General features: G+C 29.9%; 6 protein-coding genes and 1 non-coding gene across 8 annotated transcripts in view; 2 read left to right on the top strand and 5 right to left on the bottom strand.

Annotated features, from left to right (window-relative positions):
• Window positions 1-2,812: 2,812 nt before the first annotated feature.
• LOC113858932 lies at window positions 2,813-6,322 on the bottom strand. Its single transcript, XM_027491733.1, has 5 exons — window positions 5,900-6,322; window positions 5,738-5,819; window positions 4,538-5,365; window positions 3,629-3,886; window positions 2,813-3,186 (listed from the first exon to the last, which is right to left on the bottom strand). The coding sequence occupies exons 1-5, from the start codon at window positions 6,318-6,320 to the stop codon at window positions 3,027-3,029; spliced, it is 1,749 nt and encodes a 582-aa protein (XP_027347534.1). The 5' UTR covers window positions 6,321-6,322; the 3' UTR covers window positions 2,813-3,026.
• A 66-nt stretch (window positions 6,323-6,388) lies between these two features.
• On the bottom strand, window positions 6,389-6,460 carry TRNAH-GUG. Its single transcript has one exon. It is a non-coding gene; the product is annotated as a tRNA-His (tRNA).
• A 13,614-nt stretch (window positions 6,461-20,074) lies between these two features.
• LOC113859360 lies at window positions 20,075-23,605 on the top strand. The gene is made up of 7 exons (XM_027492158.1): window positions 20,075-20,208; window positions 20,702-21,305; window positions 21,996-22,109; window positions 22,204-22,269; window positions 22,458-22,523; window positions 22,883-23,059; window positions 23,501-23,605. The coding sequence occupies exons 1-7, from the start codon at window positions 20,075-20,077 to the stop codon at window positions 23,603-23,605; spliced, it is 1,266 nt and encodes a 421-aa protein (XP_027347959.1).
• Window positions 23,606-25,528: 1,923 nt separating this feature from the next.
• On the bottom strand, window positions 25,529-30,350 carry LOC113859359 (phosphatidylinositol/phosphatidylcholine transfer protein SFH12). Its single transcript, XM_027492157.1, has 13 exons — window positions 30,323-30,350; window positions 29,798-30,011; window positions 29,132-29,231; window positions 28,733-28,999; window positions 28,486-28,563; window positions 28,275-28,376; window positions 28,134-28,183; window positions 27,874-27,973; window positions 27,542-27,619; window positions 27,295-27,348; window positions 26,869-26,971; window positions 25,787-26,172; window positions 25,529-25,642 (listed from the first exon to the last, which is right to left on the bottom strand). Exons 1-13 carry the CDS (start codon window positions 30,348-30,350, stop codon window positions 25,529-25,531), a joined length of 1,674 nt encoding a protein of 557 aa, XP_027347958.1.
• Window positions 30,351-32,716: 2,366 nt separating this feature from the next.
• LOC113858881 (thioredoxin domain-containing protein PLP3B) lies at window positions 32,717-35,444 on the bottom strand. 2 transcript variants are annotated; one of them, XM_027491672.1, is made up of 9 exons: window positions 35,327-35,444; window positions 35,155-35,247; window positions 34,378-34,452; window positions 34,238-34,285; window positions 33,994-34,136; window positions 33,814-33,886; window positions 33,602-33,663; window positions 33,246-33,343; window positions 32,717-33,179 (listed from the first exon to the last, which is right to left on the bottom strand). In XM_027491672.1, exons 2-9 carry the CDS (start codon window positions 35,236-35,238, stop codon window positions 33,073-33,075), a joined length of 690 nt encoding a protein of 229 aa, XP_027347473.1. In that variant the 5' UTR covers window positions 35,239-35,247; window positions 35,327-35,444; the 3' UTR covers window positions 32,717-33,072. The 2 variants fall into 2 exon arrangements, with proteins under 2 accessions (XP_027347473.1, XP_027347472.1); XM_027491671.1 differs by having other exon boundaries at window positions 32,742-33,179; window positions 35,155-35,238; window positions 35,327-35,425.
• Window positions 35,445-39,364: 3,920 nt separating this feature from the next.
• LOC113859175 (AAA-ATPase At3g50940-like) lies at window positions 39,365-41,789 on the bottom strand. Its single transcript, XM_027491991.1, has 2 exons — window positions 40,761-41,789; window positions 39,365-39,911 (listed from the first exon to the last, which is right to left on the bottom strand). Exons 1-2 carry the CDS (start codon window positions 41,787-41,789, stop codon window positions 39,420-39,422), a joined length of 1,521 nt encoding a protein of 506 aa, XP_027347792.1. The 3' UTR covers window positions 39,365-39,419.
• A 29,281-nt stretch (window positions 41,790-71,070) lies between these two features.
• Window positions 71,071-72,089, top strand: part of LOC113858331 (abscisic acid 8'-hydroxylase 1-like) — a 3,351-nt gene continuing 2,332 nt past the window's right edge. Inside the window, exon 1 of the mRNA XM_027490925.1 lies at window positions 71,071-71,318. Within this exon, the coding sequence (XP_027346726.1) occupies window positions 71,071-71,318 (248 nt within the window). The remainder of the gene's footprint in view (window positions 71,319-72,089) is intronic.

The following is a 72,089-nucleotide window of genomic DNA, read 5'->3' as shown; positions in this document are numbered from 1 at the left end:
GTATCAGTATTAGTCAAACCTCAAGTCCATATGTTAACAAAGAATTAAGGTGACATTTAAACTTCAAATAACTTGAATAGTGAATAAAGTCTAAAGTCTAAAAATTAATTCATAATTAGTTAAAATCATAAAAACTTGTACTTGCGCTCTAGGGAAAAGGCGTGTTTTTCTATGATCTCGTCATCAAAAAATAAAAATACGTTAGAGTAAGTTGTAAAATGTAATATCATGCCCATAATTGAAATAATAATAAACAATCATATATTTCTATTTGAGATGAATCTGTAACAATGTCTAAAGAACGATGTAGCATTGCTAAGATACCAAACCCCAACTATAGGATCTAACATTATTCAAGTCATGCAATAACTGAATACATCACATGTGTATAAGCACCTAATGTATCTAGCATAAGAAAACCTATCATCCTTAAGATGTGAGCTTTTACATGTTGCGTGTGAATTTCATTTGTTGGCTTTGGGGGATACAGTTGGAAATTATTTTTTGTAATAAAAAAATATTAATTGATTGTCCCTTTATAAATTCATGAAGTCAAACAATTGCTAAAAATTCTTAGCAAATGTGTTTCCATTGAAATTAAATCACATTAGTGACAACTTTTTTGTCAATAGGCAAGACCAAGGTGTAAGACAACATCTTTTAACGTGATTGTTGCTTTGCCTCGTGAAAAATGAAAAGTACGTGTCTTTGATCTGCAACGTTGAACCTAAGCGTTAATTAGATGATGACATATTGGAAAGTCACAAATCAACAATGCAAGACAAAACTATACTAGATTGATTAATCTTTGAACACCATCTTCTAAATAACAACATGCAGACCCATGTCCCTCAGTTAGATTTGTTGCTCAATCATGTTCCATATCTTTTTCGAAATGATGACATATTAGAAAGTCACAAATCAACAATGCAAGACCAAAGTATGCTAGATTGATTAATCTTTGAACACCATCTTCTAAATAACAATATGCACACACGTCCCTTGGTTAGATTTGTTACTTAATCATGTTCCATATCTTGATCTTGTTCAAGATATGATTATGCTATATACATAAAAAGCTTCTATCGACGACCAAGTTATATATGCTTCATTTTTTTAATATGATCGAATACTAAGTGAAGAACTAACAATAATAGAATTATTATATGAAGTATTCATTTGTGAGACTTGAAATTTATAACCTTTGATTCATTCAAATTCATATCTATGAAAAGTAGAAAGATATAATTAGGATGTGAAGGATTAACACGTCTTAAGAAGGAATCAAGTCAAATATTATTACTATGTAAGGAATCAAGTATGTAACATTACGTACAATTCATGTGAATTACTTGACTAAAAACTTTAAAAAGATTTGAACGAAATGAGTTAGGAATTCACTCCTAAAGAATATTAGGAGAGGCTTGACAAATTACTTACATGTTAAATAAGGTATTATTACCGTGAGAATTTTGCTTTTAAGGTGTTCAAGATATAATCACCCAACACAACTTTTGTTTATTTGAAAATTTTACAGGTACTAATCACAAAGTACAATTCTTTTTTAATTTTTTGAAAATTTTAGAAATCGTAAACAAAAGTACCACTTCTAATTTTTTATTGAATAAAAATTATAGCGACTTCTTAAGAAGTCGCAATTGGCAACTTTCCTTTTTTATTTTTTCTATTCTTTTGTTATTTTAACTAAATGATCTTAATAAATTTATTTTCAAGATTTATCAATAGACAAAATAGTAATTGAAAAAGAAAAATTATAAGGTTGGTATATAGGAAGTACAACTTTAAGTTCTATATATTTCCCTCACTTATCAGTTTGCATTCCACAACATCTCTCACAATCTACAGGGTGTTATTCTTAAGTTTGTTCAATGACTCTATTCACAGGTAAAACATTCATTGTAGGTTTCTAATTTGTAATTTAAATCACAATTAAGTACATAAGTTTTTTTTTTTTATCACATGAATCTTCGTGTTAATCCAAATATTAGAGACATGTAAGGGAATTTAGAGAAGAATATCTCCCTAGAAGTGATTATGTTGAAACAAGGTTAGGTTCATCTTCATTTTACACTAACATGCTTTACAGGAGACAAAATTCTGAATTTCCTAATATTTTTTGGAGCGAATTAAAAGTGTTGAAAATATTTCTGATGATCTTTCAGTTGGTATGGAATTTGACTCTAAGGTTACGCTACCATTAGCTTTAATAAACAATTTCACATCCGACATTCCCTGGACTTCGTTGTTGAAAGAGTCTAGGCGTCTGATGCATAGGTCTGGTGTTATTTCAAAGGTACCCGTCAACCAAATAGACTTTAAAAAACATTAACACTTATTTAACAAATAAACCAAACATGACCTAAAGTTTGACAACAACCTACTATATTTCAATCCATACTTGTTAGTAGCCTGTGAACCCTTAGCAACCTGAACAATTGATATGATCAGAATTTGAGAGAGCACAACCATACATTGAATAGTGAGTAATAAACTAATACCAACATTACTATTCTAAGTTAAATTTGTTTTTCTAAGAAAACAGTTTTGCTACGAGTTAATTTAATACCAGTAGTTTTCGGCAAACGTAACTTCATGATATGCCCGACATGGCCACAGTATAGAAAACTCGGACATTATGCATTCCTTAGGCTCATAATATTTTAATACAAATTTTGAAGTCTGAACAAAAGTCTCAGGTTTCTTTTGAGTCAATTTTTGAACAGCTCCGATGTTGTCTTAAATTGGTTTGGCCACATTAATATTCGTGAAATCCACAGCCCAAACAATTTTAACAGAATTTAACCACCAGCATTCACGTGGTTGGTTAAGATAAATTGATACCATTTATCTATTACAAAAAAAGTCAATCTGGCTCCTACTCTGTCAAGTAAATTCTAGCTATAATCTAACATTTTCCTTCATACAATATACAAGTTTAACCAATCACTCAACCTTTGCTTGGCGCTATTTAACTTTGATGGCCAAATAAGTAGATGCGTAGATTACTACCGCAGCACAGAGGACAAAAACAAACCTTGAAGGGAAGCACATGAAGGTGGATATGAGTCTTTTGCTGACATCAACGACCCCACCAATTCTTGTAATTGATGAGTCAACATAAAAATGTTTTCAGCCGAATTCTTTGTTGCCCATTCTTCTATCATCCTGCACAAATTATTCAACTTCGTAGGAGGCAGATTATACAATAGATACACCATGCACGAACCCATTGATTATTACACCTTCCTAAGAAATATATATTTCTTAAAATTCATTTATTCTCAAGGTAGACAAATCATGCATGCACCCGTTGATTATTCAGAGTTAATGGGTAAACAAAAAAGGATTCCTACCCCTATCTAATTATGGGATTTTAAAAAAAAATTATTTATTCTCAAGGTAGCAGAGAAATAGCAGGCAAGTTTCAAGACGAAAATGAAGGAAAAGGAGTCAGAATCTAGTAAATCAAACATGGAAAACAACATCAAGAGAGACAAAAGCAAAGAGTATAGATGCTCCTAATTCTAAACCTCAAACCAAAAGGAAAAGGAATGAAATTTTTAATATATTATATCAAATTAATATATGAGATAGTTTAATAACTGACCTTAATTGAGATTCTGTTGCAGCATTACATTCAGAAAAAAGCACTTTGATGGTGGGGCGTAACAGCAATTTAGGAACTGGCTCTTTGTCCTCTGTACTAGAACAATTACCAGAACAAGACCATATATCTGGATTTAAAAGAATAATTTGCAGGACAAGCGATTGGGTTGTCAGATCTCTAATAACAAACCGAAATGATGATTCATCATTTGCACACTCCATCAACCGATTTGCGAACATTTTGTCCATTGTATATTTGCTGGTGACAAACATAAAGCATTAAAATTTGTTATATTCATATTTTGTTAGTCAAGCTTCAAAGTGATAGCCTGGAATACATAAGGAAAATACAGTCACGCTCATTTACAGGATCAAGAAGAAACAGCATGCCAGACAGAGACTTCTCTTTTTCTCACCTTTGTCCCATAAGTGCATGATATTGGTTGGTAACCTTTGTACACACAGTTATGAAAGACCCAAAAGTGTTGCTAGGAATACAGATAAAACTGGCTCATACTTAATAAGCCACACCTAATTTTACTTCCCTAAAAAATATTTTTAGCGGACACACATAGAAGACCTCAAGAGACAGTTTACACTCATTGCTACTTCTTTCTCACCCATTTTGTACAAAAGAAAGAATAAATACCTTTCTCCCAATATTACATTTCTACTACCCAATTTACATCAATTTCACTTATTATTTCCAAATTTATATGGCTAGCTGAAATTATATGCTAAGACATTAATTTCTCTTAATAAATCCTAGAAGCACATATGTTTTACTGTATCTATTACCCCATAGTTAGCTGCAATTTAGTTATAATGGCACAAAACTGAGTCCCTTTTTTACTTTCTGATAAAGAAGAATTATTAAGAAACAGAGTGAATTTAGTAATTCTTTACTAACCTGATCATGTTGCCTGATCCTCCAACTGGCACACAGGTTGAAATATAACATTTAAATAATCGTACTCCTCCATCTACAGGTGCATGGTCCTCACAACAAGGGTAGGCTCCAAGAAGAGACAAGCATTGAGGGCACATAAATTCATGCCAATCAATATCCTTTGAAAGATTTGATGATCTAGCCATGAAAACATCTTCAAGAAAACCATTGAGGAAAGATTGTTGATTGCCCAGAATTTCCATGGTCTCTGTAGGCATCTGTCCCTTTCTAGCAGTTCCAGATAAATGACATTCACTGTCTTCATCCACAACTACGTTCGTCATATGAGCACAACAACTAGTAGTTTGGGTCACGTCTTCAGCATCATTTGAATCTGGATGTGAATGAAAGAAGTCACCATGATCAGGTTTATTCTCAGCCACTTCACATCTAAAATTCACGGAAAGCTTTTCATTCTCACGATTTGCAAACCTTGAGTTCTCATCATGAGCATGGGTCACTCCATACGCATCACCGCAAGTTGAAGTTTTTTCTTCATTTAATTCAGATTTTCTTGTGCCTTTGCTAACACCATCATCTCTGGGTTTTTCAGCCATAGAAGTACACTCTTGTTGTCCACACCCTTCAGGAAAATCACATTCCACAAGATCATCCTTGCAAAGAGTGATAGATGTGGAGCTTAATAAGCATAACCCTGGCGCACATGTATGAGAATTTACATACTTCATCACCAACTTCTCACTTATTCCTCCAAATGAACAACAACAAGCCCCAAACCAGTTGTCAGCTACCTCTCTCCAATTTGCCGATGGCATTTCAACAAAATTCCTAAACAAGGGACTCAAACAAAAAACACCAAAACGTTCAAAAATCACCTATTACTGCTAGTTTATTATTTTCTTCTTTTCCTTTTTAAAATTTCAACCTCATATACTAACCATGGCGTACTGTTACTCTTAGATAACTAGGTTTTTTGTTTTAATCAATTCTAGCATTTACAATAAAAATAAATAAATTAAGTTTCAATAAAATTGAGTGATTCAGATTAATTTATGCTCCTGCCACAATGACACATTCAACGGCTCAAAAACAAGTTCATCAAAATTCATTTTATTTAACTTCAAATCAAACGAGAACTAAGAAGTAAGAACTCTATGATACTCGAAATAGACGAAGAATATGCAAACACAAAGATCATACTTGAGAGGACTTTTGGTCAACTTGAAGGCGCAACTTCTGCAGTAAAAGTCAACTTCTCCTCCAGAAGACAATGTTTTCACATCTGCGCCAAACAAAGAAGTGAAAATAAACACAAATTTTCAAAAAAGTAAAAAACAATCAAAAGCGGCAAGTTGACATTACCAGATTCCATTTGGAGAGGTACGGAAGCGTGCGGCGGCGAAGTTTGCGATAGGTTGAGGGTGGAGAGGACAGGGTGGTCGACGGGGAGGAGGAGGACGAGCTTGACCTGAATGTGGTCGGAGAGTGGTCGGAATGTGATCGGAGAATCGGCGTCGACCAAAACGGAAGGGAGTGGAACCCTAAGGGAGAGGGAGGAGAAAGTGAGGATGAGAAAAGAGTGCGAGGAATGAAGGTGGACGTTGAGGTTGTGGCATTGGAGAGAAGGAATGAGGGTTTTGTTTTGGGGAAATAGCATTAAGCGAAGCGTTGGGATGTGGGACTGTGCTTCCCATGTGTAACGCCATCTCTCTTCACTTTCGCTGTCACTTCCCATTCTCATTCTATCACCACCCTTTGCTTCCGTTCTAATGGATTTGGCCATGGTTATGGCTTATGACTCCAAATATTCATCGTAAAAATAAATAATGTCGTTTGAGTAGGTTAAAAAACTGTGGCTGCTGGGATTCGAGCCCAGGTCTCCACGGCCACAACGTGGAATTCTTACCACTAAACTACAGCCACTGCTTATGACAAAGTTGCCTAGTATTTTATATAACTATTATCATCTGACAAAGTATGATTTTATAGTTCATAGATAATGGTCAATTCATGTTAAATGATCAAATCAAATTCGTTTTCCAGCTTTGTTAGAGACCGAACATCTTTATACAATGTAAGAGGGAATTTCCTTTTACAATTTCTTATACTTGTTTAAGCATAAGCATGATTATCGATCCACTTTATATTATAACTAAGAATTTACTATATGAAAGTTAATTATTAGTAGATTTTTTCTTTTTTAGAATTCGTAACGTATGTATTTTAAAATTAAAATTAGCTTGTACAAATTACACTATACAATTAAGAGATTCATTTCTCAAATTTATAATTATTAAAATATATTAATTATTGACATTTAATTAATTTTTTTTACACTATATGGTAAAATTATTATTTGAAAACTATTTAACTTTATTAAATCTTTATCATTTTAATACATACTATTTGTAGTTATAGATTTAAGTCAAAAATAATATTTTTAAAAAGTTGTTATTAAAATAATTTTATTATATATAATTATTTACAAAAATATAAAATTTTGTTGAGTAAATTCTTAAATTAGTTTCTCAAAATAATAGAAATTAAAATTTAAAATGACGTTAACAACTATGGAGGGTGAAGGATTTGCTTTCTCTCCTAGAGCAAATGATGTTTTCATGGAGGAACCACATGATGGGGGTGAAGGCCATTTCTTTCAGAGATAAGGTAATGCATGGAAAAACTTTTCATGCACACAAGGAGAAGGTGGATTTGTTGGGAAAAAATTTAACGAAGATGAAGCTTATGGAGGACAATAGGCTTCAACCAATGCTTGTGTTGTCAGAGCATGTGAGAGGCTTTGGTGGTGAAAATGCTAGTAAAAACTATTGGGTATGGTATTATAAAAGACAAGTTGAAGAAGATTTAGAAACTTACAACAAGATTTAAAATCATGGATGTTAATAATAGATTTTTCATGGTCAAATTTGATGTTGATGAGGATAGAAGAAAGGTTATAGAGGAAGGGATATGGATGATTTTTTATCATTATTTGGGGGTCACCAGAGTTTGCTTCACCTATAGCTAAGGTGGAGAAAACTTTGGTGGGGATACATTTTCTAGGATTGAATTTAATGTATTATTATGAGAGTATTCTCTATGCATTAGCATCGGCAATCGACACTCCGATTAGGATTGATATGAACATGTTAAATGTTAATCAGGATAGATTTGCAAAAGTGTGTGTTGAGGTTGATTTGATGCAGCCCGTTGGTGGAAAGGTGGGATTGAATGGCCATTAGTATCACGTGGCTTACGAAGGTTTACACATAATTTGTGCTAAGTGTGGCTATTATGGTCATGTCACTAGATCTTTTTCGTTAAATGCGGTTTCTCATGAAGAAGAATGTATGAACATGAGAGATGCTTAAAAATCTCAGCTGCATCATGCATCGAAGACAGCCATAGGGAAGCTAGGAAACCAACAAGTGGATAGTCCAAGTGAGAAGGAGGAGACGTCAGTTTCGGTCAATCACCATGCTATTAATGTTAATGATGATAGCCTTTGTGGTGAATGGATTAATGTCAAATATAAAAAAAAAAAGAGTAACGTTGTCAAGAACAAATCTCAAGCGCAGAATAAGGACAAAAAGGTGGCTACAGTTTCGAGAGTTTTTAACAATAATAAGATTGAATTATTGAGGAAGAAATATAGTTTCGATATTAAAGTACTGCCTAAGCTCTAAGAGAAAGTTGTGGGACTAGCGCCACAAAACACAAAGGCTGGGAATGATAAGCAAGCATTGAAAATTCAAACAATAGTAGCACACTCCTTTTTGCAAAAAAGTAAGGGGAAGAAAGTAATTGCAAGTAAGGCCAATGTTAACATGCATGTGGAAGGGGCTAGCAACAATCTAATTCAATTGATCAAAAAAAGAAGACAAGACTCGATACTCTAAAAAACACTACTCCTAAATTGCTTGACCAATACATTAGGAAAGCCTCGAGTAAGCTGCCTTTTTTACCCATTATAAGTGATGCTTCTAAACCTTTACTTTTGGAGGAAGGAAAGGATAATACAGAGGATGTCACTTAAACAGAGCCTATGCCAATGGATAGCTGTAGTAATATGGCCCATTAATGTCTCCACATCCTTATTTACTATTCTGAGTTTTTTCATGATGATGCATTTCTAGTATATGACTATCCTCTCTTAGAATATAAGAGGGGCAAAAAAATATTAGAGGAAGGCGTTATGTTGGGAAATTAGTGGGTAAACACAAACCAGTTTTTGTTATCATTATGGAGACTTATGTGCCTTTTCAATCTTCTAAAAATTCTAGTCTAGTCTTAGTTATAGCTCGATGGTCATTAAGGAAGCCCAAGGTTATTCTGGTGGTCTTTGGTGTTTAGGGGCTAAAAACGGCAACTGGACACCTTAAATTTTTTATATTTTCCATCAAATTGTTACTATTCAAGTAACAAATACTACTGGCCCTTGGATGTTGAGTGGGGTATATGCGAGTCTGATTCCAGCTATGAGGGATCTTCTTTCGGAGAGAAATCATAGTTTAAAAGGTGATATTGCTATTCCTTAGCTTTTAGTAGGTGACTTTAATGAAATTATGCTCTATCAAAAACAAAAATGAGGTAATTTCTTTACTACAAAGGTTGAGGTGTTTATTTCTGTTATGAATAATTGTAATCTTCTTGACATGCACATGGTGGGTGGCAAATTTACTTGGCATAGGACAACACAAAATGGTGGTTACATGGTCAAGAAACTAGATCACGGGCTTTGTGATACTAGTTGGAGAATGGAGTTTCCAGAGGCTTTTTCTGGAGAACCTGCCTAGACTGTCTTCTAATCACAATCCTATTCTAGTTAGGTTAGGTGGTAGAGATTATGGTCCTTTAATTCGTCCTTTTAGATTCCAAGCTGTTTGGCTTTCTTTTAATCATTTTGGGATTTGGTGATTAGTACTTGGCAAAGAAATGATAGTAAATTTTTGCAAGCTTTTGATGTTGTGAAAAAGGACTTTGAAAAATTTAATAGAGAAGTTTTTGGTAATATATTTCACAATAAAAGGATTCTGGAAGGGAGGCTCAAAGTGATTTAGAGATGTCTTGAGCAATGTTTCTATCATTCTCTCTGATCTTTGCAAGTCTAGCTCCAAGATGAATACGAGAGAATTCTCCATTAGGAAGAGATATTTTGGTTTCAGAAATCTAAAAAAAATTGGGTCAAGCAGAGTGATAAAAATACTGTATTTTTTCATGCTCAAACTATTATCAGGAGACGAAGAAATAAAATTACTGCTCTTCTACCTATTGGGTCATGGTATATGGAGAGTGAGGTCTTAAAAAATGAGACTAAAATTTTTCAAAGATTTATTTTGTGGTATGGAAGATATTACTGACAATTTGGGTGTGAAGGCTCTTCCTAAATTATTTGATGAGATTATTCAAAATCTTGTGAAACTAGTGACTAAAGAAGAAGTTTTTCAAGCGCTTGTTAGTATAAAGCCTTATAAAGCTTTGGATCCAAATGGTTTTTAGGTGATTTTCTACAAAATCCTTTGAGAAATAGTTGAGGATGATTTATGGCTTATGGTGAAAAATGCTTTTAATGAGGGCTTTTTTTTTTTTTTTTTTATCTTGGTTTAGTTGAGGCTTTGGTTGTTCTAGCTCCTAAAATCAGTTATCCTGGTATATTTAAAGACTTTGAAATGTGACTTTCAAGGTGATTACTAAAGTCTTAGTGAATAGACTTAGACCTTTTATCTCTGATATTATTTTCCCTTTCCAGAATAGCTTTATCTAGGGCAGAGGTACTTCAGATAATGCTATAATGTTACAGGAGATCGTTTATATTATGTCCAAGTCTAAGAAGAAGATTGATGACATTGGTTTTAAATTGGATCTTGAGAAGACTTATGACATAATTGATTAAAGATTTCTAAAATGTACTCTTAAATGTTTTGATTTTTCTCTTACTATTGTCAATTTAATTATGCATTATGTGTCTTCAGCTTCCCTTAGCTTGATTTAGAATGGTGAGAAATTATCTCCTTTTTTGCCTAAAAAAGGCTTGAGGCAAGGTGATCCTATATCTCCTTATTTGTTTTTGCTTTATATGGAGAGACTGATGTTTTCTATTAAAAAAGAGGTGGATGATGGTAAATGAATTCCTATTTTTATCTCTAAAAATGACCCACCAATTTCCCATCTGTTATTTGCTAATGACTTGCTTCTATTTGTCAAAGTTAAATCATCCCAGATTAGAATAATTAAAGCCTCTAGGTTGAAAATTAATTTGTAGAAATCTAGAGCGCTTTTGGTCCAAAAATGTTAGAGCTGCTAAAAGAGAAAAATTTATTAATATCTCTAGTATTCGCTTTACTAATAACATTGGTAAATACTTGGATTTTCCTATTATCAAAGGTAGAGCAAAATAAGAGAATTTTAATTATATCCTAGAAGGATGAAGTCTAGATTGGCTAGGTGAAAAATAAATTTATTAAATAAAACAGGCAAAATTACTTTAGCTAAGTCAGTTCTCTTTTCTATGCCTATTTATACTATGCATAATTTATGGTTGCCTTCTTCTATTTGTAATAAGATGGATACAATTGTGAGGATATTCATTTGGGAGAATAATACTAGGAGGAGAGTTCATTTAGTCAGCTGGCAAAAAAAATTTCATCATAAGTTGTAAGGTGGGCTTGGAATTAAAGAATCAAGGGTGATGAATGTAGCTATGATTGCTGAATTAGTGTGGCAAATGGTTCATAATAAAGAGAAGTTATAGGGTGAGAATTCTCATAGACAAATATCACTTTAAGGATGGTTTTTCTTTTAAGGAGTATAAGGGTGGATCTTTTGTGTGAAATTCCATTCAAAAAGCAACTGATTTTTTAAAAGAAGGATAAGTGTTCAGATTGGGAAATGGTGAAGCTTACTTTTGGTTCACTGACTAGTCTAGCCTTGATAACTTGTGTGATAAAGTAAATTTGGTCATCATACATGAGATTGACTTAACAGTAGTGGATGTGTGGAATGATAATAATTTGTGCTTCTATAGACTTTATACCCTGCTTCCTGATGAGGTGATGCGTGACTTAAGAAGACTTAATCTCAGTTTTCATGCTAAAAGTGTTGACATGATGATTTGGGCCAAGCCTTCAATGACATCTACATGGTTTAGGATGGTTATAATTGGTTGATAAGGGATATTAATGTCCTCACAGTTTAGAGCTAGAGTTAGGTGTGGAAACTTCAAGTGTCTGATAGAGTCAAATTTTTTGTTTGGCTCACCCTCCATGATGCTTTACTCACTAATAAAAACCGATTTAAGAGGTACATTGGCTCATTAAATATCTGCTCTAAATGTAACCAGCAAGCGGAAGACACTCTCCATTGTTTGAGAGATTGCCCTTGGGCCCTTCAAGCGGAAGACAAGATTTGGCCCATTAAAAGGTTGGAGTGAAACTTTATTCCAGTAAGTTCGTGGCTGCTTTATGGACATTGTCGAAGGATCGAAACTAACACTGTATTGAAGGTTGTCAACAAGATTTGTTTACTATTAAAGCTGAACTTCATAAGAATATGCAAGAAATGGCCACTACGCCATAAACAAGTTTTTAAAGCACTAATTTAGATAGCGGTTAGTATAAACAACTCTGTAACAATATATTTAGATAGTGGTTAGCGTTGAATCGTTCTCAAATCTATACTTTTAAGAGCGGTTCTCTATTAACTATTCTCTAAAGTTACTCTTGGAAAACGGTTAACAAAGAATTGCTCTATAAAGTTTCTAACTTTTATAAATAAAGTTCGCTCAACTTATGAATTTCTTTGCTTTTCATCTTACTAACAAAGTTAGTCTCTTTTATTTCTGTAAATTCTTTTTGTTTCTTTTACGTATGTAGGTTCTCTTTGTTTTTGATGCTCTCTTCATCTCCTGTGCTAATAAATTGTTATTTTTTCACATCTACAGGTACCTTTTTTACAATTCTCTCTATCCTTTCTTTCTTTCTTTTTCTCTTTATTAACGGTGAATCATCTTACTAATTTGTTCTCTTTTTTCTCTGCTTACTTATGTTTGGTTCATATAGGTGTGAACTGTTTGGTTATCACACTGTGTAAACTTAAAATTCAATTTTGGTTTGTTATAAAAATGAAGAATTTTTAAATGTCAAACCTATACATTAAAATTTAAACGTAATAATAAATTAATTTTAGTTTGCAACAGATCTAAAAAACTCACAAAGAGATAAATTTCAAATTTCAAATTTGCAATTTGCACTCATACTTTGAAAAATAATTCTGCGTTAAAACACTCTCTAATCTTAACATCCATACTTTGGAGAGTGGTTCCGCATGAAACCGTTCTCTAATATTAACACCTATACTTTGGAGATCAGTTTCACATAAAAATGCTTTCTAATCTTAACATTTGCAACACATTGGATAACGCAAGATTTTAAAGTAGTTCTAAACGCTTTCTAATTTAAAACAGAACTGCTCTCACAACTTCTGTTTGGCATAGTGGGCGTTGCTTCATGAGCCTCAGCAAGTGCAGGGGAGCTTTGGTCGTTTAGTTTCTTGGCTGCCCCAACCTCACAACTATATCATTATAAATGTGGATGGGAGTGTTGTTTGAAATCCAGGCCCAACTGGCTTTGGTGGAGTTATTAGAAATGGTGAGAGTGCTTGGTTACATAGCTTTTTCGGTAGCATAGGCTAGTCAAATAATATAGTGGCTAAATTATTTGCTCTCTTCCATAGGCTATCCATTGCTTGGTCCAAAGACTTCAGAAATATAATTTGCTATTCAAATTGCATAGAGGTAATCAAACTCGTTAATTCTATTGCTCAACCTTCTCATATTTATCATGCTTTAATGAGAAACATCCAAGATCTCATCTCTAAGAAGTAAACTGCGTCCTTGTGTTATACTTTTAGAAAATAGAATCATTGTGATGATATTCTTGCCAAAAAAGGTGTTCAACAAGCTTAGAAATTGGTTCTTTTAGAAGTGCTTCATGTGCATCTCTCTGTTATGCTTGCAGCAGATAGCTTTGGTGTTCTATTTATTCGTCCTTATCCTTTTCTTAATTTTCCTTGTAATTCAAAAAAATAATAGAAGTTGTGCAAATTAGTCTTTTACTTATTTAAATTGTTTGGTTAGTTTCTCACATATCAATTTATTATGCATTTAAGTCTTTGCAGTTAAACATTAACTATTGTCATTAAATAACATGTAGAAGCTAAGATGATGATGTATGACACAAGGTTAAAGACTAATCTTATTGTTTTTTTTTTATCATTGTCGTTACTCCTACCCCTTTCTTTCTCTCTCAAACACACACACATACATTATTGTTCTTCCTTCACGTATCACATTGTCACCTTCACCCCATATGTCCCGAGGAATAATGGACCTTCAACAACAACTAATAATGCCCTTAACACAAACACAAAACCTTCAAACTTCAACAATGGTGACAATGTTTATAAAGATTCAAAAAATGCAATTGTATTGGAGCAAGTTGTTGCGAGGAACTAGTTGTTGGGTTATAATGGTGTGGTTCTAAGGAGAGGGAAAAAGGGAAAGGGGAGAGGGTAAGAAGGAAGGCAGTAGAAGCTTTGGAGGTGCGAACCATCATGACCAATGTAGCTCTAAGGAGATGAAAAAAGAGAAAGAGGTGTTGAGGGCTTTGGGGGTCCAAATCATCAAGAACAATAAGATTATAAGGAGAGGGAAAGAGAGAGTGAGGTGATAGGAGCTTTAGAGACGTGAACCACCATGAATAGTGTGACCTCAGATAGGGAAAGAGAAAGGTGGTAGTGGACTACTATGAACACCAGGACTTGAGGAGGGGAAAGAGAGAGTGTGGACTAATGACATTGTTTTAGCTTCTAAGTGTCATTTAACTGTAAAAGAAAACATTTTATAGTATATATTAATGACAGGAACTTAAATGCATGACAAACTGATATATAAGGGGGCTAATAGGACAATTTAAATAAATAAAAGACTAAAATGTATAACTGCTCTTATATGATGGACTGATTTGAAAGTTTAGTCAATTTTGTTATTTAATTATTAAATTATATGTATGTGTGTGTATTCTAAAATAAAATATATATTGCATTGAACGGGCTACTAAACTTAATTTTATGAATTAGACTAAATTAGTATATTGATCCCTTGATCCTTTAACTTTTATTTTGTTATTTTGGTCCCTATATCATAAAAGTGTTTCAAATAAGTCACTTTTCATAAAAAAAATGTTAACTTCGTTAAAAACCATTATTCATCTTCTTCATTGTTGTGAACTCTAAACAAACCAAATCACAGTATATTTTAACAAAATTTTCTGGTTACCTCTTTTTTTTTTCTTTTCTTTTGTTCTCCTTTTCTTCTTTCTCTTACTCTCATTCATGCCTCTACAAACCATTCCCCCACCCCCTTCAAACTTCAAAAAAATTCTCTCTATAGGAGATGAAAAGTAAAGCAAGAACAATTACATTGAAACTGGTATAATGCCACTATCATTGTTTAGCTATCCATCTTCTTCTATGACCTCAATACCTAAAAATATACCAAAGAAATAAAAGAAAGTTTTTTAAGTTCAAAAGGAGGAAAGGGTATGGATGAGAGGTAAAAAGACAGAAAAAAGAGGGATGAAAAACAAGTTATGGATACATGGATGAGAAGTAATAGAATGATGAAAAGTAAGAAAAAAAAAAAAGAAAAACAAGGAGGCAACCGAAAATAAAAGCTTGTTTGATTTTTAATTTTTAAAAATCATATTTTAAAACATTTTTAAAAATCTATTTTTAAGAAGAAAATGAAACTAAAACTTGTTCGTTAGTTTAGTTTTCAAAATTGTTTTTAAGATGAGAAAATAAAAAAAACTTGGTTGATAAATTTATTTTTAAAAAGTTTTTAAATTAAATAAATATATAAATATATGTATTTATATTCGATATTTAATTTTAGTATTTTTATTTAATTAAATATATTTTTATATTTAAAATAAAATATTAAATTAAAAATATTAAAATATCAACATCTAATTAATATTGAATTAAAAATATCCTTATTTATGAAGTAATGCTTGCAATTTATACATATTTTAATAAATTATGAAAATTATAAAATATAAATTAATATTAAACTAAAAATAATGATTAATTTTTGCATCATAATTTTCTACTACCCTAATTGTTAGAGTTTTAAATGTTCCATCAATTTTTATAGGTTGAGTTACTAGTAGAGTAATAACATCCAGTGAAGTAATTTTAGTTAAACAAGAATGATAGTGGTGTTCATAAGAATCATATTTGGAATAAATAATTCACAGACCTTCATACTTCTCGTTGTACCAATGATTCTATAACTAAACTTTACTAACAAGGTAAGATTGAGATCAATTTTAACACAAATATGAACAAATTTTTCTATCCATGTTCATGATTTTAGCCATTTTCATATTGTCATTAGTAATATATGACAAATTTTAAGATAAAGTCAATTTTTACCTTCCAATTCAATTCAAACAAACCCATGATAATATTTTCTTGTGGACCTGAAAATAGTGGAGCCTTAGCACCTATGAACTTAGGAGTATAAGGAGGAGGAGTGAGAGGATTTATTTTTCCAAAGTCTAGTACCTCACAAGGTTTAACGGTGATTAAAGAATTTTTATTTTGTACCAAAGAAAACAAACTTCATAAAAAACTAATTACGTTTTGTGCGTGTATGAGCTTTTAAAAAATACAACATAAATATAGAATAAATACTTCGCAAATCTTATCCCATTGCTATATCTATGCCACTACTCTCTCTCGTTGAACAAATTGAATAAATGGGCTTAGTTTGGTTGAATAATGCTCGTTTCCTTTCAACACCTTCACGACCCTTTCCACGTCTTGTTAATATTTTCATCCCTTAGTTTGTCATAAACTATCCCTTTGAGCGATTATATAATTTTAACTCATGATATGACAAAATTTTATTTGTGGTACTTTGTTTTGTTATAATATTAATTAAGAGAGAAATTATAAAATATTAATTAAGTCACAAGAATTAATATATATTATAATAAGAAAAATACATTAGGCCGGCTAATGATTGGTTAATTTACAAATTTTTGTTGACTAGTATATAATTACAATTTTAATCATATCAATGTATTAAGCATCCCGCGTGGATTCCATTTGGTGCCGACAAAAAAAGTGGCATAGACTGAGATTAGGGTTCACCTAAAAGAATAGACAGAGATTAAGGACTCCTTAGAATTAAAATATATATTGTGACCGTACAGCATAGTAATGGCATCTTCAAATCCAGCCTTCAATATTCTCTGGAATCCATTTGCACCACAGAAAATGTTATTTTAAATCTACCACTTTAGTCCTTATATTTGAATATGTGGAGAGCCTATGACATATATATAAGCACCTTTTCTCCATACTGATGTGGTTATAAATAATGCCCCCATGATTATTTAAGTATCAGCACTACCATAAAATTATTATAATTTTGATCCAATCCATGATCACATTTTTATCTTATCCGACGACTTTATTCGAAACTTGGTACAAATACATAGAATGTGACTGCAAAAGATGAACAATATAACAGCCTTTTCAAAGCTAATTAATTCTGAACGACGAGAGCAACCATCATAATTCTTATAATATATAGGGAATTTTAACACGAGAAAAAAAATTGGAACATCACAAAAGCAAAAGAGAAACGACGAAGAATAAAAGAATTCCTATGCTTTTGATGAGCAGCCTTGGAGTAAATAGTAGCAATATGTAGCAACTAGCAAGTACAGTGAAGCTACTTGCTTACTTTTCATCAATTGGCCATTCATAAAGCGAAGTCAAAATACACGTGAGATACTAAAAGATAAAAGGGGTTTAAGACTCATCGTCTTTTTTAATTATTTAATTTGTTCTGACTTGGACTTAGTTATGTTAAATTTGAGTTCTATAAATTAAATTGGTGTGATTTTAGCTTAAGCTTGAAGTATATCAAATTTATATGCCAGATAACTCATTATAACTTATTTCTTTGAAGACTATTAATTATTTGTGAGACTCCTACACTTATGTATTAATACATTTTTAAATAACATGATAATATTTGTGTTTACATAATTTATTTTGAAATATTTTTGTAAAATATTCCTTAATTTTAATATTTATTTCTGAAATCCTAGTCATGATTTATTTATAATATCTAAGTTTATACATTATGTGCATGTTAGATCAACCAAATTATCAGTCGAGTCATTATTAAGTTAGGTCATTACAAGAAAAATAAATTAGTAGCTAATTCAGCAATCAATAAACATTGATATATATCAAATTAAAGTGTCCTTTTCTATCATATTTTAGCAACTATATACTAATAATCGAATTTACCTAATTATTCAGTCACCAAAGTCATTGCTAAGGCATATGAAATTAATTTTGTATGAATTATGAACATTGAAATGAAGTGTGTTCCCTGTTAACAATTAATGATATTGATGGATCAAGAAATGATTTAGGAACGCAATTTCCTAAATAAAGAGATGACTATCAACTAAAAATGAAAATGGGTACATCTAAATAAATGTATTATAAATTCTTTTATTATATATCATCTTGAAAACTTATTTGTACTCATACTTATATCTCTGCGAGTGATCATTTTGATTCTTTTATCTTTAAACTTAAATTCTCATGTTTGTTAACTGAAACATGATTCTTTTAACATTACTCTGTAAATTAATAACGTGTAAATATCTTGTCATTAATAAAGAAATTAAACAAGGTAAAAAGTTACAACAAAATTATTTATTTTATGTATATTAGTACGGGTAAGTAGATATAGATACTATAATATTTATATTTAACAAAATTTTTAAATATTACTTATACTTAAATTGAAAATTCATTTAGTTAGTTTCTGTCATATTATAAATATTTTTTGCAAATACTTAATGATAATAGGGGTCATTGCCATTCCTACTGTCAATTGTAAATGCCACCTTTGAGATGAAAAAAATGGAAACTGGCCAGATTAATTTAGTAACTTTAAAAGAATTTAATTTATTTTTGAAAAATTAAAATTTAAGTTTGATATATTTAAGTAAACATAGACTAATTTTTAAAAAAATTAAAAATTGTTTAAATAGAATGAAAGATGGGCATATAATAAATTACAAGCTTGAATCTTTATTTATGTCATTTGAATGAATTAAAAGTAATTTCTTTGTAAATAATTCGAATTTAAAAGCTTTTAGAACCAAACTAATTAAGACTTCCCATCTCTCAAATTTATGTAAAAAGGGCTTTATTTTAAAATCTAATATTTTTTAAAAAAAATTTAACTTAACTTAAAAGTGTATATTTAAAACTTGATTTATAATATAACTTATAATTAATTAGTCAATGAACTTATTCTTAAATAAGTTAACAACATAAACTCAATGAGTTTAAGTTTTTAGATAATTCAACAAGTATATAATTTAGAATTAATATAATAAAAACTTCATACAATAATCATGATAAATTTTCCTTTTTAATTATATAAGTAAGACCTAATTGTACAAATCGGGCAATATCGGCATCAGTGGGCTGTCTTCTTCCTGTTCCTTGTCCTCATAAATTAAATAATTATTTTTCATATACTGTTTCTGTTCTACTGAATTTCCAATGCCATTAGAATTTGTGTAATCTGCGACGTAAACAAACAAACGCTTAGCCGAACGACTCGTGTTTCAATTTTAATTAACCAAAACATGTATTATTGTCATATTGTATGAAAAAAATCATTTTTCATTACAAATTAACGTGATTAAAAAATTAAGTCCCCTAATAAGTTAAAGAATAAAAATAAGACAAGATGACCTAGATAATCTGCCTCTTCTTTCGTACAGATTTAATAAAATGTTTTTCATACAAGCTACCAATTAAGCAATTTCCGAACTGCATATAAAAAAGAAAACGAAAAAGCAATTTCCAAACTAAAATTTAAAAGTATTTTTTAAATATATATTATATTATACTATCATATATATAAAATAAATTCCCAATAACCTTTTATCGAGAAAAAAGTCCACTAACCTAGCTTTAGGAGGAATTTCTTGAATATATATACATATATCCTGAAGATGTCATGTTTATCTATCCCAAAAACATAAAACACCGTCTACTCATTTGAGAGTTGACAGCATATATAATAATCTTTCCGCCTTGCACCACAAACATCATTCAGGAATATTTTTCAAAGCTCTATGCAGTTGCTTTGGGAATTTCCCAGTACAAAACTAGCTAGCTAGTTAAAAGAGTCTTTTGGAGAGAGTACACAAATATTGTGAGCTCAAAAAGCCCAATTAATCTTCAACGAGGGAAGAGCAACGAAGAAAAAAGGACTGTAACTGAAGTAAGGAGCTGCTGTGATATCAAATATCAAATATCAAAACATTGTAAAAAGTGTAATTAAGGTCTCTCAAGCAAGCTTCATAGGCAAGCTAATTTAGCTCGATTACTTTTGTTTTGGGATCTTCACGATTTAAAATAATTATGGAGTTTTCCAGTTTCCATCTTCAGCATCAGCTTCAAGAAGAATCTGCTCAGTGTATAGCTTCAGCTACTCCGCCATCTCTCTATAAACCTTCTACCACCACTAGTCAATCATGGATCCCAAGCACCATATAGTAAGTGCCTAACTTTTTATTTATGCCGAAAATCCTTTAATCAGAACTGAACCCTTCCATAACCAGAGATATGTTGTGATATTTGAATTCTTTGAACTCCCTCGCTCTCTCGATAAAATTAATAAAGTGGCCTGTTTCTGTCTATTTTTGGGGGCTTGTGAGTGTTATTCAAGAGATTTAACTAAGTTTAGTATTGCACATGTATGATCCTTTTGGGAAAAGAAGATATGGGAAATTGTGTAGTAAAAAAGCTTACATCAGTTTGCACAGAACTTTCCACTAAAAATCTTTTAATTACTAAAGTTTTTTGTGGTGCTGTCATCATTTTCACATGCCCTTAAGTAATTCTATATATCTTAATTTGATAATTTCACATTTGATTATAATTTCAGGATTACTCTCTGCTTTTCTTTGATTGTTTTTTAGTTGTTTCATCTTTGGAACAGTGCAATAGCACCCATTAGCTTATACCTACGTGTGAGTTTGTTTGCAGCAATGGTTCTACCAGTGGGTTTATAACGGGGAGCTTTAACAATTCAAGAGAACTAGGGCACAAGCACACCATGATTGATTCACTTAGAATTTCAACTGGGCAAGCCTATGGTTTTCACAATGGAAAAAGCTTCACTCAACGGCCAGCTAGTGATGATCTCTTTCCAGCAAAAATCAAAGGCGAAATGAACAGAAGCTCCTCGAAGTCTATGAATGAATCATGTTCATTAATCTCAACACATGAACCACAACATTCTCCTAGTTTCTTATCTAATATTTCTGTAACTGGTGAGGAGTTTTTTCCTGAGGAGGAGGAGCATCATGTTCACAAGCCTATAGATGGAATAGATGGAGGGATGGCCCTAACCAAGAGATATAACTTTGGAGATGTTTCCTCAAATTTACCAACCCTAGATATGTCCTCTTCGATAGTTTCATGTTCTTTGGGCTTAAATCATCAAGCGTTGGGTCTGCATACAAGTTATAATAATGGGAGTTATGGCCTCCAACCTTGCTATGATACTTTTGGTCTTAATGAGGCCATATCATTAAGCCACCGCAACATGCATGGTCTTGAAAGTAGTCCAACAAACAGCTCTCAGAAAGTGGGTAATTATATTTTCTCTACCTCACTTCTCACATACAAGAGTTACCTAAAGTTTGAGTAAAATATCTTAACAACCAGAGAGAAAAAGAGTACACGAACTAAAGAAATAAAATGAATCAAAATTATTTTTGCATATAAATTAATTATTTTAAATCCTTTTCACTTAACATTTTTATTAGTTAATTTTAATTTATATAATTTATTTTAATTTTTATAAATATTTATTGAAAAATTTATCCAAATTTACTCGTAAGCACGTTGGCAATTTCATTGAAATAGTTTTTAGTAGGAGTTAGTCTCTTTATATATATATATATATATATATATATATATATATATATATATATATATATATATATTTTACCAATATAATGTAGCACAAACCTTTAAGACATTATATTCAATATTCATACATTTGTTTTTACAATAAATGGTACAATAAGGAGAAAGATAAGAAGAGAAAAGAAAAAAAGTTTATGATAAAATAATTGATGTGATAAAAAGAGATAAAGAAAAATGTTGTATAAATTAATGGAAGAATAATATAACTCAAACTCTTGAATCATTATTGAAAACAGATTATACAAAATTTTAACTCTTAATTCATTCTTTACTCTGCTTACATATATATCAATTATCTTTTCAGTGATCCTATTCGACTCGCTTAACCTTTTCACGTGAATTATAGATTTCATCATTCACAAGTGAAGTTGCAATGAAAAAGAGGTCTAGCTGTTGCTCTCTACCAAAAGAATATGAAGGAAAAGCTAAGAAGTCAAGGTCTTCATGCCCTTCCCTAAAGGTTATATTTTATAATAAATTGGAATTTAAATTGATGTTTTATAATCACTTCCATTAAAATAAAACTGGGCTAATGTGGAGTGAGTTCAAACCAGGTCAGAAAGGAAAGATTAGGAGATAGGATCCAAACTCTTCAGCGATTAGTGGCACCTTTCGGGAAGGTACATCATATATGTCTGATCTTTGGTTTAGAGGTCACTTATTGGTGTATTTATATTAAATAGATATAAGTAATGCCAATAATTTTAGGCCACATATCATGATTTCCCAAAATCATATGTATTTTTTTTTATTTTGTTGATTTTTCTTTTATATATTTTAAATTATTTTTTTTGTTTTTAATTTGCAGACCAGTACAGCCTCTGTTTTAAGTGAAGCTATTGGCTACATCCTTTTCCTTCGCCAACAAATCCAGGTGGGTATTTAGACATTACTACATCAATTGTTCTTCATTAAACAAAATAATTTTAATTTTTTTTCTGCAAATGCGGCTATATGTGAAGGTTGCTTATTGTGTCTCTGAGTTTATAATATCATTTCATTAAAAATATTTCAAATTTTGAATTTTTTAAACTATTGCTCTAAGCATAAATTAAGTTAAATTGTATTAAAAATTAAGAGAGTCTTTTTAATTTCTTTAATAAAATTTATTTTTAATTTCCTAGCCAATACTTTTAAAATATTAGTTAGCATTTTTTAAAAAAAAATTAACCACTATTTTAAAGACATTTATTAACGTTCTCCAAATAGCTTCACTGTTAATTTTGACTGTAGAGGCTAGGGCTAGCTGAAGGCCTTGAAACTATAGAGAATGGGAAGACGCAGGAACGAATAAACGAATTGCGTTTGTATATATTTCTTCGATACTTATATGCTCTTTGTTCACTGCAGACTTTGAGCATTCCTTACATGAAATCCGCGCAAAACAAGCCCTCTAGAATGGTGCAGCTGGTAAGACATGCATTGCATATTCTAGTTTTGTTGATATTTCAGGCCATGATTTGACTCCTAAGTGAAACATACAATTTAGTGGATGAAATATGGAGTTATATTTATTTATTAGATGATTTAAATCCATTCAAAGGAAAACCACACTTAAAAAAATAGAGTTATAACTGATAATTAGAAAAGTTGAGACTGTAATAATTAATTCTGATAATATCATATAATTAACTTCTCTCTCTCTCTCTCTCTCCTTTAAATCTTATGGATTCATGCGTATGTTGTTACTATTTTTGCTTAAATTAGTGCAGTCAGTTATGCAACGCTTAAAAAGGAAAAAAGTAACGAAAATAAAATTACGATTATGGTATAGAAATATATTAAATAATTAGAAACCCATCATACGCACTCAGTAAGTGTTATTCATTAATTTTTGCTTTCTGGCTACAGGAATCAAACGAGGATGAAAGCAGAGAATTCAAGCCAGACCTTAGAAGCAGAGGGTTGTGTCTTGTGCCCCTTTCTTATGCATCATTTATTAATCGTTGTTCTTAGCCATTTTCATATTGTTATTAGTAATATATGACAGAAAACTAGATAACCCAAAATTGAATCATAAAAGTTTATGGTATGCTTATTTTAGTTTGTGAACCATGACAAGCTGTAATGTAAAGAATATAGACGAGTTGGGGGGGGGGGGGGGAGGAATTAAAAAAATTTGCTTTTCATTATATGTTGAAAAGAATATAAATAGACTCGTCTTATATTTGTGCTATAAACAAATAGTAAAATAACTGTCGGATAAGGTGTAATTAATATGATACTCTCAAATTCAAAGATATGTTACATCTTTCTTATATAACAAGAGTGAAATAGTTCTTAATATTTCAAATTTTTATTTTCATAAAATGGAACGTTGGTTCAAGTAGTATATACTTTATTTTCCTTAAAATTTAAGGTTAAGTTTAAAGCGTATGAATGAATTTTATTTTTTTTTTACAAAAATTAGTCTCATTATGTTACGAATATTTTCAACTCAATTAAAAATTACTTCATGTAGAAGATACGTGTAACTTAGATTAAAAGAAATTATCTTTGTCATACATTAGTATAATTCCTTTTTCTTGTCAATCACACTGGTACATAAGGTTAAACAAACTTTTGACTGTTACCAGGATTGGTTTAATAAAGAAGACCTTGAGTAGTTTGCATGAGGTTATAAATTTTAACATCCTTGCTGATATTGCATATAAAAAAATTAATTGTATTTTTGGTTCATTTAGTTTCAATTATATGTGACTCAGTTTTTATATATTTTTTAGTTAATTAATTTTTAAAATTTTAAAATTATACAACTATTGCCTTTTAATTTTATTTTATTTAAAATTCTTAAAATTTTAATTTTTATTAAAAAAATCTTGAGAATTTGTAATGAAATTGGAATATGAAATAATTTAGAAGTGAAAAAACTTTGTGAACAATTGATAAAATTTAGAGAAATTTATAAAATGTGATATTAGTATTTGAAAAAAAATAAAAATCAAATTTAATATTTTGGTTTATTAATTTTAAGAAGAAGGTAAGTTCAATTTATAAAGACTTTGAGTAGAGAGAGAGAGAGAGAGAGAGAATTCAGGAGTTTTAAGTATAAAAAAATTCAACAAAGAACTAAATTTAAACTTAATTAACACAAAAATATTGATGAACTAAAATTCCATATAACCTAAAATCCTACAATAATCTTTCAAGTCAGTTTAGCTTTAGATTACACTTATGGAATTATGTGAACTAATTTGTATTGATTAATTATTTTTAGCGACAAAAGTGACATTCTCTCTCTCTCCCTCCCTATATATTTATTAGGAGAATTTGTGAAAACAATTTATTATATATATTTTTTATTTTTTTTAATATTTTTTTAAAATATTATTAACTAGGTTTTTTATTCATTTTATATCTCTTTCTCCTTATTTTTTTTCTTTATTTTTTTATTACATCATCTATCATTTTTTTCCTTCGTATTACTTTCTTCCTCAACCGATTGCACACCTCTGAAATGAGGTGTGAACAGATATTTCCCATAAAAATAAAAAATTGTGCGTTTGTGAGGGTTCGATTTTCATATGATATATACGTATAATTTCAGACTCGTATATTTACCAAAATATATTCATTCCACTGTTGTACATCCCAAATAGGACTGGCTTTTGCATACATAGTGCATTGTTTTTATATACATTGAAATAGTCCTATCATTAGAGTACTATCGGATATTTGTGGCACATCTTGTAGCTTTGCATTTTGGACATTTCACGTAATAATGGCTCATTTTGGAAGTCTTTGGAAAACCGAAAGAAGAATTAATACCAAGTTAGATTGAGTGCTCACCAAGCGAACTGCATTATAAGACAAACTATTAAATAATAATAATAAAAAAAAAATAGTTTTGTAAATAAATAACTACATTATATACAGGTATTAAGTTGAAAGGTACATATTAAGTTGTAAGGTACATACCAACTTCTTCTTCTTCTTCTTTTTCTCAATGTAAGCCGAAAGCTCATCTTGCTTGGAAAGTGAATCCTCCAAAGCCTATCAAAGCCAAACCATTGAAAAACCAACCAACCAAGAATTATACAATAATAACACTATAACAGATGGGAATTTCACATGGGAACACTATTTTAATGGTATGAAGTTTTACAATACTAAAAGGAAATTTGTTAGGTTGTTTACCTTCTTGGTCGCCAAAAGTTCTTGCTCCAAAGCATCAGCGCGGGTAATAGCAGCATTGAGCATTTCCTCTTTCTCAGGTGGCATGCAAGGGTTCTGGGTGTTCATGTTGATCATCTTCTCTTCCAACTCAGCCATGCGTTTCATGACAGTCATGAACTCTTGAGCTGAAATGACAGGGTTTGTCATTTGGTCAGAAGAAGGAATCACTTGGCTGCCTGAGAAATTCGAGTAGAAGTTGGCATCAGTGAGCTTCTTTGGCATGTTTCTTGTCATTCTCACCATCGTCACTATGCCCATCACAAATGCCATCACCCCAGTGAATATCTGGGAATTCACTTTTTCGTGAATCTTGCATGAATCAAGCATGGCGTAGGCATCTACTGGGGCTGCCATCAGTTCCACGAAACCATAAATAAAATTTCAGTCACACAAATTAAATGGTCAAAATCATCAAATGTTAACTAAAGTCGAGTCACATGATCAATTTTTTTAAAGTCTTATAACACTTCTCTTCCATGATTATACTGTCTATTAAAAAAAGAGAACTTGTATTTTTATACCTATTTTGTTTTATATTTATCTTTCATTTTCTTCTTTTTATCTCTCTCTTCCTTTTCTATTGCATCATCCTTCACATCTTTTACTCTCTCTCTCTCTCTCTCTCTCTTCTTCTTCTTTTCTTCTTAAGTTGCCTTTCCTCTACTCATTCCGTATCCCATTTTAGGAGTGTGGACAAATCATTTTCTCGAAAAAAGCTCTCTTTTTCTTTTTATATTTTCTCAAAAATAGTAAGCATAGGAAGAGGGGTAATTAACGATTTAGACATAAGAGTGACATTTTACTGCTTTAATTTTCATAGGCACCTCACAAGATTTTAAGAAATTTAGGGTATGTTTGTTTCCCATTTTTAAAAGAGTTTTTAATTTTTTTTTCTAAATATAGTATAAATTTATACTATATTTAGAAAAAAAAATTAAAAACTCTTTTAAAAAGAAAAATCAAACATACCTTTAGTCTTTTAGGAATACGTGTTATATATAAATTAGAGTTAACAAAGAAATACAATTGTATCCACCGTGTACCTTTGGACACTGCAAATGTCTCATTTTCTTCGACCTTTTTCCAAGCAGTTTTATCCGCAGCAGGGACAAAGTCCTCGTAGTTGTAAGCTTTAGTAGAAGGGACCTGTTAATTTTTTCAAAATTTTTGTACTTAGAGCTAAGTAACAAGGGGCATTATTTTTTCGTCTTGGATAGCCAAAGAAGGGTCACATGAAACTTCCAAAATATGCAATCTTCTGTGTAAACCAAAAACCATTTGAAACTACCAAAATGTACTACACAACACCATAGTTGAATGATCCACTTTAATGATTTAGGACGAAAATATATTCATTGACAAATAAATAATGTTTTTTTTGTTTATTTTTCCTTTAATATTAACCTCACTAACTAGATTTTGAGACCTGTAAGACTCTGACTATATATAAAGAAGTAAAACTAACATACCTGAGCGATGACAGAACACATTTGTGAGGTGAGATCTGCCTCCATCTTGGGAGTCTCGTGTCCCTAAACATGCTTATTTATTAGTTTGGAAGTTAAGCCATAACAGAAGGAAATGAAAAAAAACAAAAATAAAAATAAAAAAATGATTTTGAATAGGGAAAACTATGTAGAATTTAGAATGAAAATGCCAAATGAAAGTCCAATTAGTTATCTAAGTTCAAATATAACCTCAAATAAGCAATCTCACCTCATCAGAAGTTGTCTTCTCTTCAACGACAGGGGCCTCGCATTTTCTTGAACATTTGTGCTCATCATTTTGAACCATCTGTTAGTCCACATATTATAAAACATATAAGCCTGAGAATCCATAATGGAACACTTGGGCTTGTTTGTTTTAAAGTTCCAAAATCAATTGTTGCACTATCCAGACGTTCTAACAAAAACATGTGATATAGATTAATTAATGCCGGTATCTCAATCACATTTAACGGTTTTAAATCAATTTATAAAATCAATTCTATTCGATTTTAAACCAAACAGGTATTATTAGCTGAAATCATAAAAAGAGAAAAAAAAAACCCTTAGGATTTCAGCATCCTTCCAAGGACCCTTATCAGAACGCATGCAGCCTCCTTGATCAGCACAAGTGCAAGTGCCACCCAAAAACTCTGGCAACTCACTGGCAAAGCGAAACCAATGGATATAAAGATTGTCAATAACCTTAATTCAGAGTTGATAAAAGGTTTTGAAGACAGAATGACAAATGTGGAGTAGAAAATGGATTGAAGTAACTTGTGACACAAGGAAAATCAGGAACTACGATGTTATCATAAACTCACCTTGCATCAATCATTTCAAGCAATTTACTTTGATACTTGTTGCCAAGAACCTGATATAAATTATAAAAGTTCAATTAGATAAAATCCTATGATTTTCTTGACAAAAACAAGAAGAAATTTAGACCAGTTATTTGTTCTCACATGGATCTTCGATGTGGTCTTTGGGTCAAGGAAGGATTTTACAGTGTTCCACAATATTCTGAATCCGGAACCTGCATTGATGATGAACATGCGGTTCAAGGTCTGCAGTGAAGCCACAAATTTTTTTATATTACAACTCAGTAATCCACAATATTGAAAACAAACATTTCTTTTTTATGTAAACCTTAACCAATATAGAAGAAAAACATACTTCTGGGTAATTGTCACCATCAATCTTCTGAAGGGTCATGATGAGCTCCCTGGCATGTTTGTTGAAGTTCTTAAGCCCCTATACATCAAAACATCAATATTAAGTTTCCATTATCATCTTTTCATATTTTCCTCATTTCTTTTTTCTGTCATAGATATCAAGGCACATTTTGTTTACGTTTCTCAAATTTTAAAATTACTAATTCAATCTTGGATTGGCTTATAAATTAACAAATTCTAATACATACCACTCCTTGAACATCAAGGATGGTTGTGCTTTGATCAATGTGCTTCTTTGCAGCAATGGAGCAAGCTGGAAACTTCACATCAAAGGTCCTCTCAAACTCCTTGACATGGTATTTGACATAACGTTCCATGGTGGTGACTTGCATCAACTTGGTGGCATCTACTTGGCCCAATCTCTCAATGTACACTGGGCGTCCATCCTTATCAACACCATGATGTCCATGAGGATAATATTGCAACACTTCATCGAGTTCCTTGAATTCAAAATCCTAGTATAACAAGCACAAGATATGTAAACAAAAGAAGGAGTGGAACTAATTAAACATGTGGGAAATGGGGTTATTATATTGTAAAATTGTTAATAAATTCATGCAAATCTCACATATAAGATTGTTAAGTACCTCGATGATGGTGTCAGCACCAAATTCCTTCCTCCATTGAAGCATGTCAGACCACATTTGCTTTGATTTCTCAATGTCAAATTTCCTGGCCTTGAGGAACCTGTTCAACAAAAAACAAATAAATAGTGTTGGAGAAATTTCAAGTTTTTACTCAATAGTGTTGAGGAACCTGTTCAATAATAAATGATTTTATTATTGCTTTATTCTTTGAAATTTTCTATCTATATAATTTGATCCCTAAAGTTATCCATGGTGCTAACATACTCATCCTTTTCGGGATCAACTTGTAAGGACAAAACTTTCAAGGAACATTAGTAACATCTCTCAAGATACAAATTATATATGCTCTCCGTAACTAATGGATCCAATCATTGATGCAAATTTGAAAGAAAAATCAATAGATAATTAGATAAATCCCATTTTTACGATGTATATATATATATATATAAACAACGAAATGTGATTAGAAAAACAAAGGTAAAAAAACAACGCAAAAAAGGTTAAAACACTATACAAGTGTACCAACATTATTATCAGAATTCTTTTATAAAATAGGCTACATGATCAAAGTAATCATCTTAACAACTTAATTAGCTGAATTATATCAAATATATGACCCATTAGTATGATAAATATGAGGCAAGGAAGAAAAATGAACTAATTAACCTGAGCATCATATGATAATCATCGTGCTTCTCAGGGAGTAGCTCCTCCAAAACAAGAGTTTGGCGAAACTCATCAACAGCTTTCGACTCCTCAGCATCGCGGAAATCCTCAATTTCAACCGACATGACCTTGCTGCTGCTTCGTCTCCTGCTCCTCGTCAGGGAATTCCTTAGTTTCTTCTTCAATGAACCAACACGATCACTCTTTTCAAGAGCTGCAATGCAACCCTTTAAATTATTACATAGCTTATCAGATTTTTTCCAACTTATTTTAAGAAGTTTTATAGTGAAATTTATAAGATAAACTATCGTATAATAAGAGTTTATTAAATAAGTATTTAACTGATCTATGTTTTCAAGTGTAACTTTTAATTTGTTTTGAAAAACTAATCACTTAACTATGAAGAGTTTATGAAAAATTAGTTGATATTTCTCTATAAATAATCTCAACCAAATATTTACGAACTCATAACCATTATTCAAGTTTAACGCTTGTTAAAAAAAAATAAAGATGAAATAAATGAACCTGTCTTTGGGGACTGGGCTCCAGACATGGTGTAGCTTGTAATGATAGCTTCTGCCGGGTATTCAGAAGGATTAATCACTCATCATACAATAGCAGAAAGAAAAACAAAGCACTCCCAAATGCCCTGCATGCACGCAACGCCATCAATAAATAAATAATAATCCACTGAACATAATGCCATATATTAACAAAATCAACGTGCATGCAAACACACGAGGCTTATGATCAGAAAACATGAGCATGCCGGGTGGTTTTAATTATTAAATAGATGTTCTTATGACTATAAAGTGACGTGAAAAATATGTAAGAGAAAAGAAACGGAACTGAACACCGATGGGATTTGCAAATTTGGTGAAAAGAAAAGTGAGAAAGAAAAGATGGTTAAAAAGGAATGAGCTCTTGAAAGCGAAAGGGACGGAGAGAAGGAAAAATCCTGAAAATAGGGTCTATGTTTAAGAGACAATGAGGCTTCCACGAGGGAGCATTGACCAAGTCTTAGAGAAATAACGACAACGTTAATTGATAAATGATTTTCTAATTGGAGAAGAAAAGAGATATCAAATAGAAAGAAAGCAATAGAAGCTGTGGTTTGGGCGAAACGTAAAGCTATGCCATTCATATTGCAAACATCCCAGTTTCCCCGCCCTTTCCCAAACAGCAAAATTTTGTTTGTAATATGGGACACTTTATATATATATATATATATATTCAGGATGTATTTTTTAATGCATCTATAATAAAAAGATAAAACATATATAAGAGATAAGAATAATATATTACTGTGTCAATTTTTAATAGTTAAAAAAACTCTATCACGCAACACATTTTTTCTATTTTTAACGATTACTTTAGGACTATACTTCTTTAGCATAAATAAGTTGTTAGTCTGAAATTTTAATTTTGGTCTTTATAATTTTATTTTTTTAGCCTCTATATTTGAAAAATATTGGTTTTAGTCTTTAGTCATTGTGAAATGATGACGTAGTTAATTTAAATATTGCGAAGTGTTAATTTTTTATAATTTTTTTGTGTCACGTGTTTCTTTGAGAATGACCGAAATCAACAATTTTTAAAAGAGCAGAAACTAAAACATAGAGACAAAATTTAAAATATGATGTATTACCAAACTATACAACTCATCCCTCCTAATAATTTCTTACAGGCACACGAAAGGTTCAATATACACACTTACACGACTTAATTAGTTAAGAAAGTTGAGTTATTCTGAACTATTGTTATAGGAGATGTTTTACAATATGCTTATTAAACATGATTACATGCATTATAGCTTTCAAAGTAATTTTTTTTTTTCAGAGAGCTTAATTTTGATAAAACTATTAAATCTTTTGAATTATATCACAATGTATTGACGAGTAAAACCTCAAGTAGTTTTAGAGTTTAGATTTCACTTATAAAAGAAGAAAATTATATAACTTTACTTCATTATATAAATAAACTAAATTCAATGCATAAAACTTAACTTGTTTAAACTGATTCATCTGACTCTTTCATACAACGACTTTTTTTTTTTTCCTTTATTAAAATTTTCTAAGCAAATATTTATTTGTCGATTTTGCACTCAATGGAAAGCTTTATGCTAAAAAATAGAGTTGATAAAAATAAAATATAATCTCACTTTTATAACAACTTAAAAGTAAAAGAATAAAATAAAATCAATAACAAAAATTGAGTTTTTTTTAAAAAAAATTATGATTACCAATAACAACCAAGTCCATTTTATTAAGTGCAATTGACTACACAATAATTAAAAAAAATCTAGAAAATTAAAATTAAGTAAATAATATGTTAAGTATATGAAACTTTAAATAATCAAACTTAGCTTTAAACATGAGCTTAGTTGTTTAACTAAACAAATTAATTTGATTAAGCATTTAACACGTTAATATCAAGTAATTAATGATGATTTACAATCCTTATGGCAGAAATACATAACCTTATCATATGAAAATTTTGTATTTATTTCTCTTCATAAATATTTTCAAATTTTAATAAAATCCCACCTATGATTAAAAAAAAAAATAGACACAATTTTCATATAACATAAAATCCTGCTTATTTAAAATCTACGAAATGGGAGATAAATACGTTTTTTACATAATAAAGTAATAAGAAAAAGGATTCATCTATTCTGTGCAAGTTTGCGCAAGTTAAGCTTCATTAATTATACATTTTTAACAAATTGAAAAAAAGTAAATTGTACAAAGTAATGAGGCTTAAGCTATGCAAGTTTACACAAGATAGATAAATCGAAAGAAAAATCAACATGAGAGGACTCATTTCCTGTATCGACACTTCATTAAAAGATATTGTAATAATATATTCTGACGTAACAATAAATGATATACTATGATAGTTCACTCACAACTTTCTTTTGGTACAATGATAGACAATAATGGGTCCTAATGCACTCACAATGGACAAAAATTAAATCCATTTTAGATCTATATCAATTTCTTCCGTTACAAATATAGATCTTAGTTCTATCTTTTGACACTCTTTAAATGGTAGAACTGTTAGCAATATCCTACTAGGAGTGAGTCCTTAAATAACAGGTTCATGCAATAGTTATACAACGGTAGAGTTCCTGTATAATAGACATGGATTCAAACCCCTTCCCAAAAGCAAACAAACTAAAAATGTAACAACGATTATACAAGCCCAAAATCCAAAAAAATATGAACAAGATAAACTGCAGATTCTTCTTTTATGATGCCACCAGCTGATTAAAGTTAATCAGAATCAGAATCAGCAATTACGGAGGATCTAATGGCTCTATGTTTATTTTCATGATATGAATCGTCTGCATCATCCTCATCCCTCTTCTCCTCAATAACGCCTGTCAAATGACAATTAAATAACTATCCAGTCAATAAGAAACGAAAAGGGCAAGTAGGAGCATTACCTTTTTTTATCAGCAGAGCCTCCAGTGTTTTTGACATAAAATCATCTTTTCCTCCCAGGTCTTGAAATCCTATCAATCTATCTACAGCTACTCCTTGTCTGAAAAAAGAAACACCTTAGCCAATGTGTATATATATATATATACTCCGTCAGTTGAGTTCAGTGACAACAGCATTTTATTTAGTCCAGGCTAATTTCTGCCACCAAACATCTATTAGCTCCTATCGTAGGCACAGCATGATAAGATATCAATTTTATTATTGTGTTTATTTTGGGCGAGGGGGAAGGGGTTATCCACTTCAATACACAAGGCAGTCAATTGACCAAGATCAAAAAGGTATAATATTTAGGCCTCACCTGAACAGTATGACACAGGGCAAAGTCTTGACAGCTAGTTTTGCAACAAAGAATGGCGCATTCTGCATTTTATTTTCAATAATGAACTTCACTCATTATGCACCAAGACAAACGATTGCTTTAAAATAATATGTCTAATGTTACAGTTACATTGACTCAACCCCTGAGCAAACACTAAATCATCTCTATAGGACTGTTCATGGCAAGCTGACCTCTGCATCAAGCTTGATAAATTTTGTATCAATATGCTTTGGAGAAAGGGACTTTAAGTGCTTATCCATTATCCTGGAAACATTCATTGATACAACAGGCACATATAACCATGAACGTCAGAAATTAAGAGACAGATAGACGTAAACAGTCAAGGAATAATATTTCAGTGAAGAACATACTTGCATCTATAGAACTCCTTATGGTAGAAGTGACAAATCACTTTTTCACTCCCAGTGACTTCGCCTAAGAAATCCCCCTCGGTTATCTCCCTGTATTCTCCATGACCTTTCTTCTTCCATGCCTCCCGTTTCTCTGCTTCTTTCTATTAAAGACAAATCCTTTCATGAATAACAAATCACTAAATAACAGAAGGAAAACAAAATGAATATAATTATGCTTCTCGGTATATATGGTGATGGCCACCTTAAGAGCTGCAATCCTATCTGCATGCATTTTTTCCAACTCAGGATCCTGACATCAACATTGTGTAGACCAGTTAAATTAAAAATAAGGGATATACACATATACATATTTGTTGAGGTTGAAAGGTATATGACGCATACATCCATTAACTCATCGAGGTCAACCTCTTGATTAACAGAATTTGATGCCTGTGCCTTCTCTTGAGCAAGCAATTCCTGCAGGGATCACAATATGTGTTACATTACATCAATAAGTAGCGGCTGGCAAAAGAATTATACATAACAACAATCTCCAGAGAAAAAGATTTTTCGAGAAAGTAATACTTAAAGACTACCCAAAACATACAGTATTCAACTATTCACCATCTATGGTAAGCTTCTCAAATGTTATCCAATATTAAGAATGCCTTATAAGAAAAGAAGCAAAAGATAATCAAAGGAAAGTGTTCATGGAAAAAACTCGAGCAATATTATAGGTTGAGTCCCGATTAGTTCAATTTTACTTGCACCGAATGAAAACACACGCAAATGCATAGCCAGATTCAAATTCAAGTAGTAAACAGAACATTATAATACAATAAATCCACCATTTTAAAACCAGCTAATTATTTCGCTCTTCTTTGTAAAAAATGACTTAAAAAATCACGAAACATGTGTATCGAAAAGGTTAAAAACAATAGAATCAGCTAACCAAACAAAAAGCAATTACGTCCGAAATAGCATAAAACAGCAGTAGTGAGAATGAGTGGTGTTAAGACCTAAAATTGACACGTTGGACAAAGAGGACTTAAGATCTCACACGTGTGTTAAGCGTAAAGCACAAAATGAATTGTGGGTGTGCTTATTTTGTTCCCATTGCATACAAATTCGTCAGAGAGGGGTTTTTGCATAGTGAAGTGAAAAATTAAATTAAATTACCTTCTGATAATCGCGAGCAGCTGCAGCCATTACGTTTCCAAATGCCAGATTGGACAGAGTGGACTTAACTGCGTTTGGATCCATCTTTACAATCTAAAAAAATCAGAATCAAAATCAGGATAAGGACTTTAATATAATAATGATTGAGAGGGAAATTAAATGTTGCTCACACCTTAAAGATCTGTACGAAGGCGCAGGGATCTCTTCGATGTGGTTGCCAAACGTGGGAAGCGAGAAACTTTTTCAAATATTTGAAGCTATGCTTGCTACGCTATTTTTCTTTTGTTGATGGAAGCTGTAGCTATCTGTACCGTCCACGAAGGAGACAACGGAAGGGAAATGGGCTGGGGCCCATTAGATGAGAAAATTTGCTGTGGCCCAAACTTTCTAATTGGATTCGTAATGACAAACAAAATGGGTCGCTTTTTCACCCCATTTGTGTTTATTGCACTGCACTCCTCTAATTAAAAAAAAAAGTTATGATAATAAAAGTTATTATAAAATAATATAATGACTATTATCTTTTTTTTCATGAACCTCTTTGATTTATTTAAAACTTGGATTTTCAAAATTTAAGTTTCAAAAATTATAATTTTGTTTTTGAAATTTAAATTTTGGAACTTATGATTACAATAAAACTTATGATTACCATTCCTTCCGGAATTAAATTTTCGAAAATTGATGATTGAACTTCCAAAAATATAGAGTTATGGCATAAACAAGCAATAATCTAGTAAGTAAATGTTAGAGGCTTTGTCCTGCATCGACCAAGGATTTATTATATATGGTTTCCTAGTTCAGCACTTGCATGGTTGGTGCATGTTAGCAATGATTTTCTTATCCTATGCAAAGGTAACGAGCCAAGAAAATTACCCACAAGTTGGTCCAAACCTAAAACACAATTTGGTGAACAAATTATCCAATTGGATGGAGAATGGAAGTGATATGATTATTCCTCGAAGAATGAAATATTTAAGTGGGAGAGAAGAAGACATTCCAAGAAAAGAAGATAAGTTTTAGGAGGAAAAAGAATAGAAAGTTCAGATTTCTAAAAATAAACTTTATTTATATAATAAAAAGGGTATTTTAGAGAAGAAAAAAAAACTAAAACAATATATATGACTGGTATGAAATATAAAAAATAAAGTGTAAAAATTATTCTTTGAAACAAATCTCGAAGTAAATTTAATTTTCTAATATATGAAGTAAACTCCTCACTTTAAAATGTGGCCCAAATTTTTTTAGTTGACGTAAAAAAATACAATATTTAAAAATATATTATTTATTATTGTAATTATTTAACTTGAATTGGAGATATTTTTTAAAAAAACAAAATCTTTACAATAATAATATTAACTAATAAGAGGATTTTTATTTTCTATTTATAATTATTAAATAATTAACAATAATTTAAATTCAAATTAGATGAATTTTGTCTGTTGAACCAAATTATCTTCCAATTAAAATTTATAGATTTAATTCTTAGTTCAAAACTTAAGGATTTGAAAAACAGCTAGCTGTAAATTCATAATTTTTAGACACTCATATATAAGCTTATTTTATAATTAGCTCATATTTTAAGTAATAATAGTAATAACAAAAAATAGAAATATGAATTACTTTTTAAAAATGCAATACTTGTTTTATTAAAAGAATAAATTAAAAAAATCATAAACAGTTTTGTAAAAATAATGTATAAATTACTCAATACTTGTGTTATAAATTTGAAACATATAAATTTATTTCATACTTTTATAATATAATAAGATAAACAAGATTTGAAAATAAAATTCAAATAAATATTTCAATTATAAATGTTGTTTTTATATTAAACATGTAAATTATTTTAAATTTCATTTTATTTTAAAATACTAGATATTTTTCTATTTTTTCTTTAAATAAAATAATTAACTTTTTTTTTACATAATGATTTATAATAATGATGTATAGATTGTTCTATTATTTATATATTTTCAAATCGTATAAGGGTGTATCACTTTAGTTGCAACAATATTCGGTACATGAACACATACATTATCCAAAATCTTATTGTGTTTCAAAATACTAAATATTTGTCAATCATTTCATATAAAATAAATAAATAAAAATTAACAATAACTTTTTAAACTTACACAACAACTAAATATAATGATAGATTACTCTATCATTTACAAATTATACAATTTTTAAAATAAAAATTTTCATCTTGTTTTTTATTTAAACTAAAAAATAAAAACAAAAATCTTCTTTTTAGTCATTCTATCATAAACTTTTCAATAAGGTTTCTAATTTTAATTTTATACCTTTGAGAAGGATTTCACTTCATAACTATATAGTCTTGATATTTTTCATAATATCGTGAAATACATAGGAGTAGAAGAGCTGAATTATTTTAAAACATTTTTTCTTTTAATTTTTTAATACACTACATATCAAATTTAAGAATGAAATAAAATTTTAACTTTTGTATAATTTAGGACAATTGTTTTTATAGACGTAAGATACAAATACTTGCCCATACGTAATTAGATTCGCAAAGTTAGATATGGTTAAATAAATCACTTTTTAAAATTTTTAGGGTTCTTTAAAAATCTTATCAACAATTCCTTCAATTTCAGTTTTCCTTTTTTCTATTTTTAATTTGTCATTTTTCATTTTTTTTTTTTTCCTCGTAGCAACTTTGGAGGTTGCAAGTCAGTGAGCATAAGATGAGATTTTCTTGTAGAGCAATTCATATGGCTTGATTCCTTCATTGGCTACGGTTGGTTGAAGTTCTATTAATGAGTGAGTCACTGCCAAAACACATTCTCCTTCAAAAGAAAGTGACAAATTAACATGAAACCTTAATGCTTTTGACACATTGAAGATAAGTGACCACTTTGTTGTGATGTTTCCACACAAGAAGTCTCATAAAGAATACCTTATTAAATAAAGAATCATTACATTATCAAGTTAGTAAACTCAGTTTCATTGTCACTACGAATAATTTTGACTGTTAAATTAATTTTGCACCATTTTGCAAAAGTTAATGAGATGAGATGAATTGAAACTTCCATTTTCTCTCTTAATAAATAAACTTGCAATTTAAGTTATCGGTGAGTTTGTGAATCGAAATCAAACTATAACTAAACTGAGAAATGAACAAAACTTCGTACAATTTCATGGTCCCAATTAAACTTATATTTCCCATTTTATGTACAGTAACAGTGTCCCTAGTACGTACAGTAATAGGGTCTCTAGTATGTGCAGTGATAGTGTCTCTAGTAGGAAGGGTGATGCTAATTGGTTCCTTGAGCTCACATGCTTCTTCAATGAGACAATATTTGTGTGTCCTGTAATGGGATGTCCCACTATCTAACACAACAACTTTGTGTTATAAATCAATTTGTTACAAAGTTGTCATGTTGCTCATTGCCTTTATTTCCCTGAGGTGTATTGTCAATCCATGCAAGAGGCGCTCCCCTGAACTCTTGTTTTCATATTGGCTTGGCCTTCACATTCCCAATTCAATGGATAGCCAATTAATTCGAAACATTTAGCTTTGTCATGGCCAAGTTTTCCACAATGTTCACATTTAAGCAGTCTTTTGTCACGTCCTCTTCACTTGTTTGTGGTGTGGAACGTTGCTCCTACTTTTGTTGTCTCTTCCTCTATCAGCCATCACCCGATATTATTCTCATTAAATCTTATTGAAAACTCGTCTAAGTGATGGCATAGAATCTGCATTTAGAATGGTTCCTTTCACTCGTGCATATCGATCACTATCTAACCTCCAAGAAAAAAGTGTGCATGATGATCTTCTTCTCTTAGCCAAGTTCTTGGGTGCACTCTAGTAGAGGTTGCAACTCATTAAGTTCATCCAGTATGCTTTTGAATTTTGTATATATTCAGTTACTGTCATGCTTGATTCTTGTTGCATCAAACCCAATGCTTTTGTATCAATGTATGCAATCAGTTATAAGAAAACATAAATTAGAGGAGGGAAGTATTCTCCCGGCAAACAACCGATACGGTTATTGCCTCTTACCAAATGTGGTGGACACGGTTTGACACCCATTCTCGAGAGCAGCCACATTAACAATCTTTTGTCATCAACTGCGCTAGAGAATTGGCTTGAAGTTAACAAACGAGAAAGAAAAGAACAATAATAAACATATGCCTCAAAATCTTGGGAAGATTCATAACCATAAAGTAGTAGTCTAAACGCTGAAGTCTGAACCAAATAAAAAGGTAAATTTTATGTCAGTGACTGATCTTATAAAATTTTAAATAGCCTTTAACTCAGTTATACATTCCTTTTCGTCGTCATCATTTTTTTCTCCTTTTTCACCACCATCAACCTGCTTCCTCTGGTGTTCTTCTTTATCCTTGGACTCCTGTTCCTTCCTCTTAGCCTCTAGTTCCTGACTTTCTTTCTTCTTTCTCAGAAAATCTAGGAGCTGTTCAAGAGTAGTTTCAATGTCACTGCTCTTCAGAAGCTGTTCTGCCACTTCAGCTGGAGTCACCTGGGTTTTCTGAATTGCCTCCTCAATTTCTCGGAAGAGAGAATGTTGTTTAATTCCGAGGTAATTGGAAGCTAGCTGCCTAAAACCACAGGGAGTGCAATAGGACATGGGGACATGAACGTCCATGCGACCAGGGCGCAGCAACGCCGGATCTAGCTTCTCCTTGTGGTTTGTCGTGAACACTATAATCCTCTCATCTCCACAACTTGACCATAACCCGTCAATGAAATTCAGCAGCCCCGATAGCGTGACCTGCCGGAGTACCAAAAATTATTAGGCTGAAATTAAAAAATATATAATGAAAGTGAGCATGTTAAATTAAAGTTTAGGCATCCACCAACTTCACTGCGAGATCACCAACACCAGAACCTACTACAGTGGCAGCCAAAATAGTTTTCCTTTTTGGGTGAATTGATATATAAAGTTATTATATACCCTTTTAGGGGTCATCCTATAACTTTAAGCATTCATGCCACTGGCATCGGGGAAAAATAATGAGTTATATTGTTCTGATAATTACATTTATTATTTTTTATTATATTATTTATTTTATCACTTTTTCTATTGTACGATTATGATATATACACAGTATAACTTGACAAATCCTGTCTGTGAGTCTCTAACTACCCTGAATAATAAAAAATAGGTTCGGCAAAGATAAAAGAGGTAAAAGTGAATGAAATCATGTTTGTTACGATTTGTATGCGTGGCCATGAATCTGAGGTTCCAAACCCCTCCAAAACAAAATAACATTTTCAGTTTTCAGTGGCAGAGCAAAATCTCAGTAATTGACATGCCCCGCGCCTGTCCCTGACCTCACCAACAAATGACAGAGCAAAACAATTTTCCAATTTGCATTGTTTAATCTAAATTTTTAAAAAATAATTTTTAAGAAATTAATTTTAAATTATCAAAATATAATTGAGAAATGTTCATAAATCACGATAAATTACAAAGGGCGCCTAAAATTCGCCGCAATGTTAAAATAGAGGTAATGCAATTTGCCAATGAAAAGCAGCAATATTCCATCCAACAACCCACAATTGTCACAAAACAGACAGAAAGAGAAATAAAAAACAAAAATAGGAATAAATAAAAAACCTGTTTTTGATTGTCGTTATTTGCGGTGGCAGCTCTGGATTCGGCCATGCGATCGTGGAACTGAATGGTGCAATCGATGTCCTCAACGACAAGAATGGACCTATTAGCCAGTCCAATGAGCAAGCGCCTGAGTTCGGAGTTATACTGCAACTCGGTAAGCTCCAAATCATAGATATCAAAGTGCAAGTAATTAGCCATAGCCGCAATCAAACTGGACTTGCCGGTACCCGGTGGACCATAAAGCAAGTACCCTCTCTTCCACGCCTTCCCAACCTTCCTATAATACTCCTTCCTCCTAACGAACCTCTTCAAATCCTCCATCACGAACTCCTTCACGTCACCGTCAAGTGCAAGCGTGTCAAACGTCGCAGGGTGGTCCAAATTGGTCCCCACCCAAGCGTCGTTAGGGTTCCCATACATGTTCTGATAATCCACCGTGAAAATCCTCAACGCCTTGCTCTCTTGCTTCATTGACTTGGCTTCTTTGAGAATGAAGGGGAGGTAAGTGTTGAGCACCATCTCCTTGTGCTTCTTGTGGAATGTCAGTTCTAAAGAGCGAACCTCCGACTTTAAAGTGGAGTTCAGGTCCCTTGGATTGTGGAAGTTTCTAGACTCCACTTGACGGCAGGCGAGGGTCCAGTTAAATTTGACGCCGTTAAAGACGTCTGTTAAGGACTCGTTGCGTTCCATTGTGAGGGTGAAGCTTTTCTCCGTGTCGGGTTTGCTTACTTTGAATCTGTGAGTGGAAGGGGAGATTCTGGCGCCGAGGTAGGTTTCTGCGGCTTCGTAGATTTGGTTGTTAACGAGACCGTCGAACTCGTCGATCACCATCGTTATGTCTGAAGAGAAGCGCGAGAGCACTTTGCGGATGCCGCCGGTGAAGTAGTCCCGGAACTCCGCCGGGAGGATTTCGCTGGCCACCGACCGGATCACCATTGCGGTGGCGGCCACGGATGCGGCTGTGGAGAGCACCGTCTTCGCGGTGGTGAGGTGGGACTCCGTCGTGGGGGAAGAAAAAAAGGAGGACATTTTTCATATATATATATATATATATATATATATATATATATATATATAAATGTATATTTTTATACAAAAGGGTTTGGTGAATGGTGGGAAAGGAAATGGTGTTTTGTTGTGTCAATGAATTGGGAGGGGTGTTTTGTGGTTCTTATAGTAGCAGTGTAGTGTTATCTGCATTGCTGATTTGGAATGCAAATTTTCAAATGAGAAGAACCCGAGAAGCATCGAAGGGGCTTCGTAAATGTTACTGACCCAACAACGTATTTGACCGAGTAGACTTGCTGATCAAGGAAAAAGCACTTCTCTTTCTTTCTTTCTTTCTTTTTTAAAAGAGCAGTGTTATTCGTACAAAAATTTTATATAATTTAGAAAATATGAAAAAATTAAGTAATGTGATAAAAAGAACTTTATAAAGTTGTTATTACATAAATTTATTTTGACAATATTATAAACCCTTTAAAAAAAAAAAAAACTAGCAAAGGAAAATTATACTTTTAATGTACTTTTTATTGAGAAAAACTCACGAGATATTTATTAAATTTCTTCTTCTTATTTTTTTAATTTAATAATTTTTTATAAAATTCATTTAATCATAAAATTATACATGTTTAAAAACATTAATAATGTTTCTCTTTTGTTTAACTGACATAACACGCCTTTTAGTATTTTTTTTAGTTATGTTGTTATTAATTGATAATGAATACTAGCATATAATATATGAAATATTTTCTTTTAAGACCTTTTCTATAAGCCGTACTAAACAGAAACAAAGATTTACGTAAATAAATATGATTTATGCAAAGTTTACTCAACGATTAAAAAATGCTTAAAAAACAAGTAATCACATTTTTTTGGAAGATGGAGCAATGTCGAAGTATAACGGAGGCTATGGTTTAGTTAAACTATGAAGGATAAACGAGTAGTTACAGATTACGCCAAGAGATTATAAATTCAAAATTTGGTGTCGGCATCTGTATCATAATAAAAGAAAAGGTTTGGTTTATTAACGTAGAGATTTTCTGCATTCCCCTAAAAATTAATTTTTTTTATTAATTTCTCCGTAGACTGAATGGAATCAATGGATTGACCAAGTTACGCCAAGTTGCTCACTGTTGAATAAAGACTAAGGTTGACTGACTCCCCCTATTTTTTTATACTGGGCACATGAATGAAAAATGCTCAATACCAACCACACAATTATTTACTCTTAGACAAAATCAAATACTATACCCACATTTTCTTTGTTTATTAATAGGAAAAACAATATTCAAACTTCATAGAATGAAGTTAATATCTCAAATCTATATGATACATTTATTTGTGAAAAAATATCCAATTTTTGTGAGGCAGTATTATAATTTTTTTATAATACATTGCTAACGTTCCTTGTATTTTTTGCAGATAACTCTATGCTAATAATATAATCGTATTCTTATTAATTACCATAACTAAGATTAATAGCAAGGGGCAAAACCCACTATTTTGGAATGAAATTTAAAGGAAGGAGTTCATAATCTTAAAGAAGTATAAAGGAAAAAAAGATGAAACAAGTCAAATAAATAAATAATATTGTAACTTAGAGTTCTGTATTTTGTTTTGATAGGATAGGATTTGTATTTTCAATTTTAATAATTCTTATTGTTTAGGAAATAGGCTGTTATTTTGTTTACTACGTTAAGTTAGGAGTAAAACGTGGGTTGCAGTTTCTTCTTTTTTGTAACCGTTGAGAAGGCTATTTATAAGCCAAAACTTATTGAATAATAATGAATTATCTCCCAGAATCGTTCTTTGTTTTTCTTTTAAAACTTTCGTTCTTAACATTCTGGTATCAGAGCCCCCACTGGGCCTGATAAAATAAAGCAACAGTCTTTGTAGTTTGCAGCAACAACAAAGGAGATGGCAACTGAGAGTAGTTTTGTGCAACCATCGATCCCTCGCTTTGATGGTCATTATGATCATTAGGCGATATTGATGGAAAATTTCTTGCACTCCAAAGAATACTGGAGCTTGATTGAGACAGGCTATGTTGAGCCCGAGAAAGGAGTGGAGCAATCAGAAGCACAATGCAAGAGGCTGGAGGAATTGAAGCTGAAAGATTTGAAAGTGAAGAATTATCTCTTTTAGGCTATTGATCGGATGATATTGGAGACCATACTTGTGAAGAACACTTCCAAACAAATTTGGGAGTCTATGAAAAGGAAGTTTGAAGGGAATGCTAGAGTTAAGAGGTCTCATTTACAGGCTCTCCAAAAAGAATTTAAAACTCTAGAAATGAAGGATGGAGAAGGAGTCACAGAGTATTTTTCAAGGGTGCTGATTGTGGCAAACAAAATGAGAACATATGGAGAACAAATGCAAAATGTCACAGTGGTGGAGAAAATTCTTAGATCGTTGAGTGAAAAGTTTAACTATGTTGTTTGCTCAATTGAGGAATCCAAAGACATAGATCAACTTTCTATTGATGAATTGCAGAGTTCTCTAATGGTTCATGAACAAAAATTTACCAAACACAGTGGAGAAGAGCAGGCCTTGAAGGTGACACATGAAGGAATGAGAGGTCATGGACGTGGAACTTTTAGAGGAAGAGGAAGGGGACGTGGTCAAATAGCTTTTAATAAAGCTACAGTGGAGTGTTATAAATGTCATCAACTTGGACATTTTCAAAATGAATGCCCAACTTGGAATAAAGAAGCTAACTATGCAGAGCACGAGGAAGAAGAAGAACTATTGCTTATGTCCTACATGGATGTAAATGAAACCTGAAGTGAAGATGCATGGTTTCTAGACTCTGGTTGCAGCAATCATATGTGCAGATATAAGGCGTTGTTTTGTGATCTTAATGAAGATTTCAGGCAGATTGTGAAGCTAGGAAATAATTCAAAGATGTCCGTGTTAGGAAAGAGGAATGTGAGGTTGAAGGTGAACGACCTCATTCATGTAGTGACTGAGGTGTTCTATGTGCCAGAATTGAAGAACAACCTTTTGAGTATTGGACAACTACAAGAAAAAGGCTTGTCTATTTTAATTCAAAATGGTAGTTGCAAGATATATCATCTGGAGAAAGGTCTTGTAATACAAACTAGAATGACTACAAATCGGATGTTCACACTAACTGCAGTACCGATGCCTCAAAAGCCTACTTGCTTCCATACAACAGTGCATGAATTAGCTCATTTATGGCATTGCAGGTACAGTCACTTAAGTCACAAAGGACTAAGAACACTTCAGTATAAGAAAATGGTACATCGCCCTCCTCAACTCAAATCTCCAACCAATGTGTGCACTGTTTGTATGATTGGAAAACAACACCGAGATCCTATTCCAAATAAAGCAAACTGGAAAGCTACACAAAAACTTCAACTCATTCATGCTAATATTTTCGGACCTATCTCACCCATCTCAAACAGCAAAAAGAGGTACCTCATATGATTTATTGATGACTTCACTAGAAAAACATAGATTTATTTCATGGTTGAGAAATCTGAGGCTTTAGTTGTTTTTAAACAATATAAGAATTATGTTGAGAAGGAATCTAGTTGTTCTATAAAGTTTCTACGTACTGATCGAGGTAAAGAGTTTATTTCTTTGGAGTTTAATGATTTTTGCAAGGAACAGGGAATTAAGAGGCAGCTGATAGCAGCTTATACACCACAACAAAAAGGAGTTGCCGAAAGAAAAAATTGAACTATTATGAATATGGTTAGATGCATGTTATCTGAAAAGAAGGTTCCTAAGATTTTTTTGCCTGAAGTTGTGAATTGGACAGGATATGTTCTAAACAGAAGTCCCACTCTAGCCGTGAAGAATATGACCCCTGAAGAAGCTTGGAGTGGAAGCAAGCCCTCAGTTGAACACTTCAGAATATTTGGATGTGTGGCACATGTGCATATACCTGATGTGAAGAGAACTAAGCTGCAAGATAAGAGTTTTTCATGTGTCTTTTTTGGAGTAAGTGAAGAGTCTAAAGCATATAGACTATTTCACCCAAGAGCAAAAAAGATTGTCATTAGTAGGGACGTGGTGTTTGAGGAAGACAAGCCATGGAATTGGGATAGAAGCTATGATGAGCAAGTTCAAGTCAACTTGGAATGTGGTGACAACGAAGATATAGCTATGATGGATGACGAAAGGAATGAAGTTGAGAATGAAGAAAATGAAGAGGTCACTAGAAAGATGGGGGTCAACTCTTCCAATTCAGAAAATATAGTTGTGTCATCAGATACCAATGAAGCAAGGATTCGTCTTGCTCCAGTGTGGATGAGAGACTATATAAGTGATGAAAGTCATCTAGAGGAAGAAGTTGAAGCTAATTTAGCAATGCTTACTCTCGCTGATCCAATACACTTTGAAGAAGCTGTGAAATATGAGAAATGGAGGGCAGCTATGGATTCTGAAATGGATGCTATAAAAATAAATGACACATGGCAACTCACTAAATTACCAGCTGGTGCAAAGAAAATTGGGGTTAAATGGGTCTACAAGACTAAGCTGAAGGAGAATGGAGAGATAGATAAGCATAAGGCTCGATTAGTGGCAAAAGGCTATGCACAACAACAGGGAATTGATTATGATGAGGTTTTTGCACCTGTTGCAAGAATGGATATAATGAGGATAATTATAGCAGTTGCAACACAAAAAGGATGGTCAATCTACCAACTTGATGTGAAATCTACATTTTTGCTTGAGGAACTAAATGATGAAGTATATGTAGAGCAACCTAAAGGTTATGTACAGAAAGATGATCCTCAAAAGGTTTACAAGTTAAAGAAAGCCTTGTATGAACTTAAACAAGCTCCACGAGCTTGGTTTAGTCGTATTGAGGCTCATTTCATGAGTGAAGACTTCACGAGATGCCATAATGAATACACTTTGTTCACCAAAACCAGCAAAGAAGGCAAAATTCTAATTGTCAGTTTGTATGTAGATGACCTTATATTCACTAGCAATGATGAATTTATGATTCTTGAGTTTAAAAATTCAATGGTGCGTGAGTTTGATATGACTGATATGGGGAGGATGAGGTATTTTCTTGGAGTTGAGGTACTGCAAAGGTCTAATGGTATTTATATCAATCAAAGAAAGTATGCTTTGAATGTACTAAAAAGATTTGGAATGGAAAGTTGTAACTTTGTACACAATCCGGTTGTTCCAGGTTTTAAATTATTTAAGGATGAGAATGAAGTCAAGGTGGATGAAACTTATTTCAAACAGGTTGTGGGGAGTTTGATGTATTTAACAATAACAAGACCTGATTTGATGTTCATTGTTAGTCTTATTAGCATATATATGGGGAAGCTAACAAAATTGCATTTACAAGCTGCAAAAAGAGCTTTGAGGTATTTGAGTGGAACAACAAATTTTGAGATATTCTACAAGAAGGGAGGGGATGAAAGTCTTATTGGTTATGCAGATAGCAATTATATATGTAGGGGACTTGGAAGATTGAAAAAGCTTATCAAGTTATGTGTTCATGTTAGGCTCAGGAACTGTCGCTTGGTCCTAAAAAAAACAGCCCATTGTTACTCTTTCCACAACAAAAGCTGAGTTTGTGGCTACTGCTTCTTGTGCTAGTCAAGCTATTTGGATGAAGAGAATTTTAGGAAAGTTGAGCCAGTCACAAAATAGGTGTACAACTATATTCTGTGACAATAGCTCCACAATAAAGTTGTCAAAGAATCCTGTACTGCATAGACGCAGCAAGCACATCGACGTGCGGTTCCATTTTCTACGTGATCTCTCAAGAGAAGGAACTGTTGAATTAGTTTATTGTTGTACACTGGAGCAGCTAGTTGACATAATGACCAAGCCACTCAAGCTTGATGTCTTCTAAAAGTTTAGAGTTAAGTCGGGAGTTGACAAAATTCCATAAGTAAACTAGATGTTATTGACAATTAGTTTAAGGGAGGGATTGATAGGATAGGATTTGCATTTTCAGTTTTAATAATTCCTATTGTTTAGGGAATAAACTATTATTTTGTTTACTACGTTAAGTTAGGAGCAAAATGTGGTCTGCAGTTTCTTCTTTTTTGTAACAGTTAAGAAGGCTATTTATAAGCAAAAACTTATTAAATAATAGTGAATCATCTCCCAGAATTGTTCTTTGTTTTTCTTTTAAAACTTTCTTTCTTAACATGCTTGGTATCTTGTGCACATGGATGATCTCTTTTATAGTTTCAAACAATGAATATAGACAAATCTTACATTTATTAAATAAATATAAAATATGGACATTTTTAGTCAAATAAATGGAATGTTTTTTGGGTCTTACTAAAGCATGTATTTTGCATGTGAAATGAATACTCTTCCTTGAATGTCTGAATATTTGTTTTGTTCATATAGATGGATTTAATGCTATGATTCTTGCAAAAAATGTGCGTTCTTATCCTTCTAATAGTTGGAAGTGAATGTGTAACGTCTCAGAATTTTGTAATAATATTTTAATATGTTAATATGAGGGTATATGCATATGACGTGGACATGCATGAATGAGTGAAATGTAATGTGGATTGTGGTTAGCTGGAGTTGATTGAATATATATATATATATATATATATATATATATATATATATATATATAGGTTGAATGTGGATACTGTAGGGCATTCTCGTTGTAGCGAGAGGATTCTCACTGTAGCAAGAAAGCCCTGGACGTAAGACATGAAACTGTGTCATTCTCGCTGTAGTGAGAAGGCACTGGGAGAAAGGGGGGTGAAACTATTACATTCTCACTATAGCGAGAGATCGACAGTTTAGGATACAATTCTAGGTGCAGTCCTGCTGTAGCGAGATTCTACAGAAATCAGAATGCAATTTCCTCTAAGATTTTTGTTGTAACGAGAGAGGGTGTCGTTACAGCGGAGAATATCTTGTTGTAGTGATTGTCATGACCAGGAAAGGAATTAAAGGGGTTTAAGGTTTGGGGAGTTTCATTTCTCATACCTCCCTTCAAAATTTCTGACATCCTCTCAATCCCAAACCCTATTCCACCAATTGAATTGCCTCCAAAGTAATTTGTGAGCTAGATTGAAGGTTGAATTCGTGTTTGGGGATGGTTGGAGGGACAAAATCCAAGTAGGAATCATTTGATACCATCGTTTTGTGTTGGGTCTTTGATTTGAGGTAAGGGAGGACTCTACTTTATCTCATTTTGTTTAGAAATCTATTTACTTGCTATGTTTTTGTAATATGATTGAAATAAGATGTGTGAAATTGTGTATTTTGATGGATAATGCATGGGATATGATGATGATGCTGAAGAATATGAATGGTCGAAAGGATTATAGGGAACATAGTGTGTATAATGGGATATTGATGAGTATTATGTTGAATGTGTGTGTGTGTGTTGGAAATGTTGTACATCGAAGTAACACAAATGAATATGGGCACTTGTGCCGTGTGTTGTGAATGAATACTGTATGTGGCTGAAATGTGTGTGAATGGAGCATGTTAAGTGCCGTTATAATTATGCTATGAATGGTTCAGCGATACACTGGAGGTGTGGAAGATGGGGACGGTAGAAATACCTTGGAGAAGAGAGAATGGTGGTGACACCAACAGTGAGCATGGGTGCACCACAGGCCACACACTCTCTTCTTGACTAGACATCTGACAACTACCTTTGCCAAGCGACTCATGACCGCCCACGTGGTATACTTGAGGTGGGAGTAACCGACAACCATCTATGGTATGAATCTGTGATCACAGTACAACAGTGAGTGTGACTAGCGTGCAGTGAGCACACGAGGTTATTGTTTATTAATTGTGTGACAGTGCAATGAGCGCACTAGTGTGTAAGTTGAAATGGAATGTTAATCATGGCTGCGACTGCTCGATTTGAATTGTTTTAGAAAATGTATGAAATGTGTAGGGTGAGACTCTTTGTTTGTTTGTGTGTGTTGAGTAGTGTAGAGTTCTCACCCTTATATTTATTTTTCAGGTGACCAAAATGATCAGCACCGGGCTCAGTAAAGGGATGAATGACACTGCTATAGGACTTATAATGTTTATTTTATTTTGAAACTGAGATATATTAATTAAGTCCTGTAGCAATTATTTGACTTAAATTGTAACACATCCTTATATTTCGGGATATTTTACTGAACTAAACATTGGAAAATCGTTTGAATTAAAAGTTTTTATTATTTCAATTTTATGAAATTTATTATTTGAAATTAAATTTAAGGTGTTACAGAATGCCTTCTCACTTTTTTTTCCTTGTGGATTTACGGTGCTACATACAATCGTTTCAATCTATATTGCCTTAGTCACTCAAGTTCTGTGCACTTTTGTCATTTTATCTGGACCTTTTCTTTTACTTTTGTCTCGTAATGAGGCTGCGACAAATGTTAATTGATTGGGTTGGATCCTAGTTTTTGATCCAAATAATCCTTGGGCCATTGTCCCAAAATGATTGCCCCCATGTGCTTATGGATTAATTTTCATAAGTGTTCCACTTACTTGAACAAATTTTTTTGCCTTTTTTTCTCAAAATTTTATTCCTTGGGCACACAGTCTTTTATTGAACACCATCGTCTTCTTATTGAATGCTAGGACATAATTTCACTAAAATATTTTTTATTTTTCTTGTTTTACACATGCGGTCTTCTCTGGGCAGCACTCTTGTTAGGTATACGGCGACACATCTAATTGGCTCCGTTAAATGCCTCTTTTAAGTTTTTTTTCCCTTCTTCTAGGCTTCTTTCCTCTTCTTTTCAAAACATATTTTTAAATTTTCAAGCTTAACTCCCTAACCTTGCACACCCATAACCTCTTCTTCTTCTTCTTATGTCTCGGAGCATTCCTAAAGTGAGGTTTCCTCATAAATGGATTCTAATGAATTATCTTTCAATCTTAATTTAGTCACCTTTGACATCACTCCTTACCTTTCATCTCCTTGGACTGATCCATTGAATGCTTTAGGACATTGGATGTTGGACGTACCTTTTCCAAAACATGATTTTGATCCTGCTCCTCCTATAGGTAATGACTTATTTTCTGCTTATTGGGAACATTTGTGTCAGATTTCCAACTTTATCTTGTTATAATCCAGTTGAGACCTCTTCTGCTACGATGGGTCCTTTTCTATTATGCTCAGGTTTGCTTTGTCAAGAATTCCTTTAGCGCCTTTATGCTTTGCTCTATATACTTTAAGAAGTTGCCTCCAGTGTTAACATTTTTAATGTGCTATTCTTTTGTCTTCATGAAATAAACGTCTCTTTTGAATTTTGAGGGTGAAAGATTTGCCTTTTTGCTCTAGTGAATTTCACTTACACTTGCTTCTTTATAAGGCATACTAAGTTGTTTAAGCATACTTTTATAAGAAATATTTATTGTCTTATGACAAATTAGAGCTAGGCAATTTGGCTTGCTGGACGGAGCTTGTTAGTGAAAAATTATATTTTTGTAAAAAAGTAGAAATTTACCTCTTTGATATGAAATAATTGTGCTTGATAAGTTCCTTTTATTCCTCTTCTTTTGTTGCTTTCTACTCTTTTTTCATAATCGTCCTATGAGCTAACTTTTGAAGATGTTTGAGTGTTGTGCTCTGTCATTCTATTTTTATTTTTTCACTTTGCTTGTTACATCAGTCCTGAGTGCATTCACTTTGTGTGTAAATATTGTGAAATCTTATGGTTGTGCCATGATGCCCTTTGAAGCAATAATTTTGATGAGACATGAGTCTTAAGAGATTTTACTCTCATTATTTTAGTAATAAAGTGTTTCATATGTTTGTTGTTGGTTGGGACGTGCTCGTTCCTTCTCTTGAATACATTCATATTCTTCTAAAGTTTTCAAATTTGGTACCATAAGACTTTCTAGTGCTTTTATTTATGGTCAAATTATGGATATGACTATAAAATTAAAAGTCATACTAACACTGTGTTTCTCGTTACTCAAAGAGCTTTATGTGAATCATCACACTTCTAAGAGGCAACAAGTAGCTTGTACTTTCAGGTGTCTATTTTCAAGTGTTACTCACTTTATGCTCTAACTTAAAATTCTTTAGAGGTGATTGATAGCTCAAAATATTTTTCGTTCTTACTCTTGGTATTGATTCATAGGTCGCCCTTGTCAACCCTTATTATCTATCTCAGATTTGAAGCTTCATTTTCCTTCCTCAATATATTTTTGGTATCTTTATTTTATTGTTGCTTCCATCATTCTTTCTTATTGTGATGCTTGTCCAAGTTCTTGCACCTAGCTTTCTCCATAGGATTTGATTTTTCCATCCATAAAAGGTTCGTCTTCCTGCTAGTAATTTTCTTATAGAATTCAAAAAATATTCTTATCAATGCTTCTTGGATTTCCTAAAATTTGTTTTCTCTCATTCACAACTAGATTTGTTTAATCCTTTATGTACCTATGTTTTTGGAAAAAGCTTTGGATTACTTGGTTTTAAGGTACTTGATTTGATAATCTCAAATTCACCTTTGTTGATTTCCTTTGTTCTGCCTTTGCTTGCATTGACAAATTGCAAGCTGGTTTGAAAATTCTTGATACAAAGCATTCACGCTCTTTTTTTACTAGAAAAAAACAACAGGAGCAAATTCTTGTCAAATATAATAAATTGTATTATGATGTTGCTTGTGATTTTTCATTACAACACTATATTGATTTATAAATGTGTTATTTTGAGAACTTTTGTCATAGTATATTGTTACTTTGAGGAGAAAACATTTTAAGATTAAAATTTTTTATAGTATTATAGTTGTGCGATATTTATAGATGTCATATAATTCATTGTGATATGTTGTTGTGCAATATTCACAGTGTGATATGATTCATTGTAACACGATAGTACATAATATTTACAATGCGATATTTTGTATGTTGAGAATTATCATGATATTGATGTGCCTCGAAGGTTGTAACATGCTTTTGTTGCATGTGTTTTTGAAGCATTTGTGACTTTTATTACATGCTCTTGTGGCATGCATATTTGATATTTTTGTATTGCAAAGTGTTAAATCATAAGCATCTCAATTTCTTAAATTATTATATGAATTGAGAAAGATAAATATAATATCATAAAAGATAAGAATATTGGATATGATTATCTAATAATAATATTCAATCATCATTACCATAATCTTTATACAAGCATTATATATTGAATAAATACACTTATCATGTTAAATATTTTATTTAGGCATGATAAATTTATGAATTAGCAAGTGCAAATTATAATAATAAAATTAGGGGTTATATGGATTTATGATGTTAATGTAGCATATGCTTAATAAAGGTATGCTTATTTTTTTTATGAGAATTTGTTCTTCATAATACAATTTATTTTAAGATTCACTTTGTATAAAGTTCATTAAGTTATATATCTTACCTTTGTAAAATATATTGTTGTTTCTATTAGTATTTATAACAGGCTAAATTAATTTAGACTTGCTTTTTGTTTATCCTAACTGCTTGATGTAAAATAAGAGATGTTGATATAAACATATAAATATTATATAATATCTAAGTTTAATAATATAAACTTTTTGGCTAATAAATTGGACAATGTGCATTATTGATTTATTATAATACATATGGAATTAATCATATGATTTGATAATTATACAATACAAAGATAATTCATTGTTATATAAAACTATAAAAAGGTGTGATGTAGATATACTTATCTTATATTTATTTTTGTAGTAAGAAGCATCATGTTGTTATTCTTTCAATTGGATACTTTTATGCTCTTTTAGTTTGTACATTTTGTTTTTTCCATGCATTTATTTTCATCTCCACAAATGTTACTATTGGGGCTCTTGATTGTCTAAAGTGATGGTTGACGCCTTTTAAGATCAAGAAGGAATGTAGACTTTGAATTTATTGTAGGATTGTGATTTGGGTAACCTTTGAAGTTGATGTACTATTGTAGGAACAATTTTCATTGTCTTATATTCTTCTTTTTCATTTTTCAATTATAAGATGTAGCCTTTATGTTGGAAGAAAGAAACAAGTGAAACGTGCTTAAAAAGATGCTCATGTTGTCTCCTCATGAGTTTGGTCCTCTTGCATTCTTTCATGAGACGTGCCTAAAATGATTGAATGAATGTTTGGAATAAAATTTTGGGGATAATTTTTCATTGATCTTAAATTTTTGTCATAAAAATGATATAAATCTTCCATGTGTCTGGACATATATTGTTTTTCCTCTACGACAGAATAGTGACTCAAAAATAACGCAAAAGAATAATAACAAAAGAAATAAATATCTAGCATATCGATAAGAAATCCTATGATAGGTATTGGTTTCAAAACTTTCTTAGCACATTCAAGTTGTGCCTAAAATATTAAAGACAAAGTTTTATTATTCATTTTAATTAGAGGAAACATATTTCTAGAAAAGAGGGAGTGAATGGACTAGCAAAGTGAGAGAATTAGTTTTTAATAATTAAAAGACAAAACACACACACACACATACACACACAATTAAATCAAACATACCTAGTATTCTCAACAACAGTTATTACATATCAATCTTTGAAGTTTTTGAAAAATTCTCAAAAGCAACCTTTATGTTACATGTGAACCATACATAATGTGTGCATCTGATTTATCAATTTTTGGTACACTCCTTTGAATATTCAATTCAATTATAACAGTTGTAATCTTTATGTTGTCCTTTCAAATTCATATGTTAGTGTGTTTTGGTTCAACTATATATATATATATATATATATATATATATATATATATACTTGGGATACCAATGTGTAGTGCTTGAATTTTGTAGAAACTGCACTCTAACATATATTTGTGTTATTGTGTAATTTTATGTCATGATTGTGGCTACCGCAGGTTACACCGAAACGGTGAATACATGTTAAGAAAAATATTTTTTAAGAATAAAAAATATTTTTTTTAAAATTAGAAAAGTTGCCACCAAAGTTTATTTAAGAAAATTTTTAAAAAAACTTTTAAAATAACATGATATTTGAAACTAAAATGAGTTCAAAGTTATTTACATGTAGGAAAGATATTAGCACCCTTTAAATAACGATTACCTTAAATTAATTGTGTAAATTTATTTTAATTTTAAAAATATTTATTTATCCCCTAAACAATAAGTGTTTCTATTTTATTTTTTGAAGGAAGAAAATTTATTTATTGAAATATTAATTACTATATTAAGAAATAAAAAAATATTTTGACTCGACGAGTTTGATTCTCACTCCTACGTATTCACAAGTACAATGGAGAACACAAAGTCACGTAATGCTATCACAAAAATTTTGAAGTTGGTTGATTAAAATTAAATTTAGTAAAAAAAAATATTTTGAAATTAAAATTATTTTCATAAGATTATAAAATTTAGGATACAAGATAACGCGATTATACATGTATCCTACGAGAAACAATACAAAAGGTGAAGAAATATTATATAACTATATTGCAAATTGTTAAAAAATATTTTTATTTGTAAATGAAATATTTGAATTTATACTTAAATTATGATTCATGTTGAAAGAAAATTTAAGATAGTATAAGTTATACATAATTATTGGACAATCAAAAACAATATAAATCACACATCGATGTTGTAAAAATTTGTATAATAAAATAAAAAAATGATTGGTTATTTAATTTATTAAAATTAGAAATGTGACAAAAAAATTAAAATATAAAATTAATTTCATTTAATAAAAGGAATAAATATATTTAAATTGATTAAAGAAGATAATTATTTAATAAAAAGATTAAAAATTAATTTGATAAATTTATATTGCATAAAACTCAGGGTAATATTAGTACACAAAAGTCTTAATATTTAAAGCGTATAAAGGTAGAGACACTACACAATAACACTATAAATCATTGCATTAATATGATGAAAATATTTTAATTAAATTAAATAAATGAGTTATTTTTTTATAATAGAGAAATATTTTATTATATATTTTAATTAAATAAAAACAATGATGTCATTAATTAATTTTAAAAGTTAGATTTAATTTTTATATAAATTGATGGTGTATAAAATTTAAAGTAACTTTGGTACACATAGATTTTGACAATTTATAATGCAGAAAGATAGAGTCGCTACACATTAGCATCATAAATTGTTACATTATGAAATAATTTTGATTTAAAGATTGATTAGTAAATTAGTAATTAAAGGAGTGATATATCTTGATTAATTATTAAGATAAATTTCTAATTAATTAGAAACTACATATGATAAATTAATATTACATAAATTAATGCAGCACAACGGTAAAAAAGTTACATGTTAATGTTATAAATTAATGTAAATATTACATTATATTATTTACTTATTTAATATTAAATTGAAAACATTATTTATTTATTATTAAATATTTGAAATTATACAATACAATAAAGGATAATAATGTCAAATAACATAAAAAAATAATTATGATGCGAATGATAAAATAAATAAAATAAAATAAAATAAAAATTATATTAAAATTAAATCAATTGTAATAATTTCTTATTATTATTCTAATTATTATTGCTTAAAAAATTAATAAATGAGATTAAAAATAAAAATAAATAAATAATAAAATATTGTATTTGAGATAAACTAATAGAAATAAATGAGATAAATAAAAATAAGAACTCTATTTTTTAGAAAAAATGAAAAAAATAAAAAAATAAAAATTTAAACTAAAAGATAATAATAAAAAAGTATAAATAATAATAATAAATAAATTAATAAAAATAATAATACTAATAAAATAAGTTTAACCGGCTAATTTTATTTAATATTTTTTACTTTTTTTAATCTTTGCTTAATATTTATTATTAAACCATTTAGCTTAAAAAGAGAAGAGAAAAAAAAAGTAAAGAAACATTTAATATGATTTGAATGACACTAAGGGTGCAAGACGCATGAGACATTACGTGTGTGCATGTGAGGTGCTATAGAACATCGAGCCTTATGCTTTCCTTATATATATATATATATAGGGAAAGGATCTTAATCTAAAAACTCTTACACTTAATTTGAACCTTTTATTTAACTTATATCTAACGGTTAGTGAAGTAATAAATTATAACCCGTTAAATGCAAGTTAAATGAAAGATTCAGATTTAGTGTAAGAGCTTTTAGACTTACACCAGTGTAATAAGATCCTACCCCATATATATATGTATATATATATATATTATGTTATAATATTTTTTTAAAATAAATAAAATAAAATAAACAAAAACTATCATATAACTACATTCAACTTCTCTCTTTACCTCACCTTTCATATCCATACTTTAGCAAGAAAAAAATTAAACCTTTTAGCAACAAGCAGATGTGAGCATTATGCTAAGAGTGGAAGAAAATACTTGGTCATGGCAATAGAAGAAAACAAAATGGCAGAAATTATTTTTCTTATTACTTTCTATCTCCAATTTCTTCTTATATTTTTTGTCTATTTTCTTTTACTCTCCTTTTATCTCCTTTCTCTATTTTAGATCTTCCTTAAAAAAAAATTGTTGCTTTTTATAAAAAATTTATTCTTTCCTCTAAAATTTTTTATCTAAGAATTTTTTGTTGCTCCCTCTACAAAATTTCTTTACTCTCCTACCTCCGGATCTCTCACTTATATTTTTATCCTAGTCTTCAATCTCACGTTTTAGGGTTTCATAAAATGTTAATTGTTTGAGATTTTTTCTTTTCTCATATATAAAGTCAGTTTTTGATATTGGGTATAAGCCTACATAGTGCAGAACTTCTGTTTCAAGAACCAATCTATTTTTTCAAAGTTTTCTATTTTTCTGTAAAATAATTTTATTATTTTATTTTTATATTTTTGTTTAATGGAAATCTCTTTTGGGAAACAAAAATTGGTCTTTACAATGATGTAAAGGTCTGCCCCCTTGTATCTTTTTAAATTTCTCACCACAATACTATGCAATTAAAGTGTACTTTATCCTTAGCCTTGCATGTGTGACTTTCTATTGAATTTTCTCATGAAATTACATGATTACATGATTCAATTTTAAGTTATGATTTTATTTATATTGGTAAATAATGTGGTGTTGATTTTGTACTTATGATCATCATATGATGCTCCCTCAGACTAAACTCTTACAGACAGAACATTTTGAAATTCTGTCCATGTTAACATATCTCTAAATCCAGAAAGTGAGCAAACAAAAGGAAAGATTCAAGCTAGCACCTTAAACAACAAAATTTAGTTGTGAGGAGAAAGTTTTGAGAGAAAGGAGATGAATTAGAATTAGAAAGGTTTAGTTGGTTCTGTTGAGCTTCAATTATAGGTGGAGGAGTAATGTTATTTGCAGGTAGGGCTTAAGGGTTTGCACTCAAAGGTCCACATGTAAAGGCAGACTTCCAACTCAAATGTCTAAGTGTGACTAGTTAACGACATTAATGACATCTTAGTGCCACATAGGCAAGCCCGGTTCTAAGGGTAATTTAGAGGTGCGAGAGGGTTCAAAGTAAAAATCATGTCCTATTTTCACTTGAAAAAAATTCCAGCTCTTACAATTTGCAGTTAGAAAAAATAGAAAAAAAAAAAAACTTTTTAATTCCTCATACCTCACTTGCTATAAACATAGTCGACTCATTGACTTATGTAGACTCAAAACTTCATTTAATTCTAAAATTTTACTATTCTTAGCATTAAAGCTCATGGAGAATTTTAGTTTTCTCCAAAAAATTAAACAATTATTGAGTTTGACAAATCTGCAGATTGTTATCTAAATGTTTTAATCACTTATAGAATTTTTTTTACTGTCCCGATAACTATATCATCAACTGAAAAAAAAAATAGAGTTAAAGTTAATCAAAACCTACCTAAAGTCATCAATGTCACAAGAACCATTGAATGGTCTCACAATTTTATTAATCAATCAAAAATTTTTAGAAAACATTAATGAACGTTATCATTAATGATTTTACATTTCAGAATGCTCATAGAACCTATTTTTTATGATTTTTTGTGTTTTTGTAGTTAATTATAATATATGAGTTGTTTGAATGAAAAAACATATTTTTATAATTTTATTAGAAAAAATTATAGCCACTTAAAAAAAGTATAATTTTAATAAAATTATTAATATATGTTTTTATTTTGTTTATTACATTTTATAATTTTTTTAAAGGGTCTTAATTTCCTATTTCGTCTAGGGTTCCAAAAAGGTCAAAAATGACCTTGCACATAGGATGTCTATGTTAGGATATCAAATAAAACTAACAAAAAGAATCAACGTGGACAATTGAAAATGAATAAAAAAAGTTAAAGGACAAAAACAAAACTTACCCTAAAGTTAGAAGATGAAGAAACTAATTTGGTCTAAAAAATATATATACAAATATAAATGTTTAAAGCATTTTAAAAAAAGCTATAACCTTAAACTTTTTTTTATTAAAGGTGGGCAAAAATTAATCTCCCAACCAAAACCAAAATAATTGAAACTCAAAATTTATTGTTTGCATGGGTCAAATTAAATGCAAGTAGATTTAAGTTTACTTTTCATTTGATTAAGAATATCTATATATATATATATATATATTACCCTCCTTAGTACCTATTTTTAAAAGTATGAAAAGAAAGAAAAAAAAAACTCTAAACTTTTATATTTTTTAATATGTTTTTACCTTGCACTGTAGTTCTCCTTTACTTTTCAAGATTTTTGCCTTCATTTTTTCTTGCTTTCCTTTCCTTCCAACTTGAGACACTTATTTTCACTTGCTTCCCTTGTCTCTTATTCTCTTCTCATTTCCATTTCTTTAATGCTCTTTTGTTCTTTTTCTTATTCTATGTCCATCTTTTATTGTTTCTATTTTTGCAAAAACCTCTTACCTACTCTTTTTTGAGTATTTGTGTTTGCTTGTCTTAAGCAAAGTACAGTGGAGAAGCATGTCGGTTAGTGTTAATTAATTTCATTTTCTCTTTCGTGGAATCGTGCGCTCATATATATCCCTTCAGCTAGTGAAAAATTTTGGTTGTAGTATCTCACTTCTTGCCTTTGGTCAAGATTTTATCTCATAGTTCTCAACTTCTCATTCATTGCTTTCTTCCAGAAAACATGGGCCCTTGAAAAGGTTATGAAAGGTCCAATTCTAATAAAGTTTTTCTTCACCTTCAAAACATGCACTGTTGTTATCCATGCTCACGTTTAAAAAAAGAATTTCATGTTACAATCCTCGAATACCCCGTTCAACTTTTATTCCTTAATTTTCATATTAACTTTACAATTTTTAAATATTTTATAATTAAATACCAAATGAATTTGGTATATAAAAAATGTCAGCACAAAAAATAAATAGCAACTGGGCTAAACCAGTACACCAAAACAAATATTGATTTCAATTAAAGTAAATCAACCACTAAATTTAATGGGAATGTTACAAATATATGCTTTGTGAATTATATTATCTATTGATCTTCGTGTAATTGTGTATAGAAACTTTTCGTAAGGGTAACCAAAGTTTGCATGCCAAACAAATGTATGAGATTATTATTTTAAAAAGTGAACGTAAAATTTTACTAAGTTCAAGCATAGACAACATATTATTATGTAAAACAAAAAACTCAATAAAAATATTCGTTATAGAAAACAGTACAATTATACGTATATTACATTATATTTCTGTCTTTGAAAATAGTCTGTTTACCAAATTTTATTTTATTTTCAAAATAATAGTCATTTTACGATTTTAAGATAGCATTATTTTTCAATTTTATTCTTAAAATAACTATTATATCAAAATTCATTTTTTAATTTTTTTTCTTTATATTAATTGCATAAAAACATTTTTAAATAAATATAATAAAAAGTTCCATCATACTTTTAATAAAAATAAGATAATTACATATATTTTAGTTTTTTATCATAATATTAAATAATTAATTTTGAAAAGAAAGAGAGTATATTTTTTCTATAGAGCTATAGAAATATTATTAAAAGAAAAATTGAAACGAATAAAGATACCAATCATCAATGTCACGACTTTTGAGTAGCTTTGTTCTTTGAACTAGTGGCATCTAAGATATTTTGAGTCAAAATTAGGGATGTCAATGGATAGGGTACTATAGTACCCATTTTTAAACCGCGTTTTATAAAAATATTCGTACTCAGCCTTATACCTGTGTGGATATAAACATTAATCTTTATATCCATACTCTGAGTATTCGCATACCCATCTTATATCCATTACCCGTGCTTGTTTGAGAAAAAAAATATTTATAAAGAAAAATTATGTTTATATAACTTTACATAAGTATCATAATAATACAAAAATTCAAGAAGTAGTTGCCGAATAAGGTATAAATATAGATAAAAAAAATAAACATTCAAAGATCACAAGTGCTAAATATATCTTAAAACAATAGTTTTCTAAACAAAATTCTTATAAACAATAAGCGAAATTAAACACATAAGTTATTTGTCGGCGATGATCCTATCTTATGTGAGATTCGATTGATCAGCAACATCAGAGCGACAACGAAATAGATTTGCATAATTAATGGCCCTTTGTGTGGGATCACTTGGTAACCTCTTAGAATGATAACGAAATAGATCTAGACAATTAGTAACCCTCTGTGTGGGATCACTTGGTGACCTCTTGTGGTGACATTGACAACTAACTCCAATGAATAACATTTCATAGTTGTTAGATTTTAATGAGGCAAACATTAAGAATAAAAATAGAGTTGGGGTAGAGAAGTTCAAGTACTAAACACGACAATAAAAAATGGATTCATAAAATATTTTTTTTAACTTTTGAATTTAAAATTATAAGAAAAATAACTGATTTAATTAAAAAATATAATATATATACATATTAATACTAATATTTTTAATTCATATATTATACGAAAGTATTTTATCGAAAATAAAAATTTTTAAAAAATTATTTTAATGAATTAAATATTTATAATGTATATAAATTTTAAAAGAAAGAATTTGAATAAAAGATAAATAGTCACAATCAAATTTTGTTATAAAGAAATATATCTGTATATAAAAAAAAATATACTTTTTTATCTAAATAAAAAATTAACAAATAAGAATTAACAATATTTTTTATATTTTATATCTTTTAAAAAATTTCTTTGAATGTAAATAAATGATAAAAATAATATTATTTAGATTTAATAAATTATAATTGTGCTTGTAATGCACATGTTGTATTTAAAAATATTATTTTAAATTAAAATATAAAAAATAAAATTTAAATGTTATCAATAAATAATAAGCTTATAATAATAGTATGTGATTGTAAAATTTATAAAATATTTATAATATATTTATTATTTATCATTCATTTTATGATTTAAATATCAATATGATTTTACTAACAAAAATATTTGTGTGAAAAATATTTTATATATGTGTCATATATAAATAATATTTTTTTTAAAAAGTCTATCTCATATCAACTGTATAATAATTAAATTGTATTAGCCTAATTAAACGATATAAAATACTAAATAAATTTTTTATTAAAAATATAAACTAAAATAAATTTTTTATTTACTTTATTATTAAATATATTTTTATATTAATATTATATAACTTCACATAAGTAGTATAATAATACAAAAATTTAATACATAGTTATAGAACAAAGTTCAAGTATATATATACAGGTACGGGACAGGTGAGAACTAAGATGCTCATACCTGCATTTATTCCTATTAAAATTTACGAGTGTTTACCCATACTTATACCTATGTAGCAAGTAAATATCCTACTCATTATGGGTAAATTTTATGGGTACCCATCGAATATTTAACCCTTATCATTTCTAATCAAAATCAATCCACTTAAATCAAAATATAATATAAATATGTTGGAGTATTATAAAAATAATATTGAAAAGAATAAATTATAGACTAATATCTTAATATAGTTTCCAAAAATTAGGGAGTCCTTTAATTTTGTTTATAAAAGCTAAAAATGTCAAAATTAGCCATTGAATAAAATATCTGTGAAAGATAGAGTTTTTTAATTTGATTTTTTTTTAAAAATTTAAAATTAGTTTTTGAATTTTGAATGTATTGTCTCATCTAGATTTTGTTAGTTGGCTTTTACCCTACGTGACACTTTAAATGTATTCTAACACGTTTACGAAATATTCCTTTTTATTATATTACAATTTTTAAGTTTAAGTGTAATAGAATAAAAAAATCATAGCAAAATCAATTAAGGTTGATTTGAGTGACAAAGAGTATCACTTAAGCATAGTTTCAAGTTCAAATTCTTATGCATGATAAAAAATCTTCGATAATATACTAACACCACATCTAAGTATCACAGTAAAAAGAATTATAATTTTTAAAATTAAAAGACTGACATTATACTTAAATATTAATTCAATCTATATAATAATAAAAAGTTAAAATATTTATTTGATCTTATAATTAACACATTTATAATTTAGTTTGTATACTAAAAAACTTACGATATAGGTTTTATATAAAATCCTTGTTACTATAAAATATTTAAATGAAAATTAAAATATAATTCTTTTACAATGATTGATTTTTTTTAATGTATTACAAAAAATATTTTTTAATATTATTTAAATGTCATAAATCATAAAAAAAATATCAATAAAAAATACGGAACCATCCAAAAAAGTTTATTATTTTATTTACAATTATAAATTAATTATAACTCATGGGGTATGGATAACTGTTTATTTAAATATTTATTGAGAAAGCTCTTTTTAAAATAACAACTTATATAATAAAATTAGAGATTAATATTATTAGAATAAGTTGAAATCAAGTTATTTTAATAAATTATATTAGGTTTCAATTTGGATAAATTTTTTAAAAAGTTCATATATAATAAATAATTTAATATAAACAATGAATAATTTTTTTTTTCATGAATTAGAATCAACTTATTTCTTTAAATTTCTTCAAACATGTTATATACGTACAAAACTTGTCCGATATCATATTCTACAATCCAACAAGTATTATATACCTACACATTCAATGTCCATACACACTCTATAAATGATCATAGTATATAACCATTTAAAGAAAATGTAATTTTTAATGTAGTTTTTTTTAATAAAATGTTTGATGATAAAGATACAAAAATGGAAAAAAAATATTTAAAATAAAAAAGAAGAGAATTTACAAAAATATGTTATATTAAAAATTATAAATAAACTAAAAAGGCCGTAATTTAATTATTTTTTAAAAATAACTACATAAATTATATAAAAATATTTTAAAAATCATGATCATGATAAAATAATTTTTCTTTAAATAAAACTCGACAATTAGAATTACATAACCAATTAAATTTGTACCTGTATAGTATGATTCGTTAGTTAACTCTCACGATATAACATGTCAAATACAATAGAAAAGTTAATAATGTATTTTTTTTTAGTCACATTGCATTTAACATATCATATTCCTATTTCTATAAGAGTTAACTAATGATTTCTTGATGAAGGATTAAAATAAATGACAAACCATATGTTCAGAAACTAATTTTAATATACTCTTTTTTTATAGTAAAATTGAAGCACTTTCATTTTTAGAGATTAAAATGAATGATAACTATAATTTTTTTTTTCAAAAACTAAATTGAAGGATTCTATCTTTTGGAAACTGAATTATTGCTTTAGTCATAAATTATATCTTAAAGAAATCAAAGTGACCATCAACCAAATATAAAAAGAATTAAAAGATAGTTAAAAAAAAATTATCAACAATTTTATTTGCTTAAAGAGCCTGCAACAATAATTTTTTTTATAAGACAACATAGCAAAAGCACTAAAGTGCATCGTGCAAAAAACAATGGAAGGATATTGATTGGTTATTTTCTCTATTTTTTATTTTAACAGTAAAATATAAAGACTATTTTTAGATATATTAATTATTTTTTATATATTTTTAGTTATTATGATATTTATATTAATGTGATGTTTATTTATTACCCATATGTGAATATATCTTTTATTTTATTAATAAATTAAAATTTTGAAAATTTATTATTGTGTATATTTTGAAATACACTATAAATTTATTACTATTTTGTAACTACTTTTTATTTATATTGATGAATTGATAATTTGTTTGTTATAAGAAAGTGTTAATAGAGTATTTTTTATTTTATAGGAGAAGAGAGATTTCAAGAAATTGAGAGAATCAATAAATAAAAATTAAAAAAAATATAAAAGTAGTTAAGTCAAAATTTAATTAATTTATCTATCTTATATATTGATGAGTTTATAGCTTGTGGGGCCTAAGTTCTTCATTATAAAACAATTTGAAAGAGGCGACCAGTATAAACTCATTAATAGGAGGTTCTTATATTTAGAATATGCTAGTGAAAATATTTTGTTCACTCTATCAAGACATCACATAACATGTAGGGAAGAATCATCTTCTATTTAGTATGATAATTAGTTTGGTGAATGACCACTTTGCAACAAATTGAAGTGAATTTATATTTCAAATACTCTATTATGCTTAAAGGATGTGTGCATCAACGTGTAGAACTTGAAGAATTTATATACCTCTTTGACTGGTTATACGAATACTCTTTAATCAAATATGTTGTGATTTAGGAAAGTTCTAGAAAGATATACAACAACTAGTTGTTATGCTTGCCTACTCAAAAGAAAAAGAAATTGGGATCATAACTATACATAATAATGGTATTGAAAGCAAAAATTCTCAGAGAAATTAAAAATATTCCTTTAGCTTTTATTACATCAATACTACCCATCATAACTATACATAATCACGGATTCCAGCAAAAAAGAAGAAAAACGCAAATGGAAAGCATAGAAAGAGGAAGTATTGATATAGCGTCACTTCAAAGGATTGAAGATAAGCCAATGATTGCACTCACCACATGAAAGAAACCATGATAAGAGTAATGTTATGAATTTTCTTAGAAAATTCAGAAAAAAATTCAACTCACATGAGAAGAGAAAAATGCACAATGCATCAAATGGATTCTAAATCTAAAAATTATAAAAGAGTTTAGCCTATATATAAGTAAGCTAACTTAAAGCCCAAAATAGTCTTTAATGGGAAAAGAAAGGGGATAGGGATTGGACTAAATACATGCCTGAAAACATGGTCCAATACAAGCCCAACAAAAAATACAAGAGACTCTACTCCAAAGCTCAACAGGCTTCTCAAGCCCATGACCAAAATACAAGGCCCAAAATTAAACTAAGCTGTCTTTTTATTTTGTAGCTATATAATTATAAGAGTATAAAGGAATTCTATGACTCCTAGGATCATATCAGTCATGGATTACAAAAATTTAGAAAAGATTTATTATATTTTTTAGAAGAATATGATAACATTTTTAAACCCATGACTGAACATAATAAAATTATTAAAATATATTTGTTTAATAATTAAAAATAATACTTCAAATCCTTTATAGATTTGCATTGTCAATACATACATGTAATGACATTTTTTTGCATCCAATATAGATTTGAGCTCAATACCGTGCTGATAATTTTGAAATATTTTTTTTATTATTATTCTTAAAATTGTGCTTTATACCTGTAGTTGTTATAATTTTGACTTGCTATTTTATAATATTGTGAATATTTTATGTTATATATGTATTTTGTCCTTCTTAAAATAATATTGTTGATGTAATTTTTTTTTATCTTTAATATATATTAAAATAGACTTTTTGAAGAAAAAAAGTAGTGAAACGGCCACTATAAGTTGCTGTCCACAAAGAATTTAGTATGAGCTATATTTTAAAGGTTTAAATTATTTTGTACCGTTTTAACTTGACTTGCATTAATCGGCTACTCAATGTGCCCAACTCGAATTGATAATTCTAGCATTTATTTTTTTTATAAATTGTAATAAAAATATTTGTATTATTTTTTATATGTAATTTGTTATAAAAGTGTTACATAATTATTCACAACAAAATAAAATATTTTTAATAAAATATTCATGTATTACATTAACTACTGATTAATAGAAGTAATAAAAGAGTTATTAATATATTCTTTTAAATATATCTTGGAAAGGTGAAAGTAATTTTAAAAAAATTATGAATAAGTACTCTAACTTTTTTTTAAAAATCAACAATAAAAAATTGTAAAAATTATATTATTAATATTTCCTAAAATTAATTAAGAAGTTTATCATATATAAATTTGAGTAAAATACATATATCGAAATATTGAAGGCAGAATATCGTTATCGAGTGCAATAGTAATGGTTGTTTCCCCGATTTGGATTCGCAAAGCAGCTCAACGGCCACAAAACATGATAAAAAGTAGATGGGACAATTCATACTAAGTAACTTTCGAAATTTATGATAACCCTTTCATCCTCGAAACTTGGAGTAACAAAACGACACAAATATTGAAGTTGATTAAAGTTCTAAGTGTCAAATTTACTGATAAAAGTTGATACATTTTACCTGCTTTCTAAAATAACAGTATCTTTTATCCTTTTATTTATATATATATAATAATTATTATTATGACAATTAATTTTATATTAATAAATAATAAATTTAGTAGTTTATTTTTAAAAATATAAATATTTTTTAATTTTTAAAATATTAAAAAAAATCATGACCCTCAACTTAGATAAAATCTATAATGTTTCTTTAATTTTAATAGTACTCTAACAAATAAAAAAATAAAAAAAATAAATTTAACTGTTATATGTTAAATTAGACATATGTTACCTGTAAACTGAAAAAAACAAAAAACAAAAAATACTACATTACGCAAACAATTAATTATTTCGTTAACACTGAATTTTAAATAATTTTAAAAATACGTTTAATATTTTATAACTTTTAATAATAGTAACAACAATAACGTTCAGTGACATTTCTAAAATCTTACAATAGCAAAATAAAAATAATAAATTTTATAGGTAATGTTTATTTTCCTTTTTAAAATATTTTTATATGATATAGAAGATATATATTTGCATACAAGATCATATAATTAAAAAAATTAAATTAAAACGGAAAGGTTTTGTAGGTAAGAACGTAAAAGTTCAATGGAAAAATAATAGCTTTCACGTGATACAAAATTTTTACGGTGTAATATTTACAAATATGCATGCATTTTTTAGTTCTATGTGTAATTTAAAATACATTTGTTTGAAAAATTTGGAGCCTTGGTATTTATAATTTTAGGTATACATAACTAAGGATAATTTGGGTTAGCTTTTTGGCAAAAACATTTTAATTGAGATATATAATTGATTCTTATTTTATAAGAAAAAGTCTTTAAATGTGTTTGAGTAAATAATTTAATTAAACATATTTATTTGATATATTCTTATTAAATTAAAATTGATGACATAGGTTTGATCATAAAATTTATTCAATAAAAAAATATTTGGACAAATCATATGCTATTTTTTTTATAAACTCTTTAAATATATCTTCAAAATATGGGTGTTCATAATAAAAATTGAGGCGCAAAAATTAATTTTAATTTATATAAAAAATTGATCAATTTTATCATTGCAATTTCATTTTCCTCCAAACTGACTCTAAGTAGCTAGCAATGTAACACACTTTCCCTTTTTCATCTCCCCAATTTACTTTTGCAATAAAGTAAAAGCATGAATATATTTTTTATTTCTATGCTTATTTTATTTTATTGAGTTTTAGTTCTTAATTTTTTTAAACTCAACGCTTATAAAACTTATATGTTACACAAAAATTGATACATAACAATTAATTGTAATTAACTATTAGAGATAAAAGCGCTGACTTTTTAAAAAAAAAAATAGAAGTTAAATAAAAAAAAGGGAGTGACAACTAAAATAAAAGAACTCAAAAAAATACACAAATCAAAAACATATTATGCCTAAAATAAACCTCTCGTCCCAATGCATTTCTCCTCAAATTTTATTTTAGAAACGGTTTTGTTATAGTTATGTATTGTTGGGTTGTTTTATTTACTTTTGTGGGTAAGTTAGGAAAGCTAACAAAGTAGGAAGAAAAATCAACTGTAAAAACATCTTTACAGTGAGAGATCAATTATAAAAGATAACAAGATACATGTGTCATGACCAGAGTTTGAATTCTGTGTTTACAAATTCTCACATACTCTTCCTCCAATTCCCAACCCCTCTTTCCCAATAAAAAAGTCTTAAAGTGCAATACCCACAAAACACAAAATATTACCATATATTAATAGCAGAAAATGCTAGCATTATATCTATTAGTATATTTATTTTGAAAAATTAATCTGTCAACGATCACCCAATCACTACTATTCAAAGGCCTATGAATTTTTTTTTAATATAAACACTAGAAGTTTACACAATCAATTTGGCACATTATATTAACAATTATGATGTATTATGTTATTAATGTAAAACAATAATATTTATACTAATAATTTAACTTATATTAAATAAAAATTATATTTTTGTAGAAACTAATCTAATGTTAAACTATTAGTATATAATTTAATATAAACTGGCATGCCACATTCAGCATGACAAGATTTAAGTTGTTAATTAAGGTTTGTCTCATCAGATGTGGAAGCACTTGGGTATTTTGTGAGTGTATGGCCACACCTAATTACCACCATCGAAGTTGTCATTTTCATTCGTCTATGTATCCAACCATTTCATGCGGGCGGGCATTCACAAATACTAAGTGACATTCCATCATATATCAATTCAAATTTATTTTCTCTTTCTGGGAAAAACAAATTAATATCATTTTCAGTTAAATCACCACCATAACGCAATCGAAAAAATCCTTGGACCAGCCGAAGTGGGTCGTCACAATTTTGTTGCATTTCAGAATCTAATCTAACGCACCATTCCACTGAGACCAATCGTGATGAAATCACTGAAAATGTTTGATTAATCATTGTGAGTATATGAGCTCACTCACAACTCCATTCATCTATAATGGCAGGCGCAACATGTATCATTTCATGTAAAGGAGCTTTCAAGCGACTGTAGAATAGTGGAAGGCATTTCAATCAGCATCCATGTTTGATAAATCATAATCCAAGTCAGTTCAGTCCACAATTTTTTCCTAGACAAATTATTAAGTGTTAGAGTAAATAGGGGTGAATCAGAATTTTTGATTCAAGGACGTGTCAAGACTAAATAACATATGATTTATAAGTAAAGGATATTATAATGTATAAAACAAATTTTAGTATAACCAATATAATATGCATAAGCTATTTTAATATATCTGTAGTTAAACTGTCAAACATATATAAACAAATAGACCTTCATTTTTTAAGTTATGCTCGTCGTTGTTATATAGAATAAATTTCATCCATCAGAATAAAGCCTACACTAATTGTGCATGGAAAGTTACTATCCGGCAGCACAAAGCATAGGGGGAAAATAAAAAGAAAACCACAATTGTGCAGCCAAAAATGGAGCGACCTAAAACTCAAGAAGTGATTTCGTTTTTCTTTTTCGATAAGGAACCATGTAAGCAAGTAAAATGGGGATTCGGATATATAGTACCGGGCCATTCTCTTAATAAAGACTACAGAGAAAAGGGTAATTAATGTGAATGAAAAACGTTGCAAGGAATCAAACAAACATGAGAATGGTCTCGATAGAAATTAAAAAGTTAAAAAAGATATTTGTAATTACGTTTTTTCCTTAACATCACCAACAAAATGTTCACCTTTCACATACAATTAATAAATATACAAAATTAATAACAAATGGGATGCTACAAATGATTTTTATATAATAATATCAAGAAAGGGTTAAAAATGTGGAAATAATAATCGAATTAGTTGGTTACTTCACTCTGTCCTTAGGTATAAATGAATCAAGTTAAGCTAAGTCAAGTACTTAAAATTTAAACATGTGTAGAACAAATGAGTAACCCTTTTTCTTGGTCCAATTCATTTGCTTATAGAATTATGCACATAAAGCATAAATATAAATAATTTATACAATCTAGCTCAAGTCAGGTATGAATTAGATTTTTTAGCAGGACAGATGACTTTCACTAAGAGGAGTTAAACTGGAATATTTACACACTTTGGATCTAAATATTTACTTGCTTTTACAAGTAAACTTGACGTAATGTTCTTTTAATTAAGAAAAAAATAGTTGTTCTCTTATTTGGCACCCTCATAAGATTGTCTCCTAGTACATAGAATCTTCCAGCTTTTGCAATAGCATCCCTTCCAAAGATTCTCTTCGTTTAAATATTTTACAAAACAAAGCATCTTGACTTCTGTAACACTGTCGTCATACCCTTTTATATAACATTATGTTATATCTGAACCATTACTGACGACCATAGTACTTGTTTTTCCTTCATCGCCATTGTTTTAGAGCAACAAGAAAACATGCTGAATCTTTCAAAAGACAAGATAATACTATTCGTAGTGCACAACTATTATGACATAATCGTGGTCGCTTTACTCTCTATAGGAGTAACATATTTCGCTTCAAAAGCTTGGAAAAGAGCAACAAATAAGAGAGAAGATATCCCTGGCCGGCTGGGATTGCCTTTTATTGGGGAAACTTTTTCTTTTCTTTCAGCCACTAATAGTACAAGGGGATGCTATGATTTTGTCAGACTTAGGCGATTGTGGTATGTGACTACTTACTTTCATCTTGATACATATATAAGTATAGATTCAAAGTGCTTTTGTTTCCAAGTAGAATCTATCCTTAGAGTATAGACTTGATCAAATCATGTTTGTTGTGGCCACACATACTGTTATTGTCTGCTTTTAATCCTGAAGAGAACATTTTAAGATTCATAACAGATACACGGACAAAGATCTGGACTAGAGACTGATCCTTGTCGTCTTGTACCTAAGCTGAACTTTGCTTTCAATTCATCTCAAGGCTTTAACAAGTTGTGGACATGGAAAGTAAGGGCTAATAGTTCATGGCAAGGCATTGCTACATGTCCAAGATTTTCATTTCATCATGTTATACAGGTCATAAATATCAAATTTATTTGACCAAAAAAAAATATTATCAAGTTTATTAATCGATTGAATTTTTCTGGGCATAGAACGGAGTCAATTGAACAAGATTTACTTTTTCTAATGTGAGGAGATAGACTTCCGATGATAAAGTGCAATTATAAACGTTTAGACTATGAGGAAATATATATAAATATATAATAAATTATGAAGTTGTTAAAATATCATTTATTGAATTTTTTTAATCAATAGGTACAACTACACTTTATCTTCTAATGCGCTTCCTTAATAAGAGTTTACCAATTGAATTTTTATTTTGGTTTAAATTTTTAACAATATAATAAATTTGATTATGGTTTGCATGATTTTTATACATAAATAATCATAAGCAGATTCTTTAGAGTAAAATAAAATTTATTTTAAAGATC

Source organism: Abrus precatorius, unplaced genomic scaffold (genome assembly GCF_003935025.1).
Source record: "Abrus precatorius isolate BTA unplaced genomic scaffold, Abrus_2018 Scaffold2, whole genome shotgun sequence".
NCBI classification, from domain to species: domain Eukaryota; kingdom Viridiplantae; phylum Streptophyta; class Magnoliopsida; order Fabales; family Fabaceae; genus Abrus; species Abrus precatorius.
Note: the sequence above shows the minus strand (reverse complement) of the source record. Positions and strands in the feature narration are given on the sequence as shown.

Excerpts from the sequence above, each read along its gene's own strand:
- LOC113859360 (XM_027492158.1), top strand. The coding sequence starts at position 20,075 with ATGGAGTTTTCCAGTTTCCATCTTCAGCATCAGCTTCAAGAAGAATCT. Across the intron at positions 20,209-20,701 it reads TGGATCCCAAGCACCATATA|CAATGGTTCTACCAGTGGGT; the intron begins GTAAGTGCCTAA and ends GTTTGTTTGCAG. Across the intron at positions 22,110-22,203 it reads CTTCATGCCCTTCCCTAAAG|GTCAGAAAGGAAAGATTAGG; the intron begins GTTATATTTTAT and ends AGTTCAAACCAG.
- LOC113859359 (XM_027492157.1), bottom strand. The coding sequence starts at position 30,350 with ATGTCTGGAGCCCAGTCCCCAAAGACAG. Across the intron at positions 30,012-30,322 it reads AGCCCAGTCCCCAAAGACAG|CTCTTGAAAAGAGTGATCGT; the intron begins GTTCATTTATTT and ends GTTGCATTGCAG. Across the intron at positions 28,564-28,732 it reads TCCTTGATGTTCAAGGAGTG|GGGCTTAAGAACTTCAACAA; the intron begins GTATGTATTAGA and ends TTTGATGTATAG.
- LOC113858932 (XM_027491733.1), bottom strand. The coding sequence starts at position 6,320 with ATGGCCAAATCCATTAGAACGGAAGCAAAGGGTGGTGATAGAATGAGA. Across the intron at positions 3,887-4,537 it reads GGATCAGGCAACATGATCAG|CAAATATACAATGGACAAAA; the intron begins GTTAGTAAAGAA and ends GTTTGTCACCAG. Across the intron at positions 3,187-3,628 it reads GCAACAGAATCTCAATTAAG|GATGATAGAAGAATGGGCAA; the intron begins GTCAGTTATTAA and ends TAATTTGTGCAG.
- LOC113858881 (XM_027491672.1), bottom strand. The coding sequence starts at position 35,238 with ATGGATCCAAACGCAGTTAAGTCCACTCTGTCCAATCTGGCATTTGGA. Across the intron at positions 34,453-35,154 it reads CTGCTCGCGATTATCAGAAG|GAATTGCTTGCTCAAGAGAA; the intron begins GTAATTTAATTT and ends TGATCCCTGCAG. Across the intron at positions 34,286-34,377 it reads ACCTCGATGAGTTAATGGAT|GATCCTGAGTTGGAAAAAAT; the intron begins GTATGCGTCATA and ends TGTTGATGTCAG.
- LOC113859175 (XM_027491991.1), bottom strand. The coding sequence starts at position 41,789 with ATGTCCTCCTTTTTTTCTTCCCCCACGACGGAGTCCCACCTCACCACC. Across the intron at positions 39,912-40,760 it reads ATAACGACAATCAAAAACAG|GTCACGCTATCGGGGCTGCT; the intron begins GTTTTTTATTTA and ends GTACTCCGGCAG.